General features: G+C 35.9%; 1 protein-coding gene and 1 pseudogene across 3 annotated transcripts; one reads left to right on the plus strand and one right to left on the minus strand.

The window, feature by feature from the left end:
- Window positions 1-2,842: 2,842 nt before the first annotated feature.
- On the minus strand, window positions 2,843-46,280 carry AGTR1 (angiotensin II receptor type 1). Of its 3 annotated transcripts, XM_012782822.3 has the most exons (4): window positions 45,870-46,280; window positions 38,577-38,625; window positions 37,942-38,026; window positions 2,843-5,567 (listed from the first exon to the last, which is right to left on the minus strand). In XM_012782822.3, exon 4 carries the CDS (start codon window positions 5,518-5,520, stop codon window positions 4,441-4,443), a length of 1,080 nt encoding a protein of 359 aa, XP_012638276.1. In that variant the 5' UTR covers window positions 5,521-5,567; window positions 37,942-38,026; window positions 38,577-38,625; window positions 45,870-46,280; the 3' UTR covers window positions 2,843-4,440. The 3 variants fall into 3 exon arrangements, with proteins under 3 accessions (XP_012638276.1, XP_012638275.1, XP_075860842.1); XM_012782821.3 differs by lacking the exon at window positions 38,577-38,625; XM_076004727.1 differs by lacking the exons at window positions 38,577-38,625; window positions 45,870-46,280 and having other exon boundaries at window positions 37,942-38,030.
- A 1,543-nt stretch (window positions 46,281-47,823) lies between these two features.
- LOC105881229 (large ribosomal subunit protein eL38 pseudogene) lies at window positions 47,824-48,035 on the plus strand (annotated as a pseudogene).
- Window positions 48,036-72,089: the final 24,054 nt, after the last annotated feature.

The following is a 72,089-nucleotide window of genomic DNA, read 5'->3' on the forward strand; positions in this document are numbered from 1 at the left end:
TCCTTATTCACTTTACATTTATTATTCATTCTCCTCAAGGCCTCCTCTATGACTTTACAGGGGCTCTGTCTCTCCTAGCATGCAGCCTGAACTATATGACATGTACAGAGTTGAGTCTTGCACCATCTATTCTGTCTACTGTTCATAGCTTTTCTCTCCCTAATGGTTAGGTTCCCTCTTCCACTGGTTGATCTAGGTCCAGTGGGTCTAACATGGCCCTGGGGCCCTAAACACCTGTGTGCAGCTCTCCTGTGAGGTCTGCTCCCTGGCCTTTGTGGCAGTATGCAGCTGCCTCCAGCACTCAGTCCACGCCTCAGCATCTCTGTGTCTCACTTGCTCCTGATTTACTTTCTTTACCCTCAGTGATCTCATCCTTCATACCAAGTATGAAATTCCCTGGGGTTGGTTTTCTTCACTTACCACTTCTATGACCTGCCTGAATCCATTTTCTCTCCTCTGGCTCCTATTGGCACATATTGTTGGAAAATAATGCAGAGAGTTACAAAATTGAAAATATATGGTATCAAAATTCTGTGAGTGTTTCCATGGTGCTTCACAATCAAGTTGCTTCTCTTCCTCACTGCTGCAGCAGCTGAAAAATGTTTATCATAGATTCTAAACTATATGTTATACAACTCTAGTTCCTCAGCACAGAGTAAGAAAGCAATACCAAATTTATTGATTCCGTGAATGAATTATTATTGACTGAAAAGATGAATTTTTTTCATGGGGGAATAAGAATTGAAATGTAAATTGGAATGTTGTCTATGTCTATATCTATATCTGTATCTATATCTATAACTCTTGAGTTCTGTTAGGCACCTAGATCTTTATGTAAATATTCTTTTCTGTATAAATTTTTAAAATATTCCAAAAATAAGGAGTCTACCTAACCTCTAAATAAATTAAATAAATTCATTAAGGATAAATCATGGCAGCCCATCCTAACATTTTTGTTAAGTAGAATCTTAACTTCAATATTAAGTTGGTCTCACTGAAAAAGCAAGAATCATCACCAAGGCTATTGATATCTTTTTAACAAACTATATGGTGCAAAATCACAATATAATCTGATGAAATTAAGATAAAAATGAGGCATGTAATACATTACTCACACCAGTTAATAAATACATGTTATGGGACATCTAAATATAATTATCTACCAGAAATCTTATCAACTATAACCTATCAAATGGTTCAGCAAATTTGAGGTGTTTACTGAATGGTGGTAGTGTTCACCAGGGTTTGGGGGAGGGGGAGATACACATCTTAGGGTTGTGGGAGCATTGAGGGGGGGGGAAGGGAATACCTCTAACCCCTCGTAGGGAAAGGCAAAGATATACAATGTAACCAAAAGGTCAAAAAAGGAAAAAAAAAACTTTTATCAGGTGGTGGGTAGATGGGAGGGAGGAGGAGCATTACAAAATAGGTGCAATGCGTACCACCCAGGGGTTGCACATGCTTGATGTTTTGGCAAGGCAGGGGACGGGGAAAGGAATGGCAGGGACAATATATGTAACCCTAACAATATTTGTATCCCCATAATATGATAAAATAAAAGGGGAAAAAAAGAATGGTTATAAAGCTGATCAGGAGAGATTTCAAATAAGATAAGTTTATACTTTAATTTGGGTTAAGGTAGAATTTATTTTTTTTAGAGGTGTTCCTTTGTGAAAATAGCAAAGGACCTTTGGGGTGAGTGGCTGGCATTATATTAATGAAATTTAAAATAATATAAAAGGAAAATGATATGCAGCATATGTAACCATACTTATTCATAAAATAACTCTATTCTTGGGAATGTGAATATAATAGTCTGCTCTGTGGACATTGTGTACCAAGAGGACCTCCTTACCCACAGTTTCATTCAATTATTCTATACATCACCCCAATCTTTTGCCCACGGTTCACTGGGCCAGAATGAACACCTCAGCCTGCTGTGCGTGGACTTCAGGAGCAGCAGAGGCCTCTAGGTTGAAGAATGAGGCAACTTCCCAACAGGAACAGAAATGTCAAAGCATGTTCTTCAGGCATGGTAGCATCCTTGCCCTTGAGTATGGCACCTGGATCCCTATAGTAAATCTCTCCTTTCTGTTTAAATTTAGTAGATACTCCATGTTGCTGAGGATGTGGTGAGATAAATTTGTACACAGTTTATGGTATTGTAAATTGTTACATGTCTTCTGGAAAATATTTGGCAACATGTATTTAGAATATTAAAAATGTTCATCTCTGTATACTCAGTTGTGGCACTTCGATGAGTGTGAGGACTTTATCAGATTCATGTACTTGAATGTTCATTTCAGTGTAATTTATCATACCAAAAAGAATCAGAAAAGATCTCAATGTTCCAATTTGGTGACTAGTGTGTTTGTATTTTGCAATATTATGCAAATATTAAAAGGTTTTAGAAAAATATTTAATGGGGTAGAAAACTACTATGCTATGACATTAAGTGAAAAATATGTACACAAATTACTATACACATTATGGCTTCATTGTTATGATTTATACATGTATGTGTATATAACGAATAAAAAAGGTAGAAAAAAATGCATCCAAATGTTAAAATGATGACTTTTGAGTGGGAGAGCTGAACATGACTTTTATTTTTATGTTTTTCTATATCTTCTAACTTTCCTACAATGATAATGTATATAATCATAACAATTTTATCATTAAAAAATTGAGTAAAATAATGTATTATTTTAGTGTTATAAGGAATAAGTTTTTTTCTTCATTATGTGAAAAAGTTTGGAAAATTCAAAATGGTGTGTTTATTCCCTGCTGTGCAGTACAGCAAAATATTTTTTCTTTATCTTTTCAATGGCAAGATATAAAATCAACCCAAGTGCCCATCAATTCATGAGTGGATTATTAAAATTTGGTATATGTATACAATGGAATGTTACTCAATTATAAGGAATGACAGTGATGTAGCACCTCTTATATTTTGCTGGATAGAGCTTGAGCCCATCCTCCGAAGTGAGGTGACACAAGAATAGAAGAATAGGTTCCACATGTACTCGCCATCAAACTGGCACTAACTGATCAACACTATGGTGCTCACACAGTAGTAATATTCTCCAGGGATTAGGGGGTTGGGGGGAAGGTGAACTCACAACTAATGGACAGAGTGAGCATTGTAGAGGGGAAGGGCATGCCTCTAATCCTCGCTTGGGTAAGGCAAAGTCATAAAATGTAACTAAAATGTTTGTACCCTCATAATATCCTGAAATAAAAATTAAAAAAAAAGAATTGGTAGTAATACTATTTTAATACTGTTACCCATTTTCCCAAAGTAATGAAATAATATTAAAGAAAAAATGTAACTAACAAAGTCTATAATTCATACTATTTGTCTAGAGTTAAGTTAAAGATGTTTTGGTGTTTAAAATAAAAAAAAAAACAACAAAACAAAAACCACACAAAACCAATAGTATTAAGCTATCAGTTATATCAAAATTTAAATGAAAATATGTTAATTCTTATTCACAATTGTCTTATTTTAAAAATAAATCAGCATCCATTTTAACTAATGCAGATAGAATACATTAGAATAAAATTATTTTAAGGTAAATATAACTTTGACGGATTTTAATTAAGTAACAACAGTTTAGAGATATATACATATATATGTGTAGAATATATACTTTTTTAAAACAGTAAGGCATACTTTATGATATATAATCTTTTTACCACAAACTATATACACTTCTCAGATATGAAATCAAACTAATATGACTAGGAAGACACTACCACTTGGGACGAGAGTGACACCTCTACAAGTAGTTTAACTTTTATATGTGACTTTAGTAACACCGTTATACAAATAAGCCTTTTTACTGGCATTGTTTTGGCAGTGTAAATCTCTAAGACACTGGTTGGATTTCACAAAGGGTTCTGAAAGTTGACAACTACTGCTTGGCAAATCTTTGTATATAAAATGTGTAGTAGCTGGTACAAGTGGGCCACAGTCATTTACAGCGAAACAGGCACAAAAGCTTTACTGTCCTTTGACTACTGGGCAGAACAATCTTGAACTCTGACCTCCTGTTGCTCCTCTAAAGGCTTAACATATTCTAAATACCTTTTATGCGGAAATAAAAAATAACAGGCCAAGAGCAGACTAGGGGATTGCATTTTTGTCAGTAAAAATTCCCAAACCAATACATTCATCCAGTTTCTGACATTGTTCTTCGAGCAGCCATCAGCTATCTAATGCAAAATGTGGCAAAATGTGGCTTTACTTAATTTTGTTGCAAAGAGAAACTAAAGCTTTTGTTCAGAGCTTTAGAAAAGTTGGTTCAGTCCGTGTAATCCATTTTCTTCTTGATTCTGAAAAGTAGCTACTGCTCATTGGGTAGCGAAGCGCTGTGGAGGAATGTTTCTCTTGCTCCTTCTTTCACAAGATGACTTCACAGACAGGTTTCAAACATGTCATTCGACTTCAAAACATGGCGCAGGTTTCCTGGTGGATGAGTTTACATTGTCCGAGGGGCGGTAGGAAAGCGTGCTCATTTTTGTTGAAAGGCCTGAGTGGGATTTGGCTTTTGGGGGGATATATTTTAAAAGCTGGAGAAAATATTTTTTAAATTTTTTTCCCAGAAAGCCATAAAAAAGAGGATTCAGGCAATTGTTAAAATAAGCTATGCAAATGGTGATGGGCATGGCAGTGTCCACAATATCTGCAATTTTACAGTCATGTATGATGCCCAGCTGAATCAACACATCCAGAAAAGTGAATATTTGGTGGGGAACCCAGGAAAAGAAAAAGAAAAGCACAATTGCCATAATTATCTTAAAAATATCATCATTTCTTGGCTTGTTCTTCTGAATTTCATAAGCTTTCTTTAGGGCCTTCCAAATAAGAGTATAACTTGTAAGAATGATCAGAAAAGGAAACAGGAAACCCAGAATATTTTTGGTTAAGCCCAACCCTATAGGGAGGGTTGAATTTTGGGACTCATAATGGAAAGCACAAACCGTAATATTGGTGTTCTCGATGAAAAATACATTTCGGTGGATTATAGCTGGCAAACTAGCCAAGCCAGCCAGTAGCCAAATAATGATGCAGGTGACTTTGGCTACAAGCATTGTGCGTCGAAGGCGGGACTTCATTGGATGAACAATAGCCAGGTAGCGATCGATGCTGAGACACGTGAGTAGAAACACACTGGCATAGAGGTTGAAACTGACACTGGCTGAAGCAATCTTACATAGGTAATTACCAAAGGGCCAGCGATATCCCATAGCAGTGTAGACAGCCCAGAGTGGCAAAGTCAGTAGAAAGCATATATCAGCCAGTGCTAAATTCAAAAGAAAAACACTGGCCACCGTCTTCAGTTTCATGTAAAAGTAAATGACTATCACCACCAAGCTGTTTCCAAATATTCCCACCACAAAGATGATACTGTATAAAGTAGGAATCATGACAAATATGTAATTGTGCCTTCCAGCTTTGGGACAGTCATCTTGGATTCTTTTAATACCATCTTCGGTAGAAGAGTTGAGAATCATTTTGATCTCCTGGGTTGAATTTATCTCAGACACTATACCAAATGCACCTGGAAAAAATAAAAGTAAAAAGGGGGAAAAAGTTTTAAACTTCCAGTTGTAAACAATAAGCTTCATTTCTCAATTATAAATCCAGTAACACAACTTCTGCCTTAGGAAAAAACATTGGATCGTATTTTCTAGAGAAACACTGTTAACTGCTAAAGTCTAAGATTGTACATTTAATTTTTAGAACATACTGCTTTTGTAGAAAGTGATGAGTATCTTCCAGAGAAATGGAAGTGAGGTCCTATTTGAATAAATTTATCTAGGTTTTTTTCATTTTTTAAATAAGTAAATCCTAGCTTCCAAATTGACTGAAAACATAACCTGAATCTTAGAAAACACTACTGAATTAGTCATTCAGAAAGACTTGAAAGTTTTTCCTGAAGTAAGCAAAGCTAATTAATTTATCTTTAAACTCAGAAGTGTGACACATCTGTACCTTATTCTTTAAGCAGTTTCTTTCAGCTCACAATCTTTACTTAGGTATAAAAATTGTTAGCATCCTAATAATTTCTTCTTTAAGTGGTCAGAAGAGCTGCCTTAAGGTCACTGAGGAATTGGTCATCGTGGGAAATGATTTAAGAGGGCTAGGAGGGAAGGCTCAAGGCTTTGGGAAATAGCATCCTTTCCCTGGATTTCTTGGCCTCTACGGGCAGTAACTTCGTATTTTTTTAACTTCCAATTCTGTGTAGCAAAAGGGCCTGAATCCCCTATCTGACTTTCATACCTACCAACCATTTCAGAATTTAACACTGAGGTTAACCATCTATATAACAAAGATGTCAAATGAGTAGATTAAGCCAGGATTGCCAACGAAGCATCTCTTTAGTGAGGGCTTGAGATAACAGCAATTCTTCAGGATTTTAGGAAGAATCAGATGCTCAGGAATGAGCTCCACAAGTACTTCTGCAAATATTTGCTCCAATATGCTACATAATCAACAATCAAGCTATTCATTTATGGGATTTAGAAAATCAACACATTCTGCCCTAGATGAGAGTCCATCAGTAAATCCTGGAAAGGAGGCTGAAGATGCTGTGAGAGTAACGTCACAGAGTGTGGTACAGGTACACTCTAAGGTGAAGGTCAGCCCTGGGCACAGATGAGGACAGCCAGACAGATCCTACTGCTGCACCAGGAGCAGGGCCCCAATTGAGCATGGCTGTGCGTCCCCTGTAGCAACGTGCCCTGGGGAAGCAGAGCAGCAGGAATGAGACATTACTGCTCTCCCCAGCATGGTTGTGTTTGGCATCCAGGAGAGCTGAACACATGTTCTTAGGGTAGTGTTCACCTTGGTCCAAAGGGTGCTGGGCACTAGGTGGGACCCCAGTAGCTGACTTTTAAGAGATAACACAGGAAGAAAAGGATTCTTATGTGGCCTCTTTGCCTTCCCTGAGTGAAGTTATTCTCCCTCTCCAAGTTTTTGGTTCCATGTCCTCATTGTCTTTCCTTTTTGTGTTCAGCCTTATATAACCTAAATTCCTTTTTTCTCCTTTGACTCAAGACGACATTAGCATTCATGAACAATATTACCTACCACAAATGTCACATCTTCTGTAAAGCCTTCCCAATTTTTCTGAGCTGCTTTGGTACTTTGGATACAGATTTTGACACTTAATTATAATTGTCTGTTGACATATGTGTGTCCCCCACTGGTCTGCTTGAGGGGAGGGCCTGTTTTAAATCATCTTCTTTACTATGCAGGCCCTGGTGCATTCCAGGAGGCAGATGATAAATGTGTCATGAATAAGAGAGTGAGTGGACAAGAGAATGAGTAAATAGCATATACCTTAAATGCTATGAGCATTGAGACTAATTTCTACGGGGCTTGTGAAATAAATTTATAACCTGGTTCTTGCAGTCTCAGAGAAAATATGCAGTGTCAACCTGGGCCTCACTTTGGGCAGGAAAACAAAAACAAAGTAAAATAAACAAGCAGAAAACCCCTTGGATGCTTGTAGAAATCTGTGTTTAGAAAACAGAAGAAGATGAAAAGAAGGAATAATTTAATAGAAACTAGGGCTAGTTTAGGGAGGTATGATTAGTTGTTTCTCACCAGAGGATTTCTCTATAACTTGTTGATTTTTCAGTTCATTTTATTATAGTTATTGAACTGAAGCCAGAAGTATAAATTCATTTACATAAACACAATTTTTATTAAAAATTCATTACTTATTAAAGGTTTATGGGCTAGCAGTCACTCATGCCTTAATATGGATTAATTTACCTATTTACTATCCTTTTAATGTGTAGTTGAGATCAGATAGATTTTGCTTAGGAAAAAAATTAGAAATGTCAAGGTTAAAGAATCTCAAAGGTTGAAAAAGGCCTGGGTGAACTCCATAACTGAAAATTAGGGCAGAGGTAAATATTTGTTTCATCTCAGGCATTAGGGCAGTAAAAATAGGATGAACACACTTTATATATTAGAATCCCTTGGGTACCCTGAGCTGAGAGAGCAGGGAGGAAATTCCCCTCTTTCCTCTTTTTCCTCTTGATGTTACTTTGGGGGCATACAACTCACATTGGTTCCATTAATCCTATGTTTGGAGTGAGTTGAATTGTATTGACTAGTCTGAAACAATAACTGGCATTCATTAAAAAAAATTTTTTAAATATATATATTTTTATTTCAAAATATTATGGAGGTACACATGTTTAGGTTACATATATTGCCTTCATTCCACCTGAGTCAGAGCTACAAGCATGTCCATCCCCCGGATGGTATGCACTGCACCCATTAGGTGTGAATATATCTATCCCCTCCTCTCCTCTCCTACCTCCCCAACACCTGATGAATGTTACTGCTCTATGTGCACTTAAGTGTTGATCCATTAATACAAATTTGATGGTGAGTACGTGTGGTGCTTGTTTTTCCATTCTTGTGATACTTCACTTAGTAGAATGGCTCCACAATTTAGGATAATACAGAGTTGCTACATCACCATTGTTTTTTTTTATGGCTGAGTAATACTCCATGATATACATATTCCTCATTTTATTAATCCACTCATGTATTGATGGGCACTTGGGTTGTTTCCACATCTTTGCAATTGTGAATTTTGCTGCTATAAACACTCGAGTGCAGATGCCTTTTTTATAGAATGTCTTTTTCCCTTTGGGTAGATGCCCAGTAATGGGATTGCTGGATCAGATGTTAGTTCTACTTTTAGCTCTTTCAGGCATTCACAGTAGAATTTCTATGGGAAAATGTTTGCATTTGTATGGACCAATTTGCAAACTTAATTTTGGACTCCAACTTCACAAGCTGAGGTCAGCCTTTTCTTCAGTTACAACTGATCCATACTGACTAACATTTGATATTTAAAAGGTTGCTCTGAACAGCTAGAGGAGAATCCCTGGAATGTTCATGAGGTATTTATTATCTTAATGAATATATTACTTGAAAGACTCTTGACATAGCATTGAATATACTAATTAGAAAAACATTTTACATAAATGTTTGTATAATGACAAAGACTCCCTACCTAGGAAGGAAACAAATTTTTTCATACTTGAGGTTGGAGGAAAAAGAGAGAGGAATTTTAGGTGATGGAAACAGCAGAAGCAAGCACAGGGAAGCAGAAATACAAATAGTATATTCAGTGGGCGTTTATCCATTCATCACACACTTACCGAACACCTAGTATGTGTGGGTGTCAAGAATGCAAAGTGAATAGTCACAGTATTTCTCCTGTTTTGCACTGTTTGAGTATAGCCGGGGGACAGGTTATTTCCAGTGTGTTGAATGCCATACTATAGGCATGTGAAATGTTCTACGTTTATCACTGACTCAGTTTGGTGGGGAGTTCAGGGTAGCAGAAAGGCAGAGGGATTGGAAGATGGCACTTGGAGGATGTAGGGGGAAACAGAATGGTTTGAACTTAAAAGTGACCAGCTGGCCAGCCAAGGTAGAGACTGTGCCACCACTTGAACTTTTCCCTCCTTGCCAGTGCCTGCAGCATCATCTATGGGAAATAGCTTTTGTAAATTTACAGATATTGCACAACCCTCTTGGGGATGTGGGATCTAAATGTGCACTAGGTATTTCTGGATGTGAGAGTGACATAGGCCATTCTCCAGTCTGCACTGCTGCTACTGATATGTCTTCCCAGAGACTTCATTTTCAGGAAAGAGGGAAAGTTGGAAGTCTTGTAAAGGGCACCTATCTTGTACCGATGATAAAAGAGAGGGAAACAGTGGGGCTCTTTTCTCTTTGAAGCTGAAAGGATGCAGTTTTTGTGAGAAGCTGAAGGACAGAGAGATATGATCTATTAGGAAAACCAAACTTGTGAGTCCCAGAAAGCAGCCATGTTCCAGCTCCATTCTACTTTTTTTCCCAGCAGGGTTAGAATGCTAATAAAAACACAAGAGGATCCACCTCTTCCTATTTTTCCTATTTCTGGGTCTTGATATAGCATTTACCTAGGTTCTGTGGCTTACATGAATTCCATTGCACCATATCCCCTTAGGGAAAATATGAGTTTGTAGTTAAGAGATCTGAAATGGAATCTTTCTTTGCCATGTACAAATATATGTGGCTTTGGATATTACCCCGTTTCTCTGAACACAAACCTCAGTTTTTTTGATCTGTAAGAAATAGGTGATTTTAATCGTATGTGACTGTTGTAGAAATAAAATGACATAACGTGAAAGCACTGGGAACATCTTTCAAATAGTGTTTAATCTACTATTCAAATCTATTGTTTGAATCTTTACTATTATTTTTTGAATCTAAGGCAAGCACTGACTCAGAACAGTGCCTGGGTCAAGAAAGCATGAGAGATGTAGGAAAAAAAGTTTATCACTGGTAAATTCCTTCTGCTGTTGTTAAAAGTCTAAAAATTCCAAACTGTTGTTCTTTTGAAGTATGAGTAAAAAATAATCTTAAGCAGCTGAATAAATTTGCCATGGTCAGGTGGGAACCTTCAATCTGCTGGGAACACAGGGGTTGGCTCATTGTGGTCAAACAACATTTGTTTAATGATTGCTTTTGTAAGAGTTACCTTGTATTCATTGACAGCTTCCCTGGTTCTTAAAAACAAGAATAAGAAAGAAGATTTTCTTTTTGTTATTCCAAGAATATTTCCCCAAGACTTTTGATTAGAATATTAATACCTTCTTAAGCTTTTAGGCAAGCCAAAACCAATCTAATTAAATTGTTCATTACAATCTCCTCTTTAAATGAGTCTGCAATCTAGGGGAAAAAAATACCTCATAGTTTCCCATGATAATAGAGAACTAAAAGACCAAGTAATTATATTTTTGAATAGTCTTCTATCAAAGTATCTTTCTCAAATATCAAAAAGAGTAGGCCAGCGTTTGTAAGTCATTTGCTCATAGTGCTGGACAGTTCAATAAACCATCGTGTTCAACAAACCATTCTCTTTATTGTTCCTATTTTATAATTCAGACTTTTGAAAGGAACTATTTCTGCTCCTGTGTCCACCACCTCTGCCTCCGCCCCCAGTAATGCTACAGGGAATAACTGTTAGTATTCATTTGAGAATGTATTGACTCACAGAAGTTAGCATGAAAATTTTTAGGATTTGTACTTCTTTTTCAAATCCTCTTATGTCTTAGCCTTCTATTCCTATTTTATGAAGTCTACTTTTTCCTTTATCTCTTTCAATATTTTGAACATCTGTATGTTAAAAGCCCCAACCCAGTTGCTCTGCCATTTGTAGTTCCTCAGACACAAATTCTATATGTTGCATCTGTGGATGCTCTATTCTTGGTATTGTCCTTCCTCTTAGGTTTTGTAATCTTTGACTGTGAGTTCATCTTTGGTGGGAATTAACTTCCTAGGAGGCTTATGTGTCTGGATGGTGGCAGCCTGTGATACTTTAGTTTGGGCATACAACACTCATCTGACCTGGAAATTTCTAATGCCAATTTCCAAGCTTAGCTTTCAACTTTATAAATTTGTTTTTGCAGATACTATAGATTAGGCCCTCCACCCATACTCAAACATTGGCTGGTCTACAGAAGTATTCTAGTCTTTGGTCCCAAATATGCAATAATTTTCCAGTTCTTAGCTTTAATCAGGAAATAGAGTTTCAATTGCCTTTAGTACATGTGTCTACTGGCCCTGACTTTCATATTGGCAAAGTCATTAGAACTTTATCTCAGCTATATATCCGGTGTTAGTCTTTCTCTAGACCCTGTGCTCTTAACTTTTAACCAGAGCTGTGATCTGGTGTTTTGTGTTTAGGGAAGGAAGGGGACTCTCCATGCCTGCTTATTCCGTTGTCTTCATCTTGACTGAAGTTGTCCTCTATAGTCATGGGCTTTGATGAAGCATCCAAGCCTTCCCAGGCTGCATTCACCCATATACTGTTAATTCTGGCAGCCATGAAGAGAGGAGCCTGGTAGAACACCTGGCACCATAGGGCAAGTGACAAGAATTGCCTTCAAGTCAGATGCAGAGAAGAATTCCACACTTTTAGTTGGTAATCTTGACCTAACTTCTCTATGTTATGCTTTTTAGATGACTTTGTTCACCCCTGTAATTTCTAGGTGAATATTTATCTCAATGCAAAACATTTTATTAAAATTATTAATGTCATACCCATTAAACACTTAAGATACAATCTCTTAAAACTTCATAAATGGCTCTGTGATATGTGTAAGTGGTAAACAGTGGTTTCTGGCCCTCATCCCAAGTCAGTAGCATTCACTGTGGTCTGACCCCATGAGAAATGAAAACAGGGCTGGCTGCTTTCTTCCTTCTGCACGTAGCCTCTTGGAACCAACTGTGGGGATGGTGGGTGAATGTTCTATCATTCCCAACTAGCCCTCCCCTTTGCTTTATCCAAAATAACCCAAGAACCCAAAGAACCCAGCTTTATGAAAGGAAATTCAGAAATTCCTTTCAAGTTAAGATACACATTTCAATGAAAGTAAAATGTTAATTCCACATTTTAGCATCATGGGAATTATTGAAAACTATGATCTACTAATAGAAACTTAAGCGACAGTTTAACCTCACTCCAAAAATTTCTGCTTATTATATAGTTTAAGCAACTCGGTTGTGATGAATGTCTACCCCAAATTCTTTGCTGTTTTTGTTGTTTTTATTTCAAAAAGAAAAGAGAAACAGGTATGGATGAAAGATATGTGATGAAGTTTAATTTACACGCTTTAAAAATCTTCCTTTGACATGTGGGTGTTAGTAGAAAATATTGTTATGTTCAATATGAAGGACCATGAAAGGCATTTTTAGGGAGCCTAACAAGAGGAGACTCCAGAGACTAGGAGAAAAGGAAAATAAAACCTCACTTGGAAGAAAGCCTGTAAATAAATTATTTCCTGTCCTCTTATACTCGCAAATTCTTCAAACATATGGATTCATAGAATTTCCCCACTAGAATGATCACATTTTAACAAATCAGCATCTCAGCCATCATGAGAAAAAACACATGATTTTAAATAATACAGATTTTGGAGACTGCTCACAGGCTTTTCAACAAATAAAAAAGGCAGCATCAATGTGGTCTTCCCCACCAACAATGGCTGTTTCATCCAACTTGTGAACAAAACCCTAGATTTCCTATGTGAAGCCACTTCACTTTTATTTTTTGAGACTTAATTCAGCAGCAGAAATTGTTGATCTCATTTCAAATTCCACTTTAATGGGTATGAGGAAAGTTATTGGGCAGGAAAAGCAGCACTAATTAATTTGCACCCTTAAGAAATTATGATAATATTATAGAATTTATATGTATTATGAGTTTTATGTGAAAGATTATTGGCCACATGGCAATTCATTTCAGATTAAAGCTTTTAGCATTATACAAATCACATAACCATGAATTTTAAATGAAGCTAGAAGGAGTAAATATTCAATATACTGTACATATTCCTCCAAATTGCTCAATGTTCTGATTGCAGTAGAAATATTCTTTGAATGAGTCTGCAAATTATTCCTGGAAAACGTGAAAGGGGACTGAGGTTTTAATTTTGGCTTTCCCACTCACTAGCTCAGTGACCTTGAACCAGTCACTTAGCGTCCCTAGATGTCTACTTTGTATCCTCAGGGAGTTGGTTGCACACTTAAAAAAATCTTCTGAAGCACTGAAATTTCATAATCTTTCTTTTGCATATGTATGCCTCTTTTGAAGACAAGGCCAATATGGCTTGACAAGTAGAAATGAAATATATATTGTTAAATCAGCTATTTATATTTATCTATATATTTTTAATCCCACATTAATTTAATATTCTACATTAAACATAAGAACTCTGCATTAAAATCAATAAAGTGAAAATAATTTTACCTTTTACTCAAAAGGAATAAAGAAACTCCACATAAAATTATTATAGTCACAGTTTTTTCTTTCTTTTAAAAAATTAACTGTCACTCAAATGTTTCCCAAGCACATTTGGATAGTTGATGTGGCCCTGGGCTGATGAGGTCAATGCTATGGGTTTGGGCCCTATTTGGACAAGCATGTTTCATTCCATTTATGGCAAAAGGTTGTGAGCCTCTCAGATATCCCTCTGTTAGTCACTGGTATTACCAGGTGAAAGAGATTAGTCCATACTTAAAAATTAAAATTAAAAGCATGTCCTAAAGTTAGGGAGTTGAGATTACATCGTTCTATGAAAAGAGGGGCACAATGTGATATTGTTAAAATAACACATACAAAATGAACCTACTCTCGGATTCTTTATGGGAAAATACAACTTTTTAAACTTTAGAAATTAGTTATTATGGTTCAGTTGCCCAGATAAAAACAAAGAAGTGAGGGTAGAGTATTATAAAAGAACCTCCTGGTAAGGTATCATTTAGTATTTTAAGTATTAGTCAACATTTTAAAGAGTTAAAGGGACTCTGTTCTAAGAAAATGAATGCTGTAAGGGTAATATTTATTTTATTTTATCATACAGTTGCATCTTTTTTCCAAACAGTTTTGTATACATTTTACTTCTTACTGTTGTTTTAAAAACATTAAAATACAGGAAAACTTGAGGAACAGCAAAACAATCTAGCAAAGAAAGCACTGGACTTGGATTCCTGGCAAAGAGTCTGCCCTGCCAGTAACCAGTGACACAATCTTATACAGGCAATTTAATCTCTTACTTTGTTATTCCGTAACTATTACAAAACATTTAGAATGGGAATACCAACACCTGTTCTCACCTCTATTTCATAGACTGTTAAAGGTAAAATGTCAGGTCTTTGGAAGACGCAAAAGCATTTTGGAAATATAATCTTTCTATGATGTAAGGATAAGTGAAATGAATTTAATGAAAGCAAGCTCAAAAGATGAATGGGATTTTTTTAATTCAGAAATTTGTAGAAATATTTTTAATTATTAGAATCTAATGCTTTTATTTCAAGAATTGTAATAAGTACTTGATTAATGCTTAAAGAAAAGTAAAATGGTAGATATTAGATAAGCTGCTACATTTAATACTTGTGGCAGTAAATGTTTGGGCACAAACTGGGCCTTTAGGCCAAATCTGACCAACAGATATATTTTCTTTTGGCCGCAGAACGTTTATAGCTTTTGAGATTTGAATCCTCTGTAATGCACTAATCTCTACCTTTCTCTGCTTTCTGATTTTTTAAGTCAGTGCTGTCCAAAAGAAATATAAGGTGAGCCAGATATGTAATTAGAATTTTTCTATTAAAAACATTTAAATAAGAAACAGGTGAAATTAAATTTGCTAATATTCTTTAACCAATCCAATATATGCAAATAATTGCCAATTCAACATGCAATCGCTGGAAAGTTATTGCGATATTTTACTTTTTTGGTACCATGTCTTCAAAATCCAGAGTATAACTCATGCTTCCAGCACGTCTTAGTTGAAAATAACCACATTTCAAACCTCACCATCACCCACCTAGGCCTGGCCACCATATTGGACAGCACAGCACAGGTGCTTAACGCACTGAAGTCCCCTATGTGGCCCCTCCCGCAATGGTTCTGAAAGTGTAGTCCTGGAATGGCAGCATCTGCATCGCCTGGGAATTTGTTGCATCACTGGCAAGTCTTAGGCCCTGCCCTAGATGCACTGAATCAGGAACTCGGTGGGTGGGGTCCAGGAAGCTGTGTTTGATGAGCCCTCCAGGTAATTCTGATGTACACTAATATTTAAAAAGCATTGCCCTAGAGGCAACTTAGTTTAGAACTCTGGCTTAAATGATGATAATGATGATTAAACAGGCAAAACAAAATCCAATACACAATGAAAATATCCTCAGCTAAAATGTTTTCAATTGGCCTTGATGAGGCAGTAAGAAATGGAAGTATGAGAAACTTTTACTCATTAAACTGTGCATTTCTTTTACACATTCAGGACCCAGTATAGTTAAGGTGTACCTAGCAGGATATCATCCAATAAAATACTCACAAATATCTGAAATTTTGTGGACACTCACCTCCATACCATCATTAGAACTAATATCTATTTAGTTATTAGTTCTAAACTAATAAGTAAAGGCTAGGGATGGCAGTGACTCAGGAGAGAGCCAGAGTTAAGGTAGTGAGAAGAGGATAGTGAGGGGAACCAAAAGATCTGAATCAAGCATATGATATACCTCTTTTAAGCTATGGAGTCTTTGGCTTTTTACTTAACCCGCGACTCATTTTCTTCCTCTGGTAAACAGTGATAATGATAATGTTCATAATGGTGATAGTGTAATAAGTATCTGTCCAGTCTGGCTCACAAGATTGCTAGGAACATCAAAGGAGATTGTGTATGTGGAGATGCTATGAGATCCCAGAGCTCTGGGAATTTTGTTGGTGTTATTAAATTCACACTATGGTGTGAATGACTGATTTTTTTCCTCCTACAAGCAAATTTGGCTAAGAGAGATTGGGAAGCTACACATGGTGCTAGAAGTGGAAGAAATGAAGGTACCAGAAAGGCGTGGAAAGACTCATGGGAGGCTGAAAGGCTGCTTGGACTATTTTGCCAGCTCTGATAATTCTTTTTAAATACTATCTAATTGTTAAACATAAATTAAATGATACTACACCACTAATTACAATAAAAAATTTAGGTCATTCTATCTACTATTATTTACCACTCCACTCCTTTTCTATGTTGGGCTACTTGTGCTTTCTAATTAAACAGGCTGTGCTAAGAGGCACGGATGCTGGGGCAATAAAAGGTAAACAACACTTTGCCAACTGAAAAATAAGATGAGATACCGGTGACTGCTGCTTCCTGTGAAAACTTCATTAGCAATAAATGAGTTACCAGATGTCACACATCAGATTTGAAATTAAAATATATTCCCAGTATTTGTGTGCAGTCTGAGAAGGAGTTAAAAAAGAATGAACTCTAAGAGATCTACATAAGATAACATGTCATTTTTGCCTTCTGATTGTTTATTCCTCCTCTAAATGTAAAATAAAACGCATCCCTTGGGTTGTGAAGTAGAAACATGGCATTTCTGCATAGAAGGTCTATGTAGTGGAGCATACATTACTCGTGCAGCAGCAATTCCTTAAGGACAGGAAAATTTTTTTGGACATTTTGTGCCACACCAAGATCGCCATGTTTTTAACTTTGCCATGGCAATTTCTCCTTTTCTCACCTTCACTTTCAGCAAGCAATTTCTTTCTTTCTTTCTTTCTTTTTTTTTTTTTACCAGCAACAAAACTGTTCAAGTCAGTAACTGTCAATGTCGACTCCACTCTTCCCAAACTCTGCTATAACAACCCTGTTAGTGCTTTTCTTTCTTCATGAGATATTAAAACTCTTCTCTTGTTCTTCCAGCTAGCTAAGCCGACTATTCTTGTCCTCAGTTACAAGCCTTCAATTCTAAAGCAATTGTGGTTAAGGAGGGAACTCCTCAGTAGGAAATAGAAGAGCACAATTTCACTTGAGCCAGCAGAAATTTCAAATGATAAACCAGTGTGATAGAAATATCTAGTACATTCTAGTTTTTATAAACAAATATTTTTGGCTGAATTTCTTTAGCCAACTTCCTTTGCAATTTCACAATTTTTGCCATTATTAGGTTCCAGCTGAAGATCGTGGCTGTTTGAAATCATTTGTTTATTTTTTCTCCCCAATTAAATTTGGTTGTTATATCTTGTAAGATAGGTGAAGCCTATAAATCAAATTAAGAGAGTGAAAGTAAATTATCACTCTCAAGCTTCCTCTTGGAGAAATATTTACCTAGAACTTCTCTATACATAGAAATCCTCCAAAGCACTTAAAAGTTTATTTCCGGATCATTAACTACTTCATCAGAATCTGGGGATGTGGAAGCTACTGGCCTTTGACCTTCATGCAAAGGAAGACAGTTTATCCTTGAGATGATTAGCTATGTCAGTGGGGGAAATGTCAATTTAATCTTTTCAGCTACATAACTTTAGCACACAGTGACATACAAGTGTATAATTATGCTTATTTAATGCATAATTATTTTATAATTGGTGTTTCTGCTGATTCATAGAAAGGACATAATAGTGGTTTAATAGTAACAATAATATCATTTGTTTTTGATGATTAATTGAATACTTACTACGTGCCAAGTACTGTGTTGATTGCTTTCATCCCTATAAAGCCCTTTGAGGGAAAGTACTATTATTCCCATTTTTTCAGATAAGGAAACAGGCTTAGAGAGCAAGTCCTCACATTTTTGACACTCTATAAATAACGTTTCAAGGCTCCATTGATTTTATTTTTTGGTAAGGTTATGTCTTCATACTCAAGTCCAGTGCTTCTCAGTCAGGGGTGATTTTGCCATCCAGGGACATTTGGCAATGTACGGAGACATTTTTTATTTTCTCAACAGGGGTCGGAGGGGTGCTACTAGCTCTTAGCAGGTAGAGACCAGTGACGCTGCTAATCGTTTTACAAGGCACAGGTCAGGCCCCCAAAACAAAGAATTATCTGGCCCCAAATTTCAAGTGTTGCTATTGAAAAACCCTACTCTGGTCTACCCTCCCCCCTTTTAAAAAATCTTAGATAATTTGTAACTCTTACCTTTTATGGAATAACTGTGTACTGCATGTTATTGGTGGCTTTTGTTTCATGTATTATATCTTCCCAGGAAAACTTTAGATCCCTCAAAAGATAAAGCCCTGTTTGGTAATCCCTTTAAAGTCTAAGGTTGTACTGGGTACTTAGTAGTAGCTCTGAAACTGGGAGTTGACTAAATATCTTCTGTGTTAGGTCATTCTAGAAATTATCCTTTCTAAGCATTTTTCATAACTTTAGGATTTTTCACAAATACACTGAAAGAGTGAATTTGAGCTTAGATTCATCATAAGGCTCCAAGGGATTAGTGGCTATTGTGGTGGCCCCAAGATTTCTCCTACTGAAGTGAGGAAGCCACCTACTCCGGAAGTCAAACCCTGCCCTCTTGTGGCGTCACTGCCATAGACGCTGCAGGGAATATGAGGGTCCGAAGGCATTGATCTACATTCTTAGGGTCTGAACTGACTTTGCAATTTTTGAGTATAAATTCAGCTTTGCATTCACATTAGGCTTTTTTATCTTTGTGGAACAGCACATTAAATATAATATGTCATTAAGGCTTTCATTAGAATTAAACCAAGTAGAGAAAAGTGAGAAAGAGAGAGGATAAAGGTACCTAGTTACAAATGATACTTTATAGAATTTGGCAACCATAGAGTTTCAATTACTTATCTGGATTCTTTGTTACTCACCTCCTCTATAAAACTGCTTTTCTGACCCATGAGGGCATAGAATAGTTGTTTTTTAGCCAAGGAAGAACATTTCTGGGAAAAACTTTCTAAGGAGCACTATTAATAGACTTCTCTAGTAAAATTCTATGGCCATGGTTTTAATCATTTATTGGTTCCTGTGGTATTATCCCTACAAATTTCTTATAGACTAGTTCAAGGAGAAAAGCACCATGAAGTTTGAAAGACCAGCTAAACTGGAGGAAGTTATACTCTCCCCCTTTCCATTAAGAACTCTATTCTCTTACTATGAAAACACCACTGTTCTTCTTTCTTATCACAGAGTGCAGCCTTTTCTGTATACTGATGCCAAATGGGTAACATTTTAGTGAGGCATTTGAAGTTATGATATGCAACTCGGTAGGAGAAAAACAAGGTCACTTAAAAGGTCTCTTCATTGAGAACATCAGAGCTCTGAAAAGATGCAGGCAGCCTTCCCTGGATAATCGGGGTAAAACAGAAATAAATAAAAAGCCCATCAAGTACAAAAATTAAAAAAAAAGCAATCAGATGGAAATACTCAGAATTAGGAGTGAAAAGATATGGTGAATGCTAATGCTGAATTTTAATATATAAAACTAAAAGCAATGAGTTTAAAGAGCAACATAATTTAAGAAGTTGAAGAGAAGAAATCAGTTGACTGCAGGCTTTAGCAGGGGAAAAAAGATAGAACAAACACTAGCCTAGAATTGGAGTTGGAGGTCTTGGGGGCTTTTTCATTGCTTTCGTAGAATTTGGGACCTCAGGCAAATCATTAAACTTTCATTGAACTTTGATTTGACATCTGTGAATGATACTATGAAGGCTCTACCTTGTCCTTAAATGAATGTTTTAAGATTTTGTGTATACAATAATTTCTTCAAAAGGTAGTATATTATCTAGACACAATAAAAACAACTTTAACAAATGGCTGAAGTGTAAAACTAATATGTATACTAAGAGGCATACATTCAGCATTTAGAATCTTAAAAGGAAACATAATTTAATTAATGTTTGCACAATCTATTGGCCAGCTGGCATAGAAAGAAACCAACCCTAAGCTTTGCGGTAACAAAAGTCAGGGTTAAGAAGCTGTCTCCATCTCTGACTAATTGTGTAACTGGTCAAAATACTAACCCTCTTTAAGTCTAAAATCTCCCTATCTTTAAAATGAGATAAATACCTACTCTATACTGTTAACATGAGGGTTAAATAAAACATGTGGCAAAAAGATCACACACTCAAGGTTATCTATTGTAATTAGCATTATATATATTGTCAATATGTATTCATATGCCCCCACACATATACTAAGTAAATTATTACCCCACAAAATGTTACTTTATTTGTGTCATTTGTCACATTACATATAGCCAAGAAATTGAGGTTGTGTTAGAAACCCTAGTAATAACAATAATATATGGTGATATAGTTTGTTATTAATCCCATAAAGCCACTTAAAGGATTTATTTGAAGTGAAAGAATAAACATCTAAAGTGCAGATGACTTTAAGATTAAGTTGGAGGAGAAAAAAAATATCACACTATAGACCTTTGTTTGTTGAATCATACCTCAACTAATTAAATGACAAAATTCCCTCCAAAATACAGGATGCAGAGAAAAAATATTCTTTTCCTACAGCTCCCCTAGTATTCATATAAGTCTCTTCCTTGAATTATTTGACTTAACGTGTGGTAATTGTTATTCTTTAATATGATTTCATGAGTTCACTTTCAAATAATTATAAACTGTATTGTTTCTGGTAATAGCATTTTTGGTATTACTTTATTACTATATAAAATAATGGAAAAACAAATTAGGCTAAATATTTTTGTACCCAGAACAGAGTAGGGAGATTTGTGAAGTTCATTAGAACTTAGTGAAAATAACACAACATGCTAATAATTTTGGATATCTTGATATGAAAGAGATTCCAATTCAGAGGAAATATGTTTTAGAAATCAGTCTATGCCAGTAGGCATAGTTGTATACGTAAGTCAACAATCACCTTAAAGCCATTCCCTAGATTAATTACATGGTTTCTTTATGTTATACCCCAAATTAACATGTTACCTTTACATAAAAAGTCAGTCTTCAACTTACAGACTTTCTATTTAGATTTAGAGAGTAGCTTTATCTCACTGTGGATCAGGGAGTCACAAAAAATTCTACTATAGAAGAAAATCTATGGGTCAAATTTATCAATGTTCTTCTTCAGAGAAATACAAGAATATATATGTACACCCTTTGTCCTGGTAAATACACACAATTACTGTGATATTAATTGTTAGATTATCCAAGTAAAGTCTATTTAAACTTACAGTGTAATTGAATTACTATTCTCTATAGTCTTTTACTTTCCTTAAAACAACTTAGGTCAGAGATTCATAGCATTTTATTGTTGGGATGGTCCCTAGAAATTATATGCTTCAGGGTTCAAATATTCAAATACTTACATAGGCGGGGAGTGGCAGAGATGAGTGAAGTGGGCATGGAGGGCCCTCTCCCTTTCTCAAAGGGGAACAGGGGAGTCACTTTTCAGCTACAGCCAATTGTGCCAATTATAATGGAGGCGGGATATGGCTGATTTTTGAAGATAAGCTGGAAATTTCAAATTTTATGTGAACTATCCTAATTGAAAATGTTTTCAACAGTGCAAATTAAGAAAAAAAAAAACTACAAAACTTAGCAAAACTCTTCTACAGATCAGATTTGGTTCAAGGGCTGCCAATTTGCAACTTAGGATTCAGGCCAACCACCTAATTTTACAACTGAAAAAAAGACTCCAAGCTCCAGCAAGATGCGGCAGACCCTCATTCTAATATTTTACACTACATTAAATACTTGAATTACATCTCTGATTGTTAGACATCCCCCCCTTCCATTTCCACATTCAAAACCAATTCATGGCAGAGTAGTTTGAGGAAATGGGAAACACAGAGTTGTGATGGGATGGGGATATTGCCCACCGCTGCTTTCATTAAGCCAGGCTGCCCAGTCTGCCTGTGTGTGAAACTGGCTTGGTGTCTGTGAAAGATCTCAGAATGGCAGCCTGGACTTCACCATTTCTCCCTTCATTGTTTCTGCCCGCAACTTATTTTCCCCTTTTCATTTTTCTATACTATAAAAGATACTATTATGATTCTTAGAGCTTTTGCTGCTCCAAAGTGATGTCTCCATGTGGGTGAATAGCATAGAATCCATGATGTTTGGGTATTCTTGTATATTACTTTGACATTTATTCAACAAATAACATCTAGTGCCCAAAAGGTCATCAGTAGTGAAAGGGACTGAAACAATTTCATAGAGCCACACTGACTCAATGGCCCTGGTTATATAGCTGATAAGGAGCTTAAATTTTAAAATATTTTAATAAGTGCTGCAATGTTTATTTTTTAATGTTTCATTGTCAATGAGTTTCTGAAGTGAACTTTGCTCCATGTATGAAATTACCTGCATATTTATAAGAGTACATTTGTATTTTTGATACTAATGTATTTTCTAAATTCATTCATTGCAGGTTTGGGAAGACTCACCAAAAAGTGCATGAAGAGAACATATCTGCTATTAATTAGGCAGATACACTGAGGGAGAGACAAAGGATTAATACTGGATGAATATGGAATGTTTCTGATTAATAGTAACACTTGGCTAGCATATTCATCGTTTGGGATTCTAGCCCTAATAAAATTTCCTGGACAAGTTGATTTTTCAGCTTTATTGAAAACAAATAGCTTAATTCTCAGTAGCATATTGCAAATTCTGTAAAAGGACAACTTGTATATTTCAGTTAATTGCTTGGTTGGCTGGAAGAACATAGTTCATGATTTCATGCATAGTATATTGGATGGGAAGCTGAAAATATGCTAACTTCCATATTAATTGAAAAGATAACATTTTATGCTTTTTAAAACTAAAGTTTAAACAAAAAACAGATGTAAACAGTAGTCTGATGATGTAAACTTCCCTGTGACTAACTCAGAAGGTGCCATATTGAGGACTGTTGATGGCTGCTTCCCTGAGGGGCTCATCTAGAGTGGAGAATCCGTATAGAAAGGTGCTGGAATCTGCTTTATGAGCCAGAGACAGGACAGCAGGAGTCAGAGTGAGATGGAAAAGGGGCTACATAGTGGCAAATCCCCCTCTGAAGAGGAAGCATGTTTCTGAGAGATTTAGCATTAAGTATTAATTATTAGGCGACTGGGATAAAACAGAATCCAGGGGAGAATATTGAGGGGTCAGTGGAATAAACAGTCTCAGCATCTGAAGTCCCAGTTTGAATTTTCATCTTAGATATAGTTTTAATCTCAAGAAGTTCAGTTTTATTCTTTTTTTATATCTTCCATGTCTCTATGTAATGCATTAAAACTTTCATCTAGTTTCTTGAACATATAAAATCCAGTTATGATAACCACCATTTAATGTCCTTGTATAATAATTCTATCATCTGTGCCATTATTGGGTCTGTTTCTATTGATTTATGTTTCGTTTTACAGGTTACATTTTCCTGCTTCTTTGCATTCTCAGTAATTGAAAATGAATGCTAAACATTGTGAATTTTACTTTTTGGGTATTGGATGTTTTTCTATTTCTATAAAAATTCTCCAGTTTTGTTCTACAAAGCAGTTGAGTTACTTGTAAATAGTTTGATTCTTTTGAGTCTGGCTTTTAAGCTTCATTAGGTGGGACCAGAGCAACATCTAGTCTAGGGATGATTTTTTTCCCCATTCTGAACCCAAACACTTCTGAGTATGGTACCTGATGCCCCATGAATTATGAGTTTTTCTACTCTGGCTGGTGGAAACAGGAACTGTTTTGTGGCTCTAGATGATCTCTGGGGCTTGTTCTCTCTATTCTTTTTGGGTGATTATTCACTCATATGCACTGAAACACGAGGGGGACCCCTTGCAGATCTCTGGGATCTTTCTTTCAATTCTCTGGTAGTCTGCTTTCTGAACTCTAGCCTCCTTGGACTCTCTGTCCTCCCAGATCCATCTTCTCAACTCAGGGAGACAGCTGAGCTCTGTCTGAGTTTGCCTTCCCTGTGCCATGGCTGGAAACTCCTTCTAGGTAGTGAGCTGGGGCAGTCACAGGGCTCCCTTCATTTGTTGCCTATCCTTCAGGGATCACCGTCCTTTGTTATCTGATATCCACTGTCTTGAAAACAATTGATTCATGTGTATGTCCAGTTGTTAAAGTTGTTTTAGGTGGGGAGGTCAAGCAGAAGTCTCTGGGTTTGAGTTTTCAGCCCTACATCTTATACGCTATTTAATTTTGGAAGAAATACTCAGACTCTTCCTCCTCTTTGCCCATTTATAAAGTGGAGATAATATTACAATGACTAATTAATGGAGTCACATAGGAGAAAAATATTATAGTCTATACGATTAGGCAAAGGAACATCTACACACTCAGAGTGGGCTTTAAAAAAAAAGACTGGAGGTGAATGAACCTTCTCTCTCCCTGCTAGGAATCACCTGAGCTCTTTTCTCTTGCCCAAATAGGGATATTTGCCTTATTTGTTGCCTTCTTGCCAATTAATGACATTGTCCTTTAACTTCTGGGCCTGCTTGTAAAGGGGCTACAGGACAAAAAGACAACTTACCTCTTCCCAGAACACACGAGGCAAATAATAAGTTTAATTAAATATTTTTGCCAAAGCTATACCAACACAGGATGATAGTGCCATCAGCAGAGTCTATGTAATTTGCAGCAATAAAAATCTCCTTTTTTTTCTTATTTATATCTTAATTCTAAATAATCATTTTCACTAAACTATGAAGTAGGAAGAATACATGAAATTATTAATTGAGAACATCTGCCCACAATTATAAATATATGGAACTCAGCTTATCATCAGTACATTAACATTTGAAAGGAAAATGATTTTTTTAAAAAGCAAAGATGTCTTTCTCTGGACATATTAAAATTCCAACTTACGAAAGTAGTAACGTGAGTGAAAAAATAATAAAATCCTATGGCTTTTTTATTGCATGTTTATTTAGGCCAAACCAGTATGAGGCAGCTAGATTAATTACTTTTATACTGTTAAGTACTGTACATAGTTAATTATTTCATCTAAGTTGTGTCTGAGCCAAACCTGTGAATTACTATTCATGCAGGGCAATGATGATAATTTATGTACTCCCTCCATGCTACAGCTTGTTAATATATTATTTTTGATTTGAAACTGGATGTTAAAAGTTTGTAAGAGGCTTTTAAAGACTACCCCATGACATAAGTTCTAAAATTATGGATTTCAAAATTAAGGTTGACAACATGCTATGATAGGAAGTTATTTAGATGATGGAATTATAATAGATTTGGTCTGAAAAATACATTCCCCTATTTTTTCACTCTGATCTGTTGACTCTCGTGGTTTCACCTTGTGCTTTTAAAATTCTGCTTGATTTCATGATGTGGATATTCTCTGAACCTTTAGTCATTTTTCTACACATCTATGACATGCAAAAAACCTGATCTCACCCACTCTCCCAAGGTGGCTAATCAGATGTTTACTTGTGGCTGCAAGTGCCCAATAACTCTAAGCACTTAGTGAGGTGCTCACGACTAAGCTAAAGAGAGGACACAGAATCTATTTTCAAAATGTAAGATCAGCTTTTCAAAACTGCAGTAATGGGATCCCAGAGATATAGGTACATAGTCAAGCGAAAAAGAACTTTAAATGTTTTATAAATTTAAAAATTAAAATTTAAGGTAAAAAAAGAAAACAAAGAAGGAATCAGTAAAAACTAAAAGTGTAATTTAAAGAAAAGAGAGTTGTCATAGAGCCTGCTTGCTGCTCCAGGTGTGGCCCTGTAGAAGCAGTATGAGCATCACCTGGGAGGTTACTAGCAATCCACCCCACACCCACTAAGTCAGACTCTACATTTTAAGAAGATTCCCCAGATGATTTGGGTATCCATGAAGGGTTGAGAAGCACTAGCCCAGAAGCACATTTAGTAATCACTTGGACTTACATTTGGAGCAAATATTTCCCTCTCATGTAGAAGAGTGGAAAGCCACCACGATCACTGAGCCCTCCCCACTGAAGTCTGGCTGCCCATGGACAGAACCTGAGAACGGGACAGGCCAACTGGGGCTCCTGAGATTCTGTTTTCATGGGGAGCCCATGGAGTATAGAGGAAGAAAAGCCCCAATGAGGCAAAACTATGTACAAAGGAAAATAAAATGTATTGTACATAATGCAAATATGTCAGCTCCATTCATATAATCTTTCAGAGGAAAAATAACACAGATACTGACTTTTGCTGAGACTTTGATGAGAGGGTCCTTGCCTGTTTTAGAGGAATTGAGCATCTAAAAGGATGGGGAGCACTCCACCTTCCCTCAAAGCACATTCTTACTTTTTTGTTTCTAGGAAATATGTGAATTTTGCCATGTAAATAATTTCAACTAACTTTTCTCTTAAAATGCAGGCACTTTCTGTACAATTTCCTTTTCTTGCAGAGGCTTTCAAACTGTTCAACCACTAGAGGTCTGTATTACCTATTTTTTAAAAATGTAACTAAATGGCTGAGATTTTCAGCTTTCAATTTCAATAGCTATTTCTATGTTTTAAGATTTAAAGTCTCTTTAAGACATAACACCAGGGAATAAAAATCACAACACTTAAGAAATGAAGGAGAAAATCTAAAAGGAACCCTTCCATTTGGAACAAGACTGAGATTGCCCTGCTATTTCTAGTAGAGAGGGCTGAGTACACCTTCACACTGTTAAACACAGAAATCAATGGTCAGTCACTAATCATGGGAACAAAATTTATTTTCTGCAAAATGCCTATACAAAATAATTTTCCCCCAATATATTTAAAGGTCTCTAGTTTAAATTTTAAAGCATTTATTTTCCTATTGCAACAAAAGAAAAAGTAATTGAATTCTCATTTAGTTCATTTAAAACAACAATTTTACTACATTTATAGGGCTTTTAAATAAAATGTTCTTTTATTGGTCATAATTGATTTAATTGGCTTAAAAATTAATGTCCTTTCAGTCTTACTTTTATAAGGCCCTAGTATGATTTTATAAACTAATTCATGAGCTTGAGCTTGACTAAAGTTATAACAGGAATGACACTTGCTGGTGGTACCTACTGCAAGTTGGTTCTCCAGGTTTTCACTGTGCTCCATGTTTGCTTAGAGATTTTCAGAGTAGCCCATTTGGGTTTGCTCTCTGCCAGCAGCAGCCCAGGCTCTGAGCTTTCCAGAGCCTTCCTGAACATGAGGTGTCCATTTAATGACCATCCCGATTAGAACTGATGAAACCTTTCCATAGCATAGGGAGCAGGCCTCCTAAAGCATCACACACTCAGACAGTCACATATTTAAATAGGATGGTTGAAAATATTAGAGATTTAAAAGCTGCAATTTACTGAGCATTGCACCAGAGGTTTGGGATTCTGATGCTAGATGTTCATAGATTCTAATTACGCCTGCATTTGGAGTAAGTGGCTACATTTGTTGCCAGGCAAGGTAAACTGCTAAGACGTTCCCTTCTTTTAAAAGGCATCATTGCATAATGTTCCTGGCCTGTTACACCTCTAGAAACATAAGCAGGTCTAGTGTGGCTTCCCTCTCAGTCTGTCACTTTATTAAAACACAACAATTTGCAAGTGTTATTTGGCAGATCAGCTGGGTTCATTTCAAAGGCTAATATTTAACAGAGGGGAAAATAACCCATTCCAATCCTGTTAAAAAGTGTTTTCTATATATTTGTGGGTAAATTGCCTAGTGTTTTATATAGATCCGAAAGCCAGGATTTCAGAATAATTTTAGTAATGTCTTGCATTGCTTGTCTACGTAATCAAAATGATCAATTCTACAAGGAAACTAATTCACAGTGCAATAATTTGTACTACAGACCAACTTGTTTAAAGTAATGGAGTTTTTCTTCATTTTCTGTGGCATTTCTGCAACCTATGGTTGGTGGCATATGAATTAACAGTTTTTATCATTGAAATGTGACAGAAAAATATCTGCTTTACTTTATACTGAACATTTCATTCAGAGTTCCTGACTCTTCTATTATTCAAAAAGATGTGAGCTTATACTTGCACACAATATCAGTATAAACCTATAATTAAATAGTAGCACAGTCTTTACTTACATGAAAAAGAATGCTACTATTGTAGTAGATAATTAACCAGTAATAGTAAGACCTTAGGCTCTGGTAAATTTGGTCGGTTATTGCCAGGAAAAAAAATGGTTGGAACCAAGGAGGCAGAGTCAGTCCCAAATTCAAGTCCTGGCCCTGGCACTGGTTAGCAATGTGAGCACTTGAGGCTCAGTTTCTGTGAAGAAATGGAGCCAATAACAGAACTTAGCCTTTACTTTTTTTGTTGGATTAAATAAGAAAGTGCAGATGGAGTGCCTGACACTAGTAAGTGTCCAATTAATATACGTTCCTATTATTTTCTCTGATCCTTCCTACCTTCCTGTATAAAATGGCACCATAATGCAATGGTAATAATCATAGTTAGCTCTAAGTGTTGCTGTGAATAACAGAGACGATTGTGTGTGTGAAACAGGGCCTGGTTAGCAGTTGCTTCCCTAGCTCTTCTCCCAAAGCTTTTACCCTGAAAACTAGATCACAAGTTGGGAGGGTTTCAAAGATGATTCATTCCTGGATTTGAGATTTTTATTTTTATTTTTTTGAATAAGAAGACTGTCCCATTTAGATTACTTTAAGTCTCATTTTTTTTCTGATCTGGATGATATCTTAAATCTCTGACTCTACTAGACAAAATATTATATTGAAACAAGCAATGAGACAAATAAATCATTTACAAGGCAGTTAAAAAAACTGCAGAAACTGTTTAAATTCAGGAAATTAAAAGAAAAAAGTAACCTTGCTTAAAATACTATTTCCAACTCTTTCATTACTCCACCCCTGATAATTTAGAGATGTTTGTTTTCTCCAAAATGCTGTATAGTATCTCCTTTCAGTAGAGATATCTGTGGGAGAGGGGTTTGAAGGAAGATGTGATGAACTAGCTTTTTATTAGGGATAGATTGCTGATTAAAATTATAGACATTCTTTTAAACTCAACTCGCCTCCCCAATGATGTTGGGATTTGGAATTACAAATGTCACATTTTGCAATGAGTACTAAAGAGGAATGACCAGATATAACATACAACTAAAAAGGCTTTGCTCATAGGAGTAGAACTAGACTTTGGCAGTTTAGCTTTTATGCAGCAATTTCCAAGGACACACAGCAGTTACAAAAGAGGGACCCGAACAGAAGCTCAGGTTGGTTTGAACCAGTTTTCATGTTTTTGTGTGAGAAAAGGAAAACTCCTTGTTTAAAGTTATGGGTTGTATATCAGAGGTCCCCAACCCTTTTTTTGGCACCAGGGATGGGTTTCATGGAAGACAATTTTTCCACGGACCGGAAGACGAGGATGGTTTCAGGATGACTCAAGCTCATTACGTTTATTGTGCAGTCAAACCTCTCTGCTAGCGATAATCTGTATTTGCAGCCGCTCCCCAGGGCTAGCACCTCTGCCTCAGCTCCGCCTCAGATCATCAGGCATTAGATTGTCATCAGGAGTACCTAGCATGCACAGTTTACAGCAGGATTTGTGTTTGTATGAGCATCTAATATTGCTGCTGATCTGACAGAAGGCAGAGCTCAGGCGGTGATGCGAATGATGGGCAGTGGCTATAAATACAGATGATGCTTCCTCTGCTTGCCAGGCACTGACCTCCTGCTGTGTGCTTGGTTCCTAAAAGGCTACCAGTGCTGGACTGGAGATTGGGGACTGCAGTTGTATATTCTCAGAATGTTTCTTGCAGGGCTGATTTTACGGGATGTCAATAATATAAAAGGTACTGGGAGATATTATAAATTCCTATATAGTTACAAATAGCTATATTTGTACTATTAATCAGCCCTAGGCCCTGGAATTCTACCAGAAGGTCTTTTGGGGTCATATTTCAGTTTAGAGGGCCAGCCACACACAGGCAATTCACAACTGAACTTCACATCTCTCTGTCAGCTCAACACAACTCCATTTCCGGTAATCTCCTTTTTAGTTCTATGAGACCAGGGCTTTTATGAAATAAGTATGATTCCATCGTGGGATTAGCAGAGAATAAGAAAGTGGGTATAGCTGAATAGCTCTGCAGAGGAGGACATGGTGCTAAAAGTAGAGAGCTCTGAAAAGGACAGGGCCGTGCTGAGGGCCACCCTACCCCTTTGCTAGCTTTGCTTAGACCAGCAGTTTTCTGAACATGATTCAGTTCAATTTGCTAAAAAAGCATTTTGACATGATAAAGTTTGGGATTAAAGCCATTGCTACATAGTGATTAGGTATACAGCTGTGATCTGAGTTTAAAAAGTTCTGGATTTCTATCAGGATACTAGTTGTTTGTAAGTTATCCAATTCACAAACTCTCTAAGGCCAGAGAAGTATAAAGATTAAATTAAATAAGTTATCATATATAAAAGGTCAGCAAAGTCACAGGTTCTCATTCAATGATAACTATTTTTAGAGCAAAGGACATGTATAGATGAATAATACAAGGGTCAACTAAGTTTTTTATGGTCTATGTTTTCTGATATTAAAATGCTTTCTAATAATAGCATTTAATTACTAATATACTCAAACTTACAATAATCTGAAATGCAATTATTAAAGTCTTATTTGATAAAAACAGTGATGATAAGAATAATGGCATTTTTAAAAATCAGAAATCATATTTTCAAAACCTTTTAGGCCACAGAACTTCCCAGCTATTGAGCTATTACTTTTTTGAATAAAGGAAGTTGCACTTTTTTTCTTATTTTATTCATGATCACTTATGTCTTATTCTTGGGGAAGTCTCTAATGGAGGCCTGTGAAGCAGCTGGCCAATTTGGGGGAGGCATGACATCACAGATGCTTGTCTTTTCCTTCGTCCCATCTGCTGGAAATAGTAACTAAATCCTTTGCATAAGCTGGTAGGAGAAGGGCTGTAGAAAATCAAATTAGCAGGGGAGAAACTATTAGTCTTCATTTTCTTGTTTCCAACCTGCAAACACAGATTGTTAAATATGCCTGTTCCCTAATCCTCATTAGGAAATCTTAAAGAATAGCAGGACAGGAAAAAAGCATGGGGATTATGAGAAAACACTACCACTGAAAAATAACACAAAGCCAGGATTGTTTCCTCTTATTCAGACTATCTATATATTTTTTAGAGTTAGCTGATTTGAAATTTTCCATTGGCTAATTTTATTTCTACTTATATGTGGATGGATGACACATACACAATCCCAAATGTATCTTTTTATTTAGAATTTTCTTGTTGGACTTGGGATAAAAAATTTAAATGGAATAACCAGTATATTGAAATTATTTTGCATTGAGTAGTATCCCTAGGACTTGTTTAAATACATTGCTGTATTTATTTAAGAAGGCAAAGCATTCATTAAAAAATAATCTAATGGCAATGCTGTACAGCTCTAGCTCTCTATTACTTGAAGAGTTTTATTTTCAGGTCCAGAGACACAGGATTACAGGTCAGTGATAGGCAAAGTGTGTTTGGAATATACCAAAGGCACCAAATGTGGTAATTGGATGTCCAGAAGGAATTGACATAAAATGCAGGTTTCTAATGATTAGAGTTAGAATCTGCCACAGAACTAGCCATTGAAGACTAAATCATGGACCTGACTTTTTTTTTAATCTGCAATTTAGGGAACATTTCACTGCACTTCAAAGCATTTTAAGCCTTTGAACCATTTGACTTTCTAAATTCTAATTCCCTTCTTCTAGCATTTATTCTAAATATGTCTCTAGTTCCTAATTGTCAGTTCATTCCCTTCAATATGTGGTATTACTATTTTTGTCCACTCTTCTTTTGTGGTTTCTAAAGATACTGGTCTACTTGCTGTGCTTGAATAGCCAGAATAGTGCTGCCACAGGCCCTTTGGATTTGCTGTATCCCCTGCCTGGAGGAATCTTCTCCCAGATAGCCACATAGTTCCCTCCTTCTTACTAAGGAGGCTTTCCCTAAACACCCATTTAAAACTATAGCCCCCTTCACTCTATTTTCATTTTCATGTCATCCTACATATATAATATGTATACTATTTTACTTGATTGTTTTTATATATAATAAATATATTATAATATTATAAATGTATAATATTTTACTTGATTTTTTTTCTGCTTTATGCACTATAATGTAAGGCCTATGATGCCAAAAATTTTTGTCTGCTTTGCTCACAACTTTGTGCTCAGTGCTGAGAACAGTGACTGGCATGCACTGTTCAAAAGATACTTATTAAGGGAATCACAGTAGAATCTGTTAAAAATTGCAGTCCTAAATAGGAATACTTTGTGCTTAATATCATCCTCTTTCAGAAGGATTCTTACTACCATGACGTTTCTTTGATATTCCTATTTTAGAGTCAGAGGAAAGAAACTTTAAGGTTACCTCATACGTGCTCAATAGCTAACTTCTAGGCCATGATAGTTGCAAACTGAAGTGCCATTAGGTATTAAATTTGGGCAGTTAAATAAATCTGTGAAGTACCCGATATAAGGCACTAAAGAGTGGTGGGGGTCTGTGACAAATAGTAGACAAATAACATATATTACCCGACTTAACAGCACTAAAATTTGAAAAATAAATTTAAAATATATCCCTGTCTGAACAAAACCTATCTGTGGTTTCAAAGCCCACGTGTCTGCCAGTTGCGGCCAATAGGATCAGGAAGACATTTCTAAGTCACACTGTTTTTTCCACTTCTTTTCCATCTGTACACTCAAGCTTGGTATCTGCCTGACTATGTCAGGATGGAATACTCAATTGATCAAATCTAATTACATTTGATTCCCAACTAAATTGTATATCACCTTCCCCTCTTGTGAGAGGAATGGCTCCTCTTGGGTCCTCAGCATCTGATTATTGCAAACCTAATTGATTTGCGACATTTCATTAATAAAGTTAACTAAAACTAATTATACATATTGAGTAAAAGTTTCCTGTGAAATGAATTTTTCTATTTAGCTTAAGGGTTCTTAATTGTTAGACTGAATTGCTGAAGAAGGTTGCAAAATTACTTCCTCTTGGGAGACATATATATCTATATATTTTTTCCAGCCAATATGGATTGATAGATGGTGACACCATAGAAACTACAAAAGAAAAAAATTTGATTAAATATGAAAGTTAAAGATATTAAAGCATCCTCCTAAGAAAATAAAATCATAAAATAGGTTACACAGATCTCTTTATTTTAAGATGTTAAATTAGTTCTGGTAAATTGACCACATTATCTTAAGGAATCTAAAATAAATTCAAAGTTTGAAATTTATTCACATTTATTATCTGATTTTCCTTTACTTAATTGGTGCTTATTATATTTCTCACTCTTAATTCAGGTAGCATATTTTGTCTAATCCATCCATCTAATTAAATTTAAATTCTAGAAGTCCAGGGGAGCTTCCTACTACTTCAATTGTCCCAAACTCAGCTGATGCATTATGAGCCAATATTCACAGGACCACTTTCAACATTCCCTATTAGTTCAGTTGTGTATAGATAAACATGCTATATGTGAAATGAAGACTAGCATCCATTATTGGTTTAGAGTTGAATAAAACATAGTGTGCCTATTACTATCGTATAATAACCTTACATATCACATGAGAAGCTGCAATCATTAATGACTCAAATTTGTATTGCTTTCACTTTGCCAAAGCAGGTTGGATTTCTTGCTTTGCATTGTTAAGGAAGACAGTTATTTTGTCTCTCTGCTCCATACACTGACCCCACTGGAAGGACTAGGAAACCACAAAATGCCCGTCTTATTTTTACCCTTTGACCCAGGAGCATCACTAGGAGCCAAGGTGGAGGCTATAGATCAAAAGACAGCTTTTACCCCCTGCTTAGTTTTTATCTACAGTGGTTGTTTGTTTTTTATGGTGCCTGGCCTGTGTCCAGATTTATTTTGGCCTTGCCTGGATAAGAGGAGGAAGAAGCAGCTCTTGACTGGACTATGGACTTGCAGTATCACATCATTCGTGTTGTCCAATGCCTCTCTGTGTGAGTCTCATTTGTTCAAATTCTGTTATACAAAGGCATCAAAGACTTGGTTCCAGATAAATGATTATCTTCCACCCGGTCTTCACTATATTATTACATTTCTGAGATACCCTAGACTTTTCTGGAATTTTAAAAAATGACTCATATATCTAAATCTTTTTAAGAGTCTTAAAAGGAAAAACAGGTTGAAGGGAGAGAATGATGACACTTTTGATGTTATCTAAGTTTTTCCTGCCAGCAAAACAGAGGATCTAAATTTAGAAGCTAATTCTCTGAGCTCTCTTAATTGTTAAAAATATTAATAATAATCTAATTTGAATTATAACTTACTATATATTCAGGTATATGTTAAGCATATCTAGCAATATTATTTAAGCAAAGAAATAGTTATTGTAAATAAACTATGTGAATAGGTTATTTGGAGCAAACCTGTTTACCTTATAAAGCAAGCTCTATTTTTGTTTATTTAAAAAGGAAACACAAATGGCTATCATTTGCCATGCCATTTTTTCCCCATTGGTAAGATTATGGGATTAATATTTAAAAATTCAAAAATTCCAAACTAGGTCCAAGCTTTTATTATTTATGCTTTCATTGAAAATGACATTAATACTATGTGTGACATGAGTGAAGGGAATATTGGCTGAATATTTATACCCCTTTCTCACAGCTAGTTATATGGCTATTTCAAATCCCTGATGCTTTCTCAAAGAGAAATTTGCTTTTATTTTTTTACCTTGTGTAACACACAACCATTAGACTAGGAACCAAATGTAGATGAACTACTAAGTATAAGTGACTGGAAAAGTGATTGAGACTGAGGTTTTAGTAATGGGATCATATTAGTGGAAAATAGTGACTAAGAACTTTAAGTATGTACTATTACAGGGGGTGATTATATTAATTAAAATGAAAACAAACTACTCTTATTTGTGATATATGTATAATTTAAATAACTAGAGAGATTTCTCATATCATGTACCTTTTCATAGAAAAATAAAGTATTCTAGTACTCATTTTGTTTGGCTCTCCAATTGCTTAAAAATGCAAATCAGCTTTAGTTAATACAATTGAGACATATTTATCATTGTCGAAAAACTACATAAAACCTTACAGAGGTAAAGAATAAAGAAGAAAGTACTGGCTCTTAAAAATGATCTTACATCTTTTCTAATTTTGCTTACTGGAGATGTCAGTGATGCAGGTCACCAAGTCAATAGCCATTATTTTAGTCCTTAGTGCAGTATAACCATGGATACCTCTTTTTACAACTTTTAAGACAGCAAGAACCTCAAACTTTGGAGGAGTACATAAAATACTTAATCCCATATATTTTAATATGCAAAGAAGTAGGAAAAAGCAAAAGGGACCTGTGAAAGCAATATACCAGATAAGCTAACACTAAGAAAACTGGAATTTAAAAATATTTAAAATTTTTCAAACAAATGTAAAAAAGCATAAATTTCTTATCGAGTGGCAATAAAAGTCCACTGCATTAATAAATTCATTTATATCAATACTGTTCAATAGTATTTCTATGATGATAGAAATGTTCTATATCTGTGCTGTCCACTGACCACATACATCTACTGAGCACTTGAGATGTGGCTAGTACAACTAAGGAAGTGAATTTTAGGCTTATTTAACTGCAATTAATTTAGATGTAAATTTAAACAGCCATATGTGGTAATGGCTACCATATTGGATGATTCAGGTCTATAGATTTTAAGCCATCGAATATGGTTCTTTACATAGTCTTTTAATGTACAAATCAGGTTTTCCTTATTTATCCTAAGTAGATTGCAGCATAAATGCTTTAGTCCTATAAAAAAAAAAGCTGTGCAATATTGTTTACACACCACTGGTTTAAATCATTAAGAGATCAGAGTTCTCTAGTTGTAAGTTGGTAGAAGTTTTAAAGGGATGCTACAGAGTTCAGAAGGTCCTTCTGCAAACACTTTGTTTTGTTTTGTATTTCAGTATAGTGCTCACAGGTCAGGATGGGGCCTGAGAGATTATTTTACAGGAAACTGCGGGCAAAGTTGCTAGTTAGTGGTAGAATTGGTATAGCATCAGTGCTTTAACAAACAAAAAGGAACTTCTTAGAATTATGTTTTGCTTATTCATCTGAAACGTAAAAGTTTGAAAAAGTTTAAAATTTCACAGACTGTTTTCTTCTATATTTTGTTATCCCTAAGCAAAATATCATAGCTATCTTGGAAGTTTTGCTACAAATGTGTGACTGTTATTAATAGAAACTGAAGACTCTGAAATCCAGGAGAAAGGAGGCTGCTCCAAGAAGAATCACTTTCAGCAGGAACTCCCTAGATGATCCGTCCTACTATTTCTGCTGTAGGGCTAACGGTATCATGGAGAAGGCTCCTTCTGTTCAGCACTCTTAAGATGTAAAATAAAGTGTCCTGTCTTTGTATTGTCCTAACTAAAATACGTATTTTAATGCACTGTTTCCAGAACTGGATTTTTGCCGAAAACATGTATATTCCAGAGTTCCATGTTTAACTCCCTTTCAAAAAACAGGAAAAAACAAACAAACAAACAAATAAATCCCTGAAGATATCCAGTGACAGAACTCTGTAGAATGTTACTATTTTCATCTTCAAGATTAAAGCAGTCCTAAACTGTTTCCTAATACCACCAGTGTACACTGCCTTCCAGAAAATGGTTCCTACTTGCCAATCTAGCAAAGAAAGATAAAGCTACCTCTAATATTTATCTACTTACCCAGCACCTACCTATCCTACTCCCCCCAATCCTTTGATAAAATGGAAGCACAACATATTCAGAAGAGGACGAGCTATTCTTTTCCTTTTCCCTAGAGGGGACTAAGGAAGCTGGTTTGTTCTTTGAGCTAAGTTTTTGTTAGGAGAGAAAAAACCCTACTAGTTAGTTAAATCCAGGACTCTTTTTATGAAAAATATCACATGGGCCCCTGTGACAGGAGGTAGACAGCCAAAGCGGTCCTGGCTAACTCTGATGCTGTCCTCATTAGGTTCTGAGAGCATTTAATGCCCTGTTGTGTGACTCTATGCAACTCATGCCTGCCAGGGGCTAGCTGCACTGGCCTTGGACAGTCCCTCCATCTTCAATTTCATGTTGCTCTTTTTCCTCTATCTGATCACTGAAGTAAGGCAGAAGTTTGTAAACATGAGACTTTTAGACATTTGGGTTTTCTGAAGGTGCACTGGTCAAATTTTAAGATTTATGCTCTTAAGGCTCCTGGAAGTGAGTGCTGGGGTATCACAGAGCCCCATTCTCCCACGAGGGGACTGATGAGAGAGCACAGTCGTTTCCCTTCTGGTCCTCCTAAGTCCTACATAGCAAGAAGAACACTGCTCAGAGCAATCACCTGTAGCTACGAGGATCCTTGTCAAAGGGTTGCAAATTTCTCACATAGTTTATATCAGTATATGAATGGAAATAGTTTGGTGATTATGACAATTTACATTTCAAATCACATAAGTACATATGCTCTTAGTGTGTATAATTCAGGGGATGGGGTAAAACTGCAATTTCCTGTTTTTCTACTTCCTCTACTGCTTTCACAGGACAATGGTGTATGTGTGACTCCTCATGTTATTCCCACTGTTAACACATTAGAGAAAACTGCTGACAGACACAGTGCTGTAGATGTAAGACAATTACCTGGTGCAGACGTTCTGAGATGGCTTCAGTGACTTATTCAGATCAAGAACCCAGCCATTTTTGACCAATTTATCACATATCAAACCTGGAAAAATAATATTAAAGTGATTCACTAAACATGGTCAGATTTTTTTTTTAATTTACAGAGTAATCATTGACACTGTATCTTAAGATTGGTCTTTGCAGAGAATAAAACCATCCCGTCTATATCAAGAACTTATTTTTCCTGTATAAAATTAGATTGTATTTAAGTGGCCATCTCAGGATCTTATCCTCTTCCTGCTTATGTCAGCATTTTCCCAAATCCCCTTGTAGATGATACACACCAGGGAAAGACAAAAAGAATATTTTTGGGGTAAACTAGTGTAGTCTTCTAAGACGCTTCTTTCTGTAGACACAGTTACTACCAATAAGAAGTATAATGGATTTGACTTTTACTTGTAAATCTACAGTTAAACTTTGTTAAATGATTCTACTTTTGTTTTAGTATAAAGCTTATACAAATGTTATGGTACTATACTTTTAAAAAATACCCATTTTAGAAAATTTTGAAATCACATAGAAACAAGAGAGAGAGAGAGAGAGAGAGAGAGAGAGAGAGAGAGATTGAAGAAAAAAATCATCCCTGGTCTTACCTCTCAAAAGATTTTAAGATTTGTTGTATATTTTTCCTGGTCTTCTTATCTGCACCAAGAACATGCATGAATTTCAAAAATGTATAAGTGATTGTACTCACAAGGAAGCACTTACATAACTAAATTACTTTCACTAAGATATCAATAACCCAAGACAGACTTAACTAGCACCTTGACAAGAATCTGCCATACACATACACACATACAGGATCATACTTATGATTAATGTTTTAAACATTGATTTTTTCACTTACCTTTCCTTTCCATTAAATATATTTAAACATATAAAATATATATGTTATATGTGACATTATATATTTGTGTAAAATATATAATGACTGTATAATGTCCTATCTTATGGCTTAATCTAATGGGAATTTAAAAGAGTAGGAATAGATGTGTGCTCTCTCAAAAATCCATTCTGATAACTCAGTAAACTAAAGGCCAGGACATAGTCAAGAAATCACTACACAAGAATCACAATCAAATTCTTTTTCATTTCTGATAAAGCGGCAGCAATTAACTGTGTAAAGATTAAGGGCTGGGAGACACAGTGATACAACGTTTTATGTGAAGTGACATCATTAGAATAGAAAAAGAGGTTATTAAAGCTGGGCTAATGGAACATTCTTATTCTAGAGGCACACCATGTAATTTAGAAGCATTTGGATCAGGTGACAGGAATTTGAGTCAAAAGTGAAAAAAGTGTATGTGCTGATAAAATTGTAAATATATGAAGTTTACTATGAAAAATATTGTGAGATTTCTAAAAATCTATTTAAAAAAAAAACTGGTGCAGATTATATTCAGCCACAGTCACAAATATTTGGGCTTAGTGAAACCAGGGGACTCTAAAGGGCCATAGGGGATGATCATTGGTACTTTATCACTTATTAGCACTAAGAAACTGCCTGCTGGGTGTAGGATATCTCCCCCATCTGGTACTACTTCCCCTTCCCACCCCCCACTACGTGGCATGATGGTAGTCGTGGGTTGATTTTGCCCTAACTCATAACTTAAAAGTTAGACGCTGTCTTGTTTGTGCTGCCTGAATATCTAAAGTTCTAGATCCAAGCAGTTGGAGAAATTCTGTGTCCTAGGAATGTTCCAACATCACTGAGAAAACTGGCTGCTCAGTCCTGTTGGCACACCTCTCCTCTCAAACACGGTCACCGGGAACCCAGACTCACTTGTCTTTTCACTGGCATCAGTGGGCAAAACAAGAAATATTCAGCATGATTCAACTGACGGATGTCAAGAGAATCTACATGCACTGGGAAAAATAGTTCAAGGACCAAATCATTTGAGCAGTCACTGGCTTAAAATAAGCCACCATTTGCTTGGAGACTGACTGGTTAGTAACTACATTAGACTACAGTTTTGTAAACCATGTTTGATTCTGCTAAATAAGCATTTCTATTAAAAGCTGAAAAAGCAGTACGTTGGAATGCTAAACAGTCTACATGTATGTAGAGAACAACTTGTTCAAGAGAAAACTTACTTTATAGCATAAGAACACTAAAAAGCAAACAGTGAATTTTAGATAAGATATGGGAAAAATAGAGAGATCAAAAGTTAATTTTTAAAAGTATGTCACTTTTTAAAAAGAATATTTATTGAGGTATAATTGATATACAAAAATTGTACATATTAAATATATATTTTCTGAGACAGAGTTTCACTCTGTTGCTCTGGGTAGAGTGCTATAGTGGCTTCATCATAGCTCACTGCAACCTCAAACTCCTGGGCTTAGCCTCCCGAGCAGCTGAGACTACAGGTGCACTCCACGATGCCTGGCTAATTTTTCTATTTTTAGTAGAGACAGGGCCTTACTTTTGCTAAGGCTGCTCTTGAACTCCTGAGCTCAAGCAGTCCTCCCGCCTCAGCCTCCCAGAGTGTTAGGATTACAGGTATGAGCCACCACACCTGGCCTTAAATATATATTTTGATGAGTTTGGACAAGCTGTCATATTTTTAGTATTTTTCACAACAACTAAAAGAGGGAAAATCTAGAATTTTTTATTATCGTGGTAAAGGCAAATGTTACAAGCAAAATGGTATAAGTCTTGTTCTTTTTAATGAGGGAAATAAGACTTGATTTAGAATTATAACTTCAAATCAATTTTCAAATAATTAGTTGTCTCTAAAAAGTAGGCAGCCTAGTGTAGAGCAGCTAAGAGCACAGGCTGTGGAATTAGAATTCTTGTGTTTAATTCTCAACTGTATCAGTTACCACATTTGGGTAAGCTACTTATCTTGTTATTACTGAGCATCCCAATTTATAAAAGGGGAATAAAGCAGTGACTATCTCACCACGATGTTGTAAGAATTAAATAAAAAACACCATTGAAAGGATGAACATTGTGTTTGGCACATTATATGTGTTCAATAAATATTAGCATTATTAAAAATGTTAGTTTATTAAAAAGCCAAGAAGATAACCTTTAGGTAGTCATTCTAAGCAAGCCATAAGTGCTATACACTGTGGTTCTCTAATTTAATATCCATTTGAATCTCCTGGGGATCTTGTTAAAATGTAGATTCTCATGCAATGTGTTCAAGTAAGGTCTGAGATTTTGCATGGCTAACAAACTCCTGGGCAATACCCACGGTGCTAGTATGTGGACTGTGACACCTGAGCTAGCTGTGGATGGCTGCTCCTAATTTGTAATATAATGTGTCTCAAAAGGAGGAATGAGGAAAGGGGCACAAAAGAAGGTGTGAGCAACCTATGAACAGATTTAGTATGTTCCCCATGGTATTCTAATATTCTTGTCTTGCCTCCCAACACCTTAGGAACCAGTGGTTTGATATTTCAACTTTTATTCCTTTTTTTCCCTTTCTTTATTCCTTACTATTCCCTGGCCATTGCTGCTTATGTCAAAAAATGTTATTAATGCTCAGTCCCTCAATTAGCAAGACTACTTTAAATCATTTTATGGTACGTAACAGGATAATACACCTAAACGAGATGAGAAAAAATGATTTCTCTAATATTCTCTTCTAAAACATAGGGATCTGAAAATGTATTTAACACTTTCCATACTTTTAACCAAAAGCAAACAAACTACAAACAGGGAAACAAATGACTTTTGTGAAGCATTTAGTAATAGAAAGTAAGGATACATTAAATGTGGCCTATACTATCAAGGGAGTTAAAATCCCATGAGAAAGGGAAAGGAGCAGTGGTTACTATAGAAGTGGCTGGAACCAAACAATGTGATCCCTTTAGACATACTACCAGGGCAGGACAGAAAGAGGGGCTGTTTTAAAATGGCTTCCTACTTCCTACCCCAGTGGCACTGGGACTTATTAGAGACTCATATCTAAGTATATGCTTAGCTTGGTCAATCTCTTTCTAGAGCAAAGACTAAAAATTCTCTTGCATATGAAAAGCAAAATTATCTTTCAAAATATTTTAGTAACAAAGAATTCATTATATAGTGTAAATGCAGTGTGACTGCTTTAGTTTACATTATTCTTATGGCTGAATTTAGAATGATCTGCATTTGTTTTTGTTTGGTTTGGTTTCTCAATAGGTATATCTTCTAAATGTGTTAAGTAGAAATAAATGTCTAGAATCTGTCAGTTATTGTCAGAGTTATTTTTCTCTACCCAAGAATATTTTAAATTGTGGTGCTTGTCTCACATACAGTTACTTTTCTAACATTTAAAAGTTTGGAAAATCGGTAAGAAATGACTATGCTTTGTTTTTCATAACTGGCAGTGTGCCTTTCTATTTCAAGACCTGGTTCTAGATGTGCTTAAAATGCAAAATCATAGAATTAATAATCCTTCAGTTTGAGTCAATTTTTATGTGATTTTTTGTTCATTTTATATACACATAGGATTCCTTGATTTTCACCAAATGATGTTAAAATCTTATTTAATTCAATGGATTTAAGTCCTCTGAATGGCTACCTGCAGAGTAAGAATATCAGTAAATACACATATAATTGTGTACTCTTTAAAAGAACTTATGATTGCTCATTTGCTAAATTTCTTTAGATATTTTCTCATCCTATATTAACCAAAGCTCCTCTTATCTACTTTGGAAAATGTAGAACATCTGCTATGAAGAGATAGAATTAAAATCAGATAGCAAATCTTTTAGTGTTAATACAACTACAGCCAGTAACAACATGCACTTGTCATTTCTATGACTATTCTAAGCATATACTTTGCTTTCTGTTTTCACTTATCAAATTTGTCATTAAATTAATAACTAATGAAATATCTGGCAAATGTATAATTCCTATTTTTTTTTTTTGCTATGATCCAGTGTATTTTAGAGCCCTAATAGGATAATGGTAGTCACTTGTCAAATCAGTTGAATATTACCTTAACTCTCTATAGCTACTCCTTGATTTAAAATGGCTTTATATATTAAGCTATTAAAAAGTTGATTTTTGGAAGCTAAAGTTCATTATTTTAATAAAATAGAAAATGTGAAGTGATAGCTAAATTTAGGATAGAAATTAATCAATATTTACTTTTGTTTATTGGAGATTTAGTATACTGCTTAAATACGCACCTACATGAAAAGAAATATAGACCATGTAATCCAATGACTAGGCAATTTTGAAAGAGAAAGCTTAGAATGATTTTGAAGAAAAATAATAGCGCTTTCCAGTGGTGATGCGTTTTTAAAAGCTGATCTGTCCAGCTTGCCAGATAACATGGGAGGAAAGTGCTCCTAAACTGGGCTTGGATACTTCCTCATATTTGTTGCTCTGGCTCCATATTTGTTTATTGCCACAGTGTATCTTCAAGACAGCTTTTTAATCTTTACAACACTTAGACTTCAAACTTCTAAACAAAATTCTTAATTTGCTAGCCTGCTTGCGAGACTCTTTGGCATTCTCCAGCCATGACGGAGCAGGAAAAGGACTAGGTAAACTAATAAACATGGGGCTAGAAGGCAAGAGTTTGCATTAAGCAGCCCAAACATGTAAATGTGAAGAGTCGCTATCTTTGTCTTTGTAACAAATTTGAAAGCAAAATACTGCTTGAAAGGGTACTGTCGCAGCACAGATAAAACTATAGGAGACCTGCAACTATGAGTTTCAAATTTCTTCTCAGCTAAGGATTTTACCTGGGCTTTGGGTAAGTAGCAGATAAAACTTTTATTCCTTATGTTCCCTCTAGCACAGGGGAAAATTAGTCATTACTGTGAATTAGCCATAGTCATAACAGCAACATCAGTAATAAGTACCAGCAGGAGAAAAAACAAAAACAAAATTACATACACACATAAACACATAATTTCAACCCCAAACTAGAAAGAAGAAAAAGAAAAGTAAAAATCTTGAAAAATCCACAAAAATCCTGGTTTTTTTTTGAACATTTCCCCAGAATAAGGGAGGAAGAGGAAAGATTTAAGCTCAGAATACCGTAGGACAGTGAGCACTGCCACAGCCAACAGTGACTGAAAGACATTTTGTAAATCTCATGGAAGACAAGTCTTCCATTGGCATCAGTTGAACCAATGAAAGAAAACCGATTTTCTTCTAAGTTGGATGTTGGAACAGTTGATTCAGTTTAAAGTCAAAGAAGAGTAGAACCAGAAATCAAGGTCTCATGATAGGAGCAAAGAACAGTGAAGTCAGGGGAAAAAGAGTAGGGAGAGAGAGTAGATAACAGACTTGAAACTAATAATCATGAAACTTTGGCAAATGTTGAGGCTTAACAACTTTAAGGCTACCCCTGAGCCTTAAATCAGCTTATAGGAACTGCCAACCATAAGGTAGGGAGGGTATGAACACTTGGAGCAATCACTGAAAAACCTAATGTTTGTCCAGAGCACATAATTTAACAGGAGAGTTAGACAGTTTTGAAAACTGTAAATATCTTCTAATAGGATAATCATTTTGGCCTTTTAAAAAAAGCAATAGCCAGGAAACACAAGGAATCAAAGAATTTTGTCACTGGAGGGGACCTTATAAACAGAAACTCGAAGTTCAGAGTTGTTAAATAATGTTCCAAATAGCACACGGTTACTTGTGGGAGTCTCCATTCCCTTTCTTCTGTGCCTCCCTGCTTCTGCACTGTCAGGAAGGGTGGTGGAGAGGAAGGGGAGGGTACCAAGGCAATCCCAGGGAATCCATCACAGGCGGAGGACAGATAATCCAGGTGGGGTCTTGATAGCTGAGGAAACACTAAAGAAGACAAAGGAAGCAGGGCAATTTTCTAGAGAAGACTTATAAGGGAGTTAAAGCTTATGCTAAGGGGAATATGCCCAGGGCCCTCAGGAGGTAACTATCAAGAGGATCGTGTTGGGGGTGAAGCACCTTCAGGAGGAGACACAAGCTGCCCAACAAAATGGTAGAACAGTAGGATGTCAGATCTCTTGCCTCTCTGTTACTTTCTCTTCTCAGAATGACACAAGAAACAAATGTTGCCAAATCCCAAAAGTCCTAAATGTGTCCCAGGGGAAGGTGAGTATCTAAACTTTCACTGACAAGATAAGGCTCCTGAGGGCCTCAGTGGGTTTTTTAAATACTTAATGAGGCTATTAGCAAACGAAGGTAAAGTCTCCAGATGGGCTCAACAGCCAGGCCACTAACTAATGGTTTCCCAAAGATAACTGGGCAGAAGGAGATGCTTTGGGCAAGATTTGCTGAGGTGTTCTGGAGACCACAAGCAGGCTGGCACTGTGGAGACCCTGAGTTGGACATTTTAAGAGAATTGGAGAATGAGTGCTAGATGGAGGTGGGGTGCAGGAGCAGGACCTGGAAGAGGCTCTGTTCAGTCTTGGAAGCAGAAGACCTACTAAAATCTTGCCTCAGTGCACATACAAATGTGCCCTGGTCACAGCTGTGGAGATTGGGGTGTGGAGACACCCCGCTTCTCCCTTTCCAATGTGATGAATCACAGGTCACCTGGAACACCTGAGGTGGGAAAGTTTGGCCCAGAGGGGGGTGGTGTCCAGTGTCCAGGACCCACCGGTATGGTTTTCAGGGGGAGTTGGGGGAGACGACCGGTTCAGGAACATAGCCTGGGAAGCAGAAGGGGAGGTTGGGGATAGTCTTAGCTTTGCCTCAAACGTAGCACAACTTTTAAGTGGACGCTGGGCAGAGTCATACGGACCTCCCGCTCAGGTCACGGTTAAAAGACAAGCGTTAACTAAAAGCCTGGAGAAGAAAGTTTACTTGGTTGCAACCCGTTTCTATAGACTTCTAACTTCTACTCAAAGGAGTTGGGTCAAAACGGAACGAAATGTTCGGGGCACGCGGCAAACAAGCCCACACTGACCCCTCCCCACACCCGGCCCCCATTCCTGAAGCCCCTCACCTGATGTGGGGACGGGCAGCCAGCTCGGAGGTGGTCTCTTTCTCCTTGGTCCCCGGAAACCTCCTAGCGCAGAGCCAGCAGATAAGACAGCGGGACACGAAACTTAGCACCTCCGCCCCCGCAGTCCCCAGGCCACGTCGTGTCCGGAGCCCGCTGCGCTGGCGTTGGCTCCCGCCCGCCCGCCGCCTCTGCGACCCGGCCGTGCGCCCTCACCGCCCGGGGCCGCGCCCGCCGCTCCCCGAAGACCGCGGGAGGCCGGGCACAGCTGCCAGCCGCGCGCCCGCCCAGGCGCGCTGTCGCTCGCTGCTGCCTGGGGTCTGGCTGTCAGGCGCGGGGATCCTCGGCAAGGAGGAACCCCTGGATTTATAGTGAGGGGCGTTGCTGCTCCGTGGGCTCCAGAGACGAGGCTCTGTTTTGCATTCCCTCCTCCTCTGCCCCGCCCCGGGAGAACCTCCCGGCCCAACCTCCTCCCCCTTCAGACACTGACGGCAGCGGGGATGATGCCGCAGTCACCCGGCGTTACCAACTAGCAGTCCCATCAGCGCGCACCTGGCCCCAGACCCCGCACCGCGAGGGTGGCGGAGGGGAGAGAGCTGAGGGAATAGAAGTACCAGTTTCCATGGAGATGAATATTCCTCCACTTTTTAAATTTTAACTTGGAAAACTTTTAAGGACTAATTAGGGACCTTTTTTTTTTTTTCCTGTAACTGGAACTTTTATAACTCACAGGGTTATAAAATGAAATAATGGACATTTATTTCCTCTTTATTGGCCTGCTACTAGAGTTGCATTTATTAAGATGTAAACACAGAAAAAAATTTTAAAAAAACAAATATCACCAAATCATTAGGGGAGAATTAATATCAATTCTTCACAAACTCTTTCAAAAAATAGAAGATAAAGATCGTTTCCTAACTCATGCTATGAGACCAGTATTACACTGATACCAAAAACAAATAAAGATGTTCATTACAAGAATACTACAGACCAGTATCTCTTATAAGTATAGATAAAAATCTCCAATGAAATACTAGCAAATTGAATCCAGTAACATGTAAAAGGATTATACACCAAGGTGAAGTGAGATTTATCACAGGAAAGCAAGATTAGGCTATCGAAAATTAATTAATGTTTGATAGATTAGTAGAGTGACTATAGTTTACAATAATCTATTGTTTATTTGAAAATAGCTAGAAGAGAATCATTTGAATGTTTTTAGTATAAAGAAAAAGACAAATATTTGATGTGATTGATATCCCAATTACACTGATTTGATCTTCACAAATTATGTGAATGTATTAAATTATTGCTTGTGTCCCCAAAATATGTACATCTATTATGTATCAATAAAAATAAAATTAAAGAAGGAGAAAAATCAATGTGATAAACCATATCAATAAAGGACAAAACTCATACAGTGTTCTCGACAAATTTTAAAAAAAGCATTTGACAAAATCCAAGACCCTTTTATAACACTTGATAAACTACGAATGGAAAGAAACTTCTTCAAACTGCAAAGTCCATTTATGAAAAACTTACTAATATCACACTTAATGTTGAAAGATGATGTTTTCATGTTTCTAAGATTAGGAACAAGTCAAGGATGTCTGGCCTCCCCACTTCTATTCATCTTTGTATTAATACTGAAGGTTCTAGCCAGGGCAATTCGGTGAGAAAAAGATATAAAAGGCATTTAGAATAGAAAGGAATAAAACTCTTTCTATTTGTAGGTGACATGATCTCATATTTTCAAAGCCCTACAGAATCAACTAAAAAGCTAATAGGTCTAATAAATGAACAAGTTTTCAGAGTATAAGATCATTATACAAAAATCAGTTGTATTTCTATATACTAGCAATAAAGAATAAAAAATGAAATTAAGAAAACAATTTGCTTCCTGCTTTTTACTACTTGCTGTACCCATCTTCACCTTCTCCCTGCACACCTTGTGGCTATGTCTGGAAAAATTAAGGAAATCAAGGACTTTCTGCTCACAGCCAGGTGAAAGAATGCCAAATCTGTCAAGATTAAGAAAAATAAGAGTAATGTGAAGTTTGATGTTCAATGCAGCACATACCTTTAGACTTGGTCATCATAGATCAAGAGAAGGCACAGAAGAGGAAGCACTCCTTACCCCCAAGTTTGACAGTGAAAGAGATGAAATAAGCACACACATTCATTTGAATTGTATTAAAATTTTAAAAATTCAAAGAAAAAAAATTTCATTTACCTTAGATCAAAATAATAAAATACTTAAAAATAAATGTAACAAAGGGTACAAAAGTTGTACATTGAAAACTAAGAACATTGTTGAAATAAATTAAATTATACCTAAGTAAATGGAATGACGTTCTGTATTCATGGACTGGAAGATTTAATATTGTTTAAATGACATTAATCCCCAAATACTGTACAATTTAAAAACAATCCTATGAAACCCAAAGCTAGTTTCTTGCACAAATTAACAGGGCTTTCCTAAAATTCATATGGTCGTCCAAGGGACCCAGAGTAGTCAAGACAGTTCTGAAAAAGAACAAAGTAGGAAGATACATACTTCCTGATTTCAAAATTTACTACAAAACTATGATAATCAAGGAAGTATGGTACTGGCATAGGGATATGTATATATATAGGTCAGTAGAATAGAATTGAGTACATAAATTAAATCCTGTGTTTCTGGTCAATTTATTATCAACAAGAGTACCAAGACAATTCAATGAGGAATAAATAGTCTTTTTAACAAATGGTACTTGAATAACCAGATATTCACATGCAAAAGAATGAAGTTGGACCCCTTACAATACCACACATAAAAAAATAACTCAAAATGGATCATAGGCCTAAATGTAAGAGCTAAAATTATAAAACTCTTAATATAAAACATAGGAAACTCTTAAATACAAGAGTTTAATATAAAACATCTTTGTGACCTTGGGTTATGCAAAACCTTCTTAGGTGTAACACCCAAAGCACAAGCAACATAAGAAAAATAGATAAATTGGATTTTATCAATATTAAAAGCTTCTGAGTTTCAAAGGACATCAAGAGAGTGAAAAGAAAACCCCCAAAATGTGATTATATATTTATAAGTCATATATCTGATAAGACTTGTATTCAGAATATATAAAGAACTTTTCAACTCAATAATAAAAACAAAAATAACCTAATTAATAGGCATTTATCCAAAGAAGGTAGACAATGGCCAATAAGCACATGACAAAACTCAACATCATTAGCCAGCAAGAAAATTCAAATCAAAACCACAATAAGATGTGTCTTTATGCCTACTAGAATAGCTATAATAGAAAAGTCAAAAAACAAAAATTATTGGCTAGGATGTTGAAAAATTGGAGACCTCATACATTGTGGGAATATAAAATGGTGCAGCCACCTTGGAAAACAGTGGCAATTCCTCAAAATGTTAAGCATACAGTTACCATATGGCTCAGCAATTCCACTCTTGTGTATATACCCATGAGAAATGAAAACATAAGTCCACACAAAAATATAGACATGAAAATTCATAGCAGCATCATTCATAATAGCTCTGAAGCAGAAACAACTCAAATATCTATCAACTGATGAATAAACAAAATGTTATATATCCATACTATGGAATATTATTTGGCAATAAATTGAATAAAGTACATTTTATAACATGAATGTACCTTGAAAACATGGTGCTAAGTGAAAAAAGCCAGTCACAAAAGACCACATATTGTTTCATTCCATTTCTATAAAATGTCCAGGAAAGGTGTATCTGTTATGGTTGCCTGGGGCTGAGGTTAGAGGGGTGGGAGGGAATGGTAGTGAATGCTATAATATAAGCACAGGATTTCTTTTAGGGGTGATGAAAAGTTGTACACTCGATTATGCTGACAGTTGCACAACTTTGCAAACATACTAAAAACCATGGAATTTGTATACTTTAAATGAGTGAAGTGTATGGTATGTGGATTATATATCAAGAAAGCTGTTTTAAAAAGGCAAAATATGAGAGTTATGTAGATGAGTAAAAGCATGAATGTCTGACTTTCGTTTCTTCCTTCCAAGTTTTTGAAGACAGTAGAGACATTCAATTCTAACCTTTCATGCCCTTCTCTGCAAGGACTAACAACCTCTGTGCTAGACAACACTGCAGGTCAGAAACATAATGTAAATTAATTATTAACTAAGAGCTATTTAAAAAAAATAGAGGTTTTATTTGGCAACATACCATATGTTGAAAGCACTTATATTTTTTGAATTCTGATAAAATTAGCAATGCCAAATGTACTTAGATGTAATCAGGCATGTAGTAAACATAGGTTTCTGCAGGAGGACTTGGTCAGAATGCCAAGTTGAGGAAGACATGGTCCCTGCATCGTGGGTGTACTAACTCAGGAAGGGGACAGCATACCCTTCTCCATAGATTGTGCCTCTGGGACAGGGCCCTGCCTTCACAGTTCACTATATTCCTGGGGTGTCAGGCACAGAGTAACACCTGCAAATACATTGCTCTAAGACTGACTGAGCCCATACAAGAACTATATCTTGAAATGGGTCTTGAAGGATAGATAGGATTTTTGAACTGAGGACCAGGAAAATAGCATATATAAAAGTATCATGGCAAAAAAGTATCATTTGTGTGGGAAGAGACACTTACTGAAATTTTCTAGAGCACATGAATATTAATTATAAAAGCTATCATTTATTGGCTACTTATTATATATATCAGGTATCTCTTAAGCCCTTCATATCTATTAACCTAATTAATAATTAGAGCAAATCCATATATAAAAGATAATTATTCCCATTTTACAGATGAGGATACCTAAGCTACAGAAGTTGAGCAAGTTACTCAAGGTTACATGCTTTGTGAGAGGAAGGGCCAAGATTGGAGATTGTCTGGCATCAGAGACTATGATTTACTACTATAAGAGGGAGTGGCAGAAAGAACTAGAAAGATGAGGTTAACATGAATGTGGAGTTCATAAGTTAGTAGAGATGTTTAAACTTAATTTGGTTCTTGAGGAATGACTGAGGCTTTTGGGTGAGGAGGGGCATGATGTGTATGGTGGATTAGAGTGTGGAGATGTTAGAAGTTGGGAAAACAATGGACCAAAGTAACCCACATTGGTCCATTGAGACTAGAAACAATGTCAAGACAGAACACAGAGAATTTATAGAAATAACTGGGGAATTGGGGATTTATTGAGCTGGTTATGAGAGGCAGCTGATCAGGTTCATGTATTTAAGAACCTTGTGCAGATGTATCACTGGCCATTATGGCTAGAAAAAACATGGGTCTCCTTTGGAAGGCTTAAAGATATTTACTTTGCTGTTTATTTTTTCTTGATAGGAACGCTTGGTTTTTTAGTTCAAATGGCAGGAAAATATAGTCATGGATTTTGGTAGCTTTTAAAGATTTGTATTTATATTCAAGATCAGGGTGACCAGGAGTTAGATCCGAAAGTTTCATGATAGAGGAGAGAGCACTGGTATCAGGAGATGAGCTTTGTGGTAGGCAGCTGCCCAGGAGGCAGTGGAGGCTGCAGAAGGGAGCATTTCAAGAAGCTTGGTGGGGAGAAGAGAGTGCAAAAGAATCAAACAGAGACTTTGACTATCTTTAAGATTTAGGAAAGCATAGGCAGAGACAGGAGAAACAGCAAACATGGAGAGAGAACAGGGAGCATTAAACAGCGATAAGGCCAAGAGGAGAGGGAGGAACTAGAATGAATAGCACAGTGGAGGGAAAGTTACCCCAGGCATGGGCTGGGGATCCATGGGAGACAGTGGTGTGGGGGAAAAGAGAAAGAATGAAGGTACAATGAGATTTCATGTACTTTTTCTAGGATTCCAGGACCTTTTCTTGTTTTTCAGCATTGATTTCCTGGCCTTGGCATGCTTTGTTTTAAAGAGACAGCACATAAAACTTTCTTGGATGTGACATCTCAGTTTCTACTATACTTGCTAGCAGTCAAGAACTCACACTGGTAATATTTCTTTTTATTTTATGTAACTTCTTCCTGTGTGTACAGTTTTCAGGAGTCTCTCCTGGATTATTTGCTCAGCAAATGTTTATTGAGCTTCTTTGTATTTGGTGCTATGCTAAATGATGAGGCAACAGAGATAAAAGTCACTGGCTTTTCCTTCTCCTACAGGATAAGTGGTCTCTGGGAGACAGCCACGCCTGCAGGTCATTCACGTGCAGCTTGGGAATGCTGGGGCCTGGGGGCCCACCCACAAGAATTATGGAACTAGAAAGGAAACTCACAACATCTAACTCTCCTATAGAGTGTAAAGCTTGTCCTGGGCAACAATTGATTGCTCAGTTTTGAAATTAGACTCATCATGAACCTTACCTCATAGTGTCACAGATGTTTGGAACCATTCATCACAAGGCCTTTGTAGAAAAGCCAGAAGCGAGTGATAACCAGATCTAGAGTTTGTGAATGAAAATAGGAAATGCTCCTGTAATTCTTAAGAATCAGGAAATCTTTATATTTTAAAATCTAATTAGTGCTCTAAATCATTAACCACTGTCACTCCTGTACTAAATTCCAATTTAGTTTTAAAAATAATCAGTTTTGAGGACTGGAAGTTTTTGAGAGAGTCAGCTGAGTTGGGTAAAACTTCCCACAAGGGTGGGGTTTGCTCTCAGGGATATTATATCATCAGAAACAGCAGATGAGAAGGAAATGTTCCAAGAAATTGATGGCACATTATTATTGTGATGAATTGGCTGAGTAATGGTATGGTTTTAAGCATGGGCTTTTCTACTAAAATGACATGTTGATCCTGTGCAAAAGGGTGTACCTTAGAGTTATGACCAGAGGCAGGGAAGGATTTGAAGCCCAGCTTTGCTACTTATTAGCCCTGCACACTTAGACAAGTTTTTCATGGGAGATGAGTTTTTATTATATGGGCAGTAATGTTCTCTAAACATTTGTCAGGACTAAAAAATAGAGTGTACGTAGAAGTTTCAGATACTTCAATGCTTAATGGATGGCACCCATTTTTGGAGAGAAGCAGACAGTTTTACATGCTGGTCAGAGATGTATTAATTTTTTGATGTTTTTTTTAAAAAGGGGTAATTATCTTTATCTCCTTGGTTAATCTTTTTCTATTACAGTATTGAAATTGTGAAATTTTGATATAGGCTTTTTCTTTCTTTCCTCTTTGTATGTGTCACATGAGGCAGGATTGGATAGGGCTGTGCAGCTGGAAGTGTGAACACAGAAATGAAGGGCAGCTGGATTATTGAAATGCTAGCCGAGCAAAGGCAGTGTCCCAGAGCCTCACTTACGCTGAAGCCAGGACTTGGCTGGCGTCAAATTCCAGATCATCTACCAAAGGCCCAAATCTGAATATCAGTCAAGAGGTAAAATTCAACAGGAAATGCAAAAGAATGAAAAATCAACATGAAAAGAAGTTTACTCTTCCCAGTAATAAAAATGGAATTTAAAGGAACAAGGTGCAATTTTTCAGCTATAAAATTAACAAAGATTAAAAAGAAATGATGATCACATCAGAATTCAGTTTTTACAAGGCTATGGGGAAGCTGGTGTGGTTCCCCCCCACATATATGTATATATATGTAAACATATAAATACATACATATTTCTATAGGATTGTCGCATACCCTAATCAATTGGGAATTTATTCAAAATAATAATCATGAATATATGCAAAGATTTATATGCAAGGATGTTATTTACATTACCATGTATAATAGCACGTAATTAGAAACAAATTTAATATCCCCTAAATAGAGGGTTGGTTAAATAAGCTGTGATACACTTGGAATAGAATCTAGCCATTAAAAGTAATGTAGGAGGATATTGAATGATATGGAAAATGTTCATGATATGTTCGTGAAAAATCAGATTATGGAACAATATGTATACTGTCATCCAAAGTATATAAGACGTGTATATGTTTACACACATACACACACACACACAGAAAAAGATTAGACATATATTTACTAAACTGCTTACAGTGGCTATTTCTGAATATGGGGATTATGAGTATGTTAACATATTTTCTTTTCTGCTTGTTTATATTGTCCAAATTTTATATAATGATTATATCACTAAAAATTAGCAGAATGAACAAAAAGGCAGGGAACTTAGCACAGAAACTATTTGGAAAGCAAGGACCATTAGAGGGAACTCTTGTGCACAGCTTTTGCTGACACTAAATTTGAAGGCCCAATGGCTTAAACCCTGTAAGTGTGTCTATATCAGTATTTTAGGGCATTCCTTTGGTTTTGAGTATGAAACTTGTTCTCCTGTATTTTATGGCATTTCAGTATGTGGCTGGGGTTTACCTGCGAAAGAAAGAGCATGCTAAACATATGTAAATATTCACCACATTCAAGTTCATTGCTAAGCAGAGGTCCATCCTTGTAAAGAGAGATTGAGAGAACAGAGCCAGGGTTTTGAGATGGATACTGCAGCAAGTGTTAATCTAGTCTACTACTGCACGAACTATGATTGTTTGCCTCAGAGAGAGCACTGGGTTAGACTGATCACCTTATAGTGTTAGCCTATGTAGCTTCCAAATGAATTCATTACATAGCTTCTGGAAATTATAAATTGGAATTCATGCAAATGGCCACATATATTGCTTACAATGAAAAAAAAAATTAACATTCTCTGTATTTCCCTTGTTCTAAAATTTTTTCCTAAGAATATCATTAAGCTTTATGAACTTTAAATTTACAAGGAGAGCTCTTCATTTTGATTCTAATTTCTATCACACCTTTCCGCCTTTAAAAATTTCACCCATATTGCTAAAATCTCTCTAAATATCTCTCTAAATATACCTCTCACATTGCTTCAGTTTTTTACTTTCATTCTTTTGCCTATGCTGGTCCATTGTTTAGATTATCTTCCAACAGTTGCTGTTTGAAAAACCTGCCTATCCTCAAAGACTCAGATCAAACACTCAATTTCTTAATTTTCCTGCTCACATCTGCCAGAAGTTACTACTTTCTCCTTTGAACTTTATGTCCTGTTTTTGAAAATAGAAAAGTAGCAAAGAAATGTTATGGGAAGAAATGTTAGCTAGGAGTTCATAGACCTAGAGTCCATTTTCCTTTCTCTCAGGAGGCACCAAATGGAGCTTGGCCAAGATATGAAAATATCTTGACATCTAAATATTTCCTGGCACTTAAAACAAGGGGTTTCCAATATTCTGTCTACTAGTTGTGTGAACTTGGGCAAGTTATTTAATGTTTTTGTGCTTCAGTTTAGTCATCAGTAAAATGTGGGTACTAATAGCATCTAACTCAATGTGAATGAGGATTAAATGGAGTAAAGTAAATAGAACAATGCCTGCTTATAGTTAGGTCAATCATTGTTAGCTATTTTGTATTAGCCCAATAATTGTGCACATGTATGTTATCAAAATATTCAAATACAGTCACTAAGAAATCCTTTTGCTAGGATAGGAATCTATCTTACTCAATGTACCAAAATTTATATTCCTGTTTTTAGTGGTTTATAAAAATATAGAAAAAGACAAGAATATGACCAAAACCCAGCATTGTTGAACATTCTTTACTAGGGCATTTTTATAGCCTCATTAGTATAACTGAGTTTTACAGTGCTGTGTAAGTAATGAGAGTCTACTTCTCAGGTGATTTATTTCAATTGTCTGTATGGCATACTGTGAGAAACAAATACTTAGGATGATCAAACAACTGCTTTACCCCTCTTATTTTCTACTTTTACAGATATAACCTTAAAAAAAAAACTAAGTTATAAACTTCACAGATCATTAATCAGACAGGATTTCTATTATTCCTAATCACCTTTATTTATAGAGATAGAGAATGAATGTTTGCAAGGTTTGTAACTCACTGGAGTATAAGGTTATTTTAAATATTAGCTGATAAACTGGTGAATGTGATAAAATTTGTAGAAGCTTGGAAGACTCTAAAAGAGTAAAATGTATTATTCTAACTTATATTTTGCTTTAACTGTGAGAAAACATTTTAAAATTATATAAATGTTCATGAGGAAAGAAGAGAAAACTAGTAGAAATAAAGCTATTTTTAATTTTAGAGATGAAGTCAGAGGTAGTAAATGAAGATGGATCACTTTAGTATTAAATTAACTTTCTAAAAAAAGCAAGGTTAGTACATTCACCAATAAAAATGATGATAGATGATAGGAAAGAATGAAAAATACTACAAAAGTAAAATTCCCAGAAATAAATTTTTTATATGTGAATGTTTTAAATCTATGAATATCCTTGTTGATAATGATTGAATACATGCATCATGCTCTGTACAAAGGAGCTAATGTACATAAAAGTTGTATCAGTTACTTAAACATTTAACTTTAAAAGAAGGAAATTTTATTAACAAATGGAGGTGCTAAAAAATGAAGTATCAGGTAAGAATAAGATAAATATTTAGGATGATGAAGGGTATATATTTGACCCATATAGAAATTGACATACTTTCAGCTTAAAAATTTTAGAAAAATGGGTGACATTTGCAAAATTGCATTTGAATTTAACTGGATGAGAAAATATAGGGAGAACAGGTTGTCCCAATTTTAGTTAGATTTCGTTGTGTCTTCCCTACACAATCCAAATATTTTCTACCATATTTCTTTCTCTCTCTCGCTCTCTCTTTTTTTTTTTTTGCTTCTTCAAAAATAACCACCATATTTCTTATCTTGTTCAGTTTTGGCTGGTGGCCCCTTCTTCCTTCTTTACTATCAAATAGTTTAGTCATATAATCATGCTGGCTGTCCTTTACCCGCTATAGAGGTCATGATATCAGGCTGTCTACTTGGCAGACGCATCTTTGGCACCCAGCCGCCTTGAGAACACCTCTGTTGGACAGGGAACTCTCATGCCCCTGATGATTGAGCTGCATGATTCCTGATCCAAGCAGAAGGCTCCTCCCTGATCAGTGAAAAGCATGTCCTTTTAGAGGAGAGATGTTTATATTTGACCTGAAATTCATTAAGGTTAGAGACAGAGACTATTAGAGACAGTCCCTAATGAATGAAACTCCCTCTGGCCCATTTAGAATCTTTAACTTGACTTTGCAGTCCAAATAATTTAAAAATTTTTTCTTTGTTTTGAGTCCTTACACATAAACAAATTTTCTTTAAAAAAGTAAAACTTGATGCACTCACCCGTAGCCCCTGGGTTGCTAACAGGTGTCATCTCTTTAGGAGTTTGTCTATACTAGTTTTCATGCTGGAGGCATTCACAAAGGCAGCCTGCAGAAATAGTCCATATTTGGTTGGCTTGAAAGCCACTTATTAGCAAGGTTTGCACAACTATTTATTGGGAGATGGGCTAAGATTATTCAAGTAATAATACTAATACTCATATGCACCATTTGGGATCCAGTGGTAGAGGCATAATTGGATTAAAGGGGTCTCTGAATAGCAAGTTTTCAAACATTAAGTACTGCCTTTTCTAGTATATGATCCAAAAGTTAATTTTATATTTATCTTCATAGGATTATTTTAATTTTTGACACTTTGACATAGCTATTGGTATAATTTAAAATAGACAAATTCAGGTTCCTTTGCCTGACTCTGCCCATACGCATACTTTCTGTCTGAGTTGTGTTCCACAGTCTTTCCACATGAACTCATGCTGTTAGCTGCTCATTAAATTGTTTTTGCCTAAGTACTTCCTGATCGATTCTATTATTATTTGTTCTTATTCTTTCCTAGTATTGATGTTAACTGCTTGGTAATTTCCTGAATCTCCCCTTTGGCACATTTTAAAGATTAGTTATTATTATAATTATTTTCTTGACTCTTCCTGCAGCCCATCTGTCATCTTCTATTTTCCATATTGTTTGTGACCTCAATATATACAAGATGTAAACATATTATGCATATAAAACAAATATTGTGAGGATAACATTCTCAAATTTTTCTTAGCAAAGAGAATTATATTTCACCAAAATGTATTTTGAACATACCAAAATAAGAAATAAAATTAGTGGATAGAAATTAAGAATTAACAACTAAATATGCCTTTTTGGCAAATCATTGTCTTTAACTGGATGAAAAAAATATAAAAGTCTTGTTATTAAAATTACTTACATAAAATGAAAAATAAAGTAGTACTTTCTTTTTTTATTTATTTATTTTTAATTTTTTTAAATTTCAGCATATTATAAGGGGTACAAATGTTTAGGTTACATATGTTGCCTTTGTCCTACCCCAGTCAAAGTTTCAGGAATGACTTTATATTATATATCCATGGGCAACATATGTTGTCTCTTTCTATTTTTTATTTTTTGCTTTTTTCAAACATTGCTTATTATTAGAGTGTAGATATAAGCCAGTTTTTGGCCTAGTCACAGAAGAGACACAATTCATTAATCAAACTGACTACAATGATTACTGGGTTAGTAGTCGGTATGTGAAGAAGACACAGCTCCTGAATATAAGAGGTTTGCAATCCAGTGAGGTAAGAGAAGTAAGAATGTATTAAACTATGTTGAAATAATTAAGATATGCTTAGAAAATACATAGAAGGCCAGAATTAATTCTGACAGCCACAAGTTGGGGAGTTTTCATACTAGAGGTAAAAGTATTTGAGCCTTGTCTTAAAGGTTAGACCTCTAGAGAGGTCTTTTTGGACAGTATATCCTGTGGGCAATGAGAGTCACTGGGGTCATTGAGCAGGAAGTTCTGTGGTCCCATTTGTTATGTGGGAAAATAAAAGGCAATTCTGGTAGAAATGTAGAGGAGAGATCCAAAGAGGACTAGACTGTTAATAAAGAGATGAATTAGATAATCCAGAAGAGAAATGCAGAGACCTTAGACCAAAGCGATGGCTTTGAAGATGGTGAAACAAGCTTCTGAAATGCAGTGGAAGGAACTCATTGACTGGTTGGACATGAAGGGTGAAAGAGTCAGAAAGGAGGAGGTTTTTGGGTTCAGAGTTTGGGTGGATAGCAGCGCTATTAACTGAGATCATGGATGCAAAAAAAAAACTCACCAAATTTTAGGCGAAGGATGAGTTTAATTTTGAACTTGCTTAGTTTTTTTTTTTTTTTTTTTTTCCTTAAGAACACCTAAGTAAAGCAGAATCTGAGTAGGATATGTAGTTTTGGAAGTCATCAGCACGGAGAAAATGTTTGAGGCGATGGGAGGGAATTAGTTTAAAAGAAATGTGTGAAGAAGAAAGAGAGGGGAAAAGATAAAGATGAAACATTTAGGAATGTATACATCTAAGGGATATACAGAGGAGGAGGAGTCAACAGACAAAAAGAACTAACACTGATTAAAACAAATTATGAGACAGATACTATCTTAGGTACTTTGCATATGTTATCTCATTTAATATTCACTAGCTAGGGAGGACTTATCAGACAAGTAGAAATTTTTCCAGGAAATGCATCCTGAAACCTTGGCTGGAGGGAGTTTAAGTTGACATTTGCAAACTTTTTCTGGAAAGAACGAGGCAGTAAAAGTTTTAGGCTTTGTGGACTGTATATACATGAGTAGTGTATACACCTACTGAGCTATGCCCCTATAGTGTCAAAGCAGCCACAGACATGCAAAATAGGTGTGGCTGCGTTTCAATAAAACTTTATTTGTGGACACTGACATTTGAATTTCATATAATATTCACATCACAAAAATGCTACTTTTTTGAACCATTTAAAAATGTGAAAACTATTTTAAGCTCATAGGCCATATAAAAACAAGAAGCAGTCTGTTTGCCAAAACTTGATTTAAAGAAAAAGAGGGATGTTAAGTGTCAAATACAAACATATGAGCTTGAAAAATATCACTTGAATATTACAAATAGGAGGCAGTTGATAACCCAGCAAAAGTGTTTTCAGTAGAATAAATGGCCAGAACCTTTTTGTAATAGGTTCAAGGATGATTTGGAAGTTGATAGAATAACTGTAGAAACTTTCTTAAATTTGACACGGTAGTAAAAGACAAAATCAAGGTGACAGTTTCAGGGAGAGTCAATACCTAGTGAGGTTTCTTTTTGTTGTGTTAAGATTTAGGCAATTTGGCCTTTTTTTTTTTTTTTTTTTGGTGGATAAAGGAGTGATAGAGAAGAGATAATAGAGCGATAGAGGAGCGATAGAGAAGAGATAGAGCGAAGAGAGAGATAATCTCTCTTCTTTTGTGAAAAAGAAGAGAGATTACAGATTTAAGAGAGAAGAGATCATTGGTAGAACAAGGTCTTGTGGAAGGCAGGAGAGGATAGGGTTCTGTGTGCAGTTGAACATATTACTTTTGGTCCACTTTGCCTTTTGGTTGAGGTTTAGAATAACCCACATTGTTCTTTCCCTTGGTTCCTCTTCTGAATTGTGCTTCTAAGACAGCTTCTAAGATGGCTAAGAGGAATTCTATTTGATTCTTAAAATAATTCTGTCTGACAGATAAATATGGTGTTACTACCAACATTTTACAGGTGAAGAATCTGAGGATGAAGAGTTAAATGTATCCAAAGACTTCCAGCTGATATTAATAGATGGTAGATTAGAAACTCACTCTAATTCTCAGTCCTATTCCCTTTCCGTTATATACTGCTTCTTTTCCCACTTCTAAGTAAGTTTACAACATGCAAGAGAGTTTAGAATAAAATTTGAATTAAACATTTATCTATTTATTTGTATTTAGAGATCTTTTGATTTAATGTCTATGTTAAAATGGAGTCATATCCTTCCCTATAGTTTTCTACTCTGAAGTCTGAAATAAATATATATTGATTTCTTTTATAATTAGATGTTTGTTTGTTTGTTTGTTTTTGAGGGGGGTACTTTTAGTAGTTAAGATCTTAGGAAACTTGAATCACAACTCTTAGCTACATCACTGTATTTAGGTAATTCCTACTTATGTGCACAGAGACATACTCAGATGATGTCATTTATATAATAATTGTCTTGGTGTGGTCAGCTCTTTTGAGTCACTAGTTAGTAGAGGAGCAGGCAAATGGAGTATTCCCGAGAGTAAAAAACCTGTGAAAAACTTAGGAATGTTTGTAACTAGTTGAACAATAATAAGTGAGTTTATTTAATCCATGCTGAAGAAATATTAATGTTAACCATATCAAAGTTCCACCTTTCTACTTTCCTCTTTTTTTTCTTTTTTTGAGATAGGATCTTGTTCTGTTGCTCCGGCTAGAGTGTAGTGGCATCGTTATAACTTGCTACAACGTCAAAGTCTTGGGTTTAAACAATCCTCCTGCCTCACCCTCCTGAGTAGCTGGGATTACAGTCTTGTGCCACCATGCCTAGCTAATTTTTCTGTTTTTTATAGAGATGGGGTCTCGCTCTTGCTCAGGCTGGTCTCAAACTCCTGACCTCAGGCAATGCTCCCAGAGTGCTAGGATTATGTGCATAAGCCACCACATCCCGCCTGTTCTCTCTACTTTCAGAAAAATTGCAGACTGTTGTAGAGATGTAATCTAAGATAGTAAAGGAATACAAGCAGTATTGTTTTAAAACTAAATTCTAACTTCAGTTTGAATTTGGTTAGGGGCCTCCATCTATCCAGAGGAGTTTGGAGACAATACTACTGCATCTGACAAAGAAGAAGTAAGTTTCCTTTATGTCTTTTTTTGGACACCCTACCCTACAATGCAACAATTCATATATCCTTTTGTGGGGCGCGGTGACAACGCCATTACAAGATGGCGCCAATTTCCGGTGGCCCGCCTGTAGTAAACAAGTTCAGCGCATGCGCAGAGTAAGTCCTGGCCTGTTCTATAAAGTATGCATATGAAGGATCTTAGCTTGGCCTATCAGTAATAACCCTCGAGCGCTTTTAACCTATCCCCATCACTTCCCCCCTTCCTTAGAGTATATAAGTGTGTGAGAGCTTGTGCTCAGGGTCTTCCGCATCATGTAAGTCTAAAGGGAACCCCATTAAAGCACGGTCAGAAGAACTCCAGTTGCCGCGTCTTCCTTGCTGGCGAGGCGGGCGCGACATCCTTTACCCTATAAGTCTTTAATGTGTGCTAACAAGAAAAGGCAAGGGGACTCCAGGGAAAGCCATTTAAAGCAAAACATGAACCATAAAAATGTAATGCATATGAAAATAACTTGGATCATGAGGAAAATATGTTGGGAAAAGGAGTTTGACAGGGGAAGGAAGCCATAATACAGCTTCAGGGCTTCAGAACACATTTCGTTTAAAAATAGGAAGAAAGAGGAAATTGGCAGAAAGGATAGAACTCAACAATTTTAAATTATTATTTAAATATTTCTTATTACCAATGATGTCAGATCTCCAATATACTTATTTATTAAGGAAAAAATAATGCCAAGATGCAACAGAACTTTTCTAAATTTCAAGGTATAAGAGTCAAATTTGTTTGAAGACTAGATTATTCTATGAATAAATTATTTCACATCTCTAATTAGGACCCTAATTTAATTCACATTTAATTTCAGCAGGCCTTTTCTCTCCTGCCCTAGACTCTTTCTTTCCACAGAGATCCCTGGAGATGTCACATTCTCATCATTAACTTGACCCTTGCCCTTCCATCCCTGAGCCCAAAGTCATTTGGAATCCAATTTTATGTATATTTTTGGCACACTTATATTATTTTATTTATTATTTAATGATATGTCCATACTGTAATTCTTTTCTTCTGAGATCAAACCATGCAGTTATATTTTCTGTGCTGTTTCTCCTTCTGAAAATAGATACACGGCACATGTGTTTCTGGGACAAATTGTCTTCCTCAATGGAGATACACCTAAGGTGACTTTTTCAAAGAGGTTGCAGAAACAAAATGTTTTGGACTTTCCTTTTAATTTCTTGTATCTGGTGAGTGCTATAATTAAAGACTAGAAACCAACGGAAATTATTTCAAGGGCTAGTTTCTCGGAAAGGGATTATCTATTTAATTACCAAGAAGGCTCCTTGTTGTAAAATTCAAAATTTCCAAATAGAAGAAACTCAAGTAGCAATTTTAAAAACATTTCATTATGAAATATTACACACATATAGATGAGTACATAAAATAAACATACTGTATTAAGTAATTATAAGGCAAACCTCCATGTAAAGACCATCCAAACAGAAAAAAAAATATCAAGATTGCCAGAATCTCAGAAGGTCCCCATGTGTCTGTTTTCTAGCACATTCTTCTCCATTCCTCTTAAAGAACACCACCGTGCTGACTTTTATGGTAATCATTTTTTTGTTTGTTTTTTTTTTTACACATTTTCCACATATGAATATATCCCAAACAATATAGCTTTTAAACTTTGTATAGATAAAGCCATATTGTTAATGTATTTGCTTCCATTTTGTAAGAATTTTCCATATTGCTGTGTATAGTTCTAGTCTGTTAATTTTCATGATAGGTTATTTCATTGTATGCATATACCTGCCACATGCATTCCACTATCAATAGATATTTCTGTTGAAGAGCAGCTATGATCACCACTATGCCACCAATGCTGCATGACACTTGGGTTGATATTTTAGCTATTACAAATACTGTTGAAATGAATATCCTTGTATATGTTTTTACTTATGTATACATTTTCAAGGGCATATATCTAGAATGGAATAGCTGAGTCATGAGGGGTGCTAAAACAATAATTTTCAAGTCTAAATTATTTTAGAGATGTAACTTCTATACTTGGCTTCTATATTTTTATTCTTCACCCAAACCACAGGATCATATCTTTAATGCCGAGAAAAACTCAGATAGGAGGCACATAGGCCAACTTGTAATTGCTTTGTAGCAACCACTCTTTTAGGGAATGAAATTAAATGTTTTTTTGTTTTCATGCTATTATCATTCAGTGAACTCCAAAAAACACCCTATTTACATTCCCAATTCCTATCTTAAATTTAAAGGGCACTTAAATACACTGGTATGCTGATTAATCACCATTTGCACCCTGACACCTCCCAAATCCATTGTCTGGACTTCTCTGTACTGCTCTACTTATTTCTTGGGAAGCTGACTCTTACTGAGGGTGTCATCTGCTCTTCTTGCTGGTGGCTTCTGGTTGAGTTTGGCCTCTGGTTGAGTTTGGCCAAGGAGGTTAGATTTGCTATCTAGGTCCGGTGCATTTGGATAATAGAATGCACAGGCAAGAAAACTGACCAGAGAGAGGTTTTTTGTTGTTGGTTTTGTGTGTGTGTTTGTGTGTGTTTCCTGGCTTTCTTCCTGTTTTGGCACTGATACTCCAGCAATAGTTCCACTACTTCATGACTCTAGCTCCTTCTGAACGGCTCATTCATGGATTCAGTTTTCACTGTGTTCCCAAACTACTATTACTTCTTGTCTCTTTAATGCCAGGAGTGGTAATGGCTTCCACTATTGTTAGTCTGTAAGCATTTGTTGTCACTTATTTTTTTACTTATCCCTCCCCACACTTTTGTAAAACTTTTTAAAGTCTTCATCAATCCATTGGGGATACATTTTGTTTTGTGATGGGACCCTGCCTTATACCTGGTTTTTAAATTTCCTTTGCATAGAAGTGGCAATTTGTTTTCAAGTACAATGCCTATTCAAATTTTCTGAATGGTTGTCACATTTGATTTTAGGTTTAAGTAGAAAAGCATTGTTAAAAATGAAGACATCCATCCAAATATTAAAAACAAAGATACAAAAGACTGGCCAATGTAATTGAATATTAGGGGATGTGCATGAAAGTGAATTGAAATATGCATTATAGAAATTAATCTAGGATCACAAATTGAAGCCCGTATGCCTTGTCTGGTGAGTCAGATTCTTCATGGTTTTCTAAATCTCTGATACTTAAGAGTTTTTTAGTTTACTCCACTTTCATAAGTATGTGCAAGAGGCTTTTCTTTAAGGCCAATAAAACTATTCCCCTGCATTTTATCTGGCTTCTTTTGATTCTGGTTTCTGCAGACAGTACACCACACTTGTAAGTATAGTATCGAGGTCAAAGATAGTCTGATCACCTGAAAGAACAAGGAATTTCAACATTTCAACTGGTCATAGGCTCTACCCCTATTTTCCAATATTTAAGCTTAGAATAAAATATACACACAATCTTTCCAGTATTCCTGCTCTATTCAGCTCAGAACAACACATACTACTAGTTTCGCTTTTATAAGCATTGCTGTTAACAACCGTAAGCTTGGTGTGAATTCCTAAATCTACACTGAGGAAACACTTATTGTTGGTAATCTATTTTTGTCTTGAGTATTTTAATTTTTATCAAATTTCAGACCAAATGACTAAAGTAGTTATTTTTTAAAAAAAAACAGTTGTAGTTTAACATGAACATGATATAACAGTCTCTCCCAAGAACCATTTGTGTTACTTCTAAATGTATAAGTATCAAATATTTAAATGTGAACATCCAAAGCTCACCTATGCAGGGAAGAAAAACAAAAAATAAAGTTTGGTATAATCAATTGACCCCAGAGACACTAGTGTATTACTCTTAGATAAATATAGATAGTGAAAAGTTTATCATAATATTTATTTGGCTTCCTTTAGAAATGTAAAAATTAGTATGTGTCTAAAATATATGCCAAATCTTGGTCTTGGTATGTTATTTTTAAAGAAAATGACAGTGTAATATTGCCCATGATGTTCATATTTCTTGGAATAATGTCTGGCACACAGTAGATAATAAAGATCATATATTGTTGAGCAAGCTAAATGCCTTCCATTTATTGAAGAGACCCATTCTGATTCTTCATACCAGCCAAATATTTATCATATAAACTTCATTTGATATTTTAACACTTCTATTGCTTATGGTTTTAGTGCTTTACATGCAATATGAAATTGTAAATATGGACTCTTACGGAATATGCTGTGTTTGGGGCTAATTCTTAACCCAGATGCTATTTGTTCTACTTAATAACCTATGAAATCAGTATGAGACTAATGTAGGATTAATAATTTTACAACTATCTTCTCCAACCACAAAACATAACGTGTTTAAATAAAGAGAACAGATTTAAGTGCAATTTGTATCAACACATTACATTAACGTTTTTACCTAGGGAAAAGAAAAAAGAATGTAATAGATTTTAACGCATATTGCAGTTACAAAGAGATGCTCAGTATTACTTTGACATTGAAAGATGTTTTAGAGTTTTCAAAAATCACTAGTTTTCCTTGTCTATTTCTGCTAACTTTTAATTGCTTAAAGTTCTTAAATCTGAAATTTCTGATGATTCAGAATGAATCTATTGTGTGTGTATATATACACATATATAAATACATATTTATGTGTGTAATTTTTTAAAAGTTACATAATTATTGACCCTGGATTCTGGACTACTGCTCTGCCTTCTAACCCTTGGCTATATATATGTTTTGTTTTTGTTTTTGTTTTTTTGAGACAGAGTCTCGCTTTGTTGCCCAGGCTAGAGTGAGTGCCGTGGCATCAGCCTAGCTCACAGCAACCTCAAACTCCTGGGCTCAAGCAATCCTCCTGCCTCACCCTCCCGAGTAGCTGGGACTACAGGCATGCACCACCATGCCCGGCTAATTTTTTCTATAAATATTAGTTGGCCAATTCATTTCTTTCTATTTTTTTATAGTAGAGACGGGGTCTCGCTCAGGATGGTTTTGAACTTCTGACCTTGAGCAATCCGCCCACCTCGGCCTCCCAGAGTGCTAGGATTATAAGCGTGAGCCACCGCACCTGGTCCTTGGCTATATTTTAATTGTGTATGTTCAATACTTGGAAAAATACAAGGTGGAAAACAGCTAACATCATGGAAAAAAACAATGCTAAGATAGGATGCCAAACATAAAATAGAGTATAAGTAAGGTTGACAATAGAAGAAAGAGGTTTAGCAGTACCCAATGAACATTTTTAGATGAACTTATTAATGTTCTTGGGTGCTTTTGTGCTGTGTAACAAGAAAGTGTGCACATGAAAACATTTGACACAGAGACTGGCACATAGAACTCAATGTGTTATTAGCAATATACATATATCTCCTCTTTTGGGAGACAGTCCTTATCTATGTGATATTTTATAATTCATCAGTACATTTTTAAAAGATTCTCTCTTGTATAAAATTTGTATAGTTTTCTCTCTTTACTTGCCATAGACTCAGTGAAAACACATGAGTCATGTCCTAGACTATGGAGCTATAAAGAACTTGGAGGTCCCTCTCATTTCATAGCCGAGGAAAATGAAGCCCAGAGCAGTTAAGTGACTCACCCAGATTCACCTGTTAACTGACAAAACAGGACCAGAAGTCAATTTGCCTTACTCCTCATCCTGTGCTCTATTACTTAGCACATATTTGAGTGATAAATTAAATTGATAATTATGATAAATCAGAAAAAGCTCACTATTCTTATAGGTTATAATTTCTAAACTGATAGTCATATGCATTATTAGAGTACAGATATGTTTCACACATAGAAAAATGAGCTGAATATAACAAATACATTCTGGAAACTTTAAAGGAAACAGTATGATTTGACCAAAAAAAAAAAAAACCCAATAATTTATGTTATTGCCATTCATTTCATAGGTTGAAATTTTTAACCTGTTTAATCAAAGGAATCAAAGTACATAGTAAGAAGAATAAATTTAGATTGAGAGAAAACTGGAGTTCTTGTCATGGATTTATCATGTCTCAACTATTTGATTATTTAAATTCTTTAAATAGATTATTTAAATTCTTGGAGTCTTACCCTTTCAGTTGGAAAATGAATGTATTTTTCCCCTTGGTTTTGGTGTGAAGATTATGTGATAGTATTTAGCAAAGCATTGTACAATGCCAAGTGTTATCATTATATAATAGAGCACAGTAGTTAAGAACAACTCTTGACTTACACTGTCTATGTTGTAATACTGTTTCTGCTTCTTATTGGCAAGTTATCTCTTTAGTCTTCAGTTTCCTCTTCTATAAAATGGAAAAATTAACAGCACTTATGTCAGAGTTATTGGGAGGATGAAGTTGGCTAATTTACATGAAAGGCACCACTATATTTTTCAACACTATTAATAACATTAAAATGTTTTATATCATAAAATCAGTGTTTTACATTGCATAATTAATCATATAATAAGGGTAATCACTAATAAAAGGAAAAATATTAAATTGTTCTAAAATATCTCATCCATTAAAATGGATGAAAGACTGCTAAAGCTAAGCAGGGAGGAAGTTCATCGAAAAAATTCACATGGAGTGACTTGAGAAAGAACACAGCTAATTTCAAAAGCAGGCTAAGTACTATCTTTACTTAGAATTCTTCTCATCTGTTGGCTCAACTGACCATTATAACCTTATTTGTCTTAATGATAATTCCTCATTTTATTCCGAACTGTACACCATGTCCAGAATCACAGAGGAAAAATTGATAGATTTTGGCCTCAGTTCAGTGTTCAGAGAAAGCAATTAAACATATGAAGATTAGAGAATAGTTTTACTTTTGCATGTGAAAAAGGAGATATGACTCAATAAGCAACAAGTAAATAAGATTTTATTTACAATACATTGGTAAGATTTTTGATCATTGGGTAAATCTCTCTCCAAAGTTTAACACTATAACTTATTTAAGTTATTTTTGCACAAAGAATAACTTTAATAGGAAGAAGGAAATTCAATTCACAGAAAAAGGAAAATAGGATTTTAGACTGCAAAAAGTCTTTGCGTTAATAGAGATATAAATTCTTTAAGTGGGGGAAATTACATAATTTCTTGGGTTCTTTTCAACAAATAGTCATGTGAAATACTACCCTCAACACAATTTGTAGAGAAATTTTTAAAATTAAATTTTTACTTGGCTCATCGTGGTGCATGAATTTTGAAAAAATATATTGTTGAGCAAACAAGGAGAAATGACCTACAGTATACACACGAGGCTTCATGGAAGAATATTTAGTTGAGAAAACTCACAGAGATAGGTAGGACACTTGCAGGTATGTTGCCCCTGACACTCTGGGGCAGCACACAGCAATCTAACAGCTTCACATGCCAATGATAGACTCCAAGAGAAGGAATCCTTCAGCTGGGGACTTTTAAACTGAATGATTAGGTGAAGACCAGCTCTCACCCTGCTATTAGCAGGAGCTGAACAAACATCCCTCAAAGGTAGATAAGGGACTTCACATACTCTTTTCGGTTGTTCATGGGACAGTCATATCATATAAGTCAGAAGCATGAGTTTACTATTGTTTTTATTTCGAAATTACATATGGTTTAAAGGTATGTTTGGGTGCCATGTTGACAAGGACTAGACTGCAGTGGCTTTATAATATGTCAATTTGGCTAGGCTTAACTTCATTTAGCAGAAATCACTTCACTATATGTTTCTAGTTGAGGTGGGCTGCAAGAGATTTTTTTAAATTTTTTTTTTGGCAAGATTTGAAGAATGGAAAAGAAGTAGCCACCATATAGTTTTCACACTCAGAAGGCCCGTGCAGGTGTTGTTGATAACTTAGCATTTTGTCAGGTGCTGGTGTGGGACAGCAGCCAGATCTTCAACTGCTTCACCTTCCTCTGAATCCTCTTTTAGCTTCCTCCACTCCTGGGGGAAGTATGTATTTAGTCCCATGATGAAGAGCACCAGATGTTTTTTATAAGATGCTCGAGTTATTAAAGTTAGAGGTAGCAAGAGCCTAGTTACATTCCAGGCTGTCCTTTTGGGGTTCAGCCTGTACTATGGTTACCACATATCCTCTCTCTCCCCTATTTTATACCCATCGTCCCTTCTTGATTGCTTGCCCTGTTAACTTCAAGCTCTAACATCAGATGTAAAGCCAACAGCTTTCCAGAAAATTTTATGTCAACTTTTGCAATTCTATAAAGTCAAATTCTATAATAAATTTTATATATCTCCTAGTGTTTCTGCTTCTCTTATTAAATTCTGATTGATGCAGAATTTGATGCCAAAAGTGAGATATTCCTTGGAAGAATTATGCTCCAAATATGGGTCAGAGAAATGGTTTGATGGCAGTGAAAGTGAGAACTGGCATAAATTACTTATCAAAAATGTTGAAGAGAATGAGAGATTAGTTTGAGTGGACACCAGACAATACTTATTGGAAATAGTAAGATTAAAGCTGTCCCTGAACTCTTTGTACTTAGATATCTATGTAAGTTCTGGGGAGTGTAACATTACAATAGAAAGAATAGTGTTAGTAAAGCCACAGAATAATTCCTGCTTCTCTCTTATATTTTCTACTACATCCCTAGTCACTCAAACCAGCAGGAGTTGTTTGGGTCCTTTTTCTCCCTTATTCTCCATGTATCAATTATCTGTTGCTGTGTAACAAACTACCCTGATAAGCATTTCTTTTTCATGAGTTTATATATCAACTGGGAGGTACTTCTAGTCTTGGCTGAGGTCATTCATGCATCTGTAAGCTTAGGGTCAGCTGATCTTGGCTGGACTCTCTCACATGTTTGTGGATTGGTTTGCTATAAGCCAGTCCTGGATAGCTTCAGATAGGAAAAGTGGGCCCATGTGCTCTTTCATCCGCCAGCAGGCTAGCATGGGCTTATTTTCACAGAGGAGACAGGGCTCCAGGAGAGGAAATAGAAACATTACAGTGCTTTTATAATTATCTGCTTATACTAAGCCTTCTATTAATACAACCCTATTGGTCAAAGCAAATCAATGACCAATCTCAGAATAGGAAGGAACTACAAAATTACAGGTCAAAGGGAATGGGTACAGGGAGACCAATAATTGGAGCCACCAATGCAATCAACCTATCATGCTACGTATCAATAAGTCATTAAACCCAATTGATTGTACTGTTTCAAACTCTTTTGAGCCTATTTCCTCTCTTTTTGGTTCCCCTGTCACTATCTTAGTTTTAGCTCATCTCGTATTTTGACTAGGCTATTGCAATAGCTCCAGGTTGAATAATGTCCCTACCAGATTCACGCTTACCTAGAATCTTGGAATATAGCCTTATTTGGAAATAGGATCTTTTGGAGATTTAAACAAGTTAATTCATATTAGCTTGGTGTAGATCCCAATGACTCTCAATGACTGATGTATTTACAAGAAGAGGGAAATTTGAACACAATTGCAGTTAGGAGAATGCCAAGTGAAGACAGAGACACATATGAAGAATACCATATGAAGATGAGGCAGAGGTTAGAATTATGCATCTACAAACCAAAGAAGGCCAGGGATTGCTGGTAACCACCAGAAGCTAGGAGGAAACAAGGAATAATCTTCTCCTAGAGTGTTTAGAGAACATGGCACTGATACTTTGATTTTAGGCTACTATCATCCAGAATGATGAGAGAATAAATTCCTGTTGGTTCAAGCCATATAATTTGTAGTAATTCGTTATAGCAATCCTAGGAAATCGATACAGCTCCCAAGCTACTTTTCTTCCCTCAAATTTCATCCCTAGAGTGGAGCAGAATCGATAATCTGTGTTACCCCAAACAGAATTTTCCAAAATATAAATCTTTTCATGGGACTCCTCTCCATCATTTCCTGAGAGACTTTAAGATAAGCTATAATATCCTCAGCAAGGAATGGAGAGGCCTTCATAATTTAGTCTTCTGTAAACCTTTCTAGCAACTCTCTCTCCTCCCATGAAAACATCCTAAGACCCATTAATGTCTAAAATTATTAGCAATTTAGCACATACTTCCACCTCCTAATCATTTTTAAGACTCAGATCAGGGATCTCCTCTTAATTTTCTTTGATTGCTTACCGCTAGCCAGGATCAATATGCCTTTCTTATGGAACATTTCATGTTGTACTTTAATTGTTCAAGTATTTCTATGTTTCCCACACCAGACCTAGGGGTGGGGACAGTGCAGCCTCAGGGTCACATGTGGCCCTCCCGAGCTCCAAGTGCGGCCTCTTGACCAAATCCCAAATCCCAACTTATTAAAAGGATCTGTTCTGTAAAATTTGGATTTAGTCAAAAGGCCATACTCAAGGATCCAGAAAGCTTGGATACAGTATAAGTTCAATAAGTAAATTTTGTTTGATGGTACATAAATAGATGGATGGAATTACATGGAAAATGGAGCATAGCTTGGTTTGGCTAAGGAATCAGGACATCTTCCCTGGGAACCATCTTTCTGGATTGTCTCCGTTTTTCTGTGCTGTGAGGTAAAATTAGTACATAAATTCCCCAAATTTTCTGTGAGTCTCCAAGAAACTTCAATTTATGCCTGCTTGTTAAAGAAACACTTTTTCTCCTTATGAAATTTCTAACATGTTGGAAGGAACAAAAGTTTTCTAACAGAGTTACACTGTAGTTTTTTCATAATACTTAGGAGTTAGCCAAGCAGAAAATAGCTATTTTTCTC

This window comes from Microcebus murinus, chromosome 1, assembly GCF_040939455.1.
Source record: "Microcebus murinus isolate Inina chromosome 1, M.murinus_Inina_mat1.0, whole genome shotgun sequence".
Lineage (NCBI taxonomy): Eukaryota > Metazoa > Chordata > Mammalia > Primates > Cheirogaleidae > Microcebus > Microcebus murinus.

Excerpts from the sequence above, each read along its gene's own strand:
- AGTR1 (XM_012782821.3), bottom strand. The coding sequence starts at position 5,520 with ATGATTCTCAACTCTTCTACCGAAGATGGTATTAAAAGAATCCAAGAT.